Source organism: Dysidea avara, chromosome 6 (genome assembly GCF_963678975.1).
Source record: "Dysidea avara chromosome 6, odDysAvar1.4, whole genome shotgun sequence".
NCBI classification, from domain to species: domain Eukaryota; kingdom Metazoa; phylum Porifera; class Demospongiae; order Dictyoceratida; family Dysideidae; genus Dysidea; species Dysidea avara.
The window spans coordinates 24,269,370-24,330,317 of NC_089277.1; the positions used below are offsets into that span (position 1 = coordinate 24,269,370).

The window sequence follows — 60,948 nt, forward strand, 5'->3', positions numbered from 1 at the left end:
GAAAAACCTAATGAGAGGATGGCTAGTGCAACGAATAGCAGAAAGAAAATGAAAGCAGAAATTGTTTCTGTCAGTATGGATTCTACTGATATACAACCTAGTGCAGAAACCGCTGAGGAACCTGACCAACAGGATGTGATTGTTAACCTTCAAACTCAGGTTATTAGTCTTCAAAATCAACTGGCAGAAACAGAAAACAGGCTTAAAAAGAGTTTATTTAGGCTTGAGAACATCAGGGATGATGCAAAGTTGATGAAGTTTTATACAGGATTTGTAGACTACGAAACTTTAATGGCTTTTTATGAGATGTTGGAATCAGATGCATTAGTGATGAGACAGTGGAGTGGGAGGCGCTGTGGATCTAATTATGATGATGTAAAAACTGGACCAAAGTACAAGCTTCCATTGAAAGAGCAATTCTTTTTAACCCTTGTTAGGCTCCGAGCTGGACTACCTGAGCTAGATGTTGCTAATAGATTTGATGTTTCACAAGCAACAGTTTCAAGAATCACTAATACGTGGATTAACTTGATGTTCCACACCCTTAAGTCCATTGAGAAATTTCCACCATGGCATGTAGTAAAAAAGTATATGCCTGATTCATTCAAAAAAGAGTACCCAAATACAAGAATTATTATTGACACAACAGAATTTGCAGTTGAAAGGCCATCTTCCCTGTTATCTCAAGCTTGTACATTTTCTGCCTACAAAAACAAGAATACGATAAAAGTTTTAATAGGTGTAACTCCCAGTGGAGCAATTTCATTTGTTTTGGAAGCTTACGAAGGATCGATATCTGACCGAAAATTAGTAGAAGTCAGTGGACTATTGGATAAACTAGAGCCAGGAGATGAGGTCATGGCTGACAAAGGTTTTACTATTCATGACTTGTTGATTCCTCGTGGTGTACGTTTGAACATTCCGCCATTTCTTCAAGGAAAAGTGCAAATGACACCCAATGATGTATTTCTTACCAAGAAAATTGCTCATCTAAGGGTGCATGTGGAAAGAAGCATTGGACGAGTCAAAGAGTTTAAAATTTTGCAGGACACTCTTCCTGCAACTATGTGGGATTCTGTTAGTCATGTTGTGTACGTTTGCTGCATGCTTAGTAACTTTGGACCTCCATTAGTATGTTAGCAGTATAATTGTAATTACATTATTGTTTGGTAGAATTATCAATGGACATACATAAATACAAAATAGTAATTGTACGCTAAATTTTTACATGTGATTCATAAAGAGTTTGTGGAATCATAATGATTTATGCCATTATAAATAATGAGAAGAGGTGGTGGGTTATACTTATTCCATTGATCAAGCAAATCTTCCAAGTCCATAGGAATGAAAATCCCACCTCTCATTTTAGGTACAGGTGGAGGGTAGCATAAAAACCTCCGTGCAGAGGTGCATTTATCACCTGATCTTGTGATTACCACTATTTCCCTTCCTATTCCAATGGCAAGCAAGCGTATTTCCAAATCACCACCCCATTCAGTAGCCTGCAAAACTCTTAATTTTTTTGTCTCCCATTGCTGTTGTGAGAGTCCTTCCTCAGTTCTTACATCTGGATACTTCTGCATGGTAATTAGGGTTAACATCCTTAATTGCTGTCCAACACATTTGTCTCCACGTGAAGACGGTTCAATATAACCAGCCTGGTGAGCAATGGAATAATACAAACAATTTCCATCACCACACACTGTGTGTGGTGTACAGTGCAGTTGCTGTAGTATATTGATTGGTGGTTGTGGCCTGCTCACTGTTGAAACACACAAAAATTCAACTTCATCATATGATTCTACAGGGGCTCTCTTCACTGAAAGGTTGTCTGTACTCAGATCTGTACCTATTGCAGAATGTTCATAAGCCTGTGATATGATGAAATATGGCACAATGGATGGCAAAAATTTATCAAAATAAAATACTCTGGCCTTAGATATTGCTTCTTCAATGAATACTTGGTCGTAGAAAATCCTTTCTACGTGAATGTCTCCTCCTGGAGCCCACAAAACAAAATCACCCCAGGACAATCAAGTCACGAACAACTGGGTCTGTACCTGATAAAAGTATTGATGGCTTCTCTTAAGTTGCAATTCTCCGTTACTGTTTGTATGCAGACAAAATGTTTTCTCCATAGCAGCTGCAGTTATGGGCTTTTTTGCACATACAAAAGGACATTTTACCTCTAAACATCCCATGTCTTCACCATCTATTATAACAAGGGAATCAGGAGTGGCAGCTAGCCAAGGTATGGCAACATTAATAAACAAGCCGCATTTGTGGACTGTTACGTCTATGCCCTGTTTCTTTTGATAATGAATATAACTATCAATTGCTCTACTTTCATTCTTTTGTCCATAGTTGATGGCTGGAGAATTGATGGATTTTTGAGCCAACTTATTAGTGATAAATGCCTTAGCGTCAGTGTCTTTCTTCCTATGACAAACAGTTTTCATTATTGACGCTGAGATTCGTAGCATCCTCTCATCATGCCAAACATTTGATATAGACTGATTGCGTGTGCTGGCTTCAATATCAATAGCTCTTGAAGGACCAATACAAATATGATCTTCGTACAGATTTCTCACAAGATACGACGGTGGAGGTACTTCAGAATTATCAACTTCATAAGGGACTGCTGTATTAGTAGAGGAACTATAACAATGATCGTGATTGATAATATCTACCAAATTACACAATTCTTGCTGAAATTTTGATTTCATTGCTTTAGCTTTTGAAATCCGTTCTTCTCTAGCCCTTTGAAGTCTATCTTCTGATGGTGCTGGTTCATCATCAAGCAATTGCAAAAAACAAGATGTCCCATATCTACTGAGCATTGTTTGTGCTTCAATGGCTTTTTTTGTCTCTGCTACATTAGTGGCTGAAGCAACGGCATGGACAGCAGCCTCTTTCTTCTTTTGGTCTATAGCTAACAGCCTACTTCTTAAATTAGGCCTCCTGTCAGGTGGAACAGCTCTTCTGGAAGTTGGTCGACAGTCCCATTGGTTAACAGTGCAAACTTTGATTCTTTTCTCTACACCATACACCTTCTTTGTTAGTGTAACTAAGTTGGTAGGTCTTGCATCTACTTTCTTGTCTCTTGGCTGGTTCCAGAGTTGACGTTTTTCTGTACAACTTTTTTCATCTTCTTCATTCAGCTTTAAATGGAAATAGTTCTGTAGACAGTAGAGAGTAGCTGTGACATGATTACAGCAACCAGATAGCCCAGCTGGGCATGCACAGAAAGCCTTAGCGACATCACTTGTTAGTTCTGATAGGACTATATACACTTTATAAAGTTTGTCTTTCTTCATAGACGGTAAGACATCGGCCCCAATGCAAATGTAGTTCAATTGGTTGGACATAGGATGGTATCTGATGTTTTGAACATGCCCATCCTGAAAGAAACGGTATGCCTTGTCCAATGGTCGAGTGAAACCAATAGATTCCTCTGAGCCAAGATTACTTATCAACTTCTGTTTGCCAACATCCTTAACTGAACAGCTATCTCTCCTCTCCATAGCACTTTCAACATAATCTGCATTTCTTAGAAAACATTTTCGATCGACTAGAAACTTAAAAATGGTGCCAAATGTAATTTTAGGACATTTGTGTATATCCTTGGTCCATTGATTGTCTTTAGCTTTTGGTACTGACTGTAATAGGTTTTCATCAAGAAAATTTCTATGCTTTGCAGATACGGATTGTAACTTATTCTTAACGTTTATGCCAACATCTGGATCAATCAGATATAGGTCCCATCCATATTTAATGAAATCACAAACTCTGAAATTTTAACTATTGATTTAAAATACATGTATTGATGAACATACCTTTCAATCAGTTCTGGCTTTTTCCCATTAGTTGGTGCCCCACGGCAAACAAGCCATCTTTTCAACTGCATAACATTCAATTCAGATGGATGTTTACCATCCAGCGAAGAGCCAGGAACATCACACTCTGCCAGCAATAGAATACCAGTATCCAAAATATCATCAGGTTCTCCTTCAACATTATTACAGCCCTCGATATGGTTCTCAGTTCCCAATAATTGGCTATCATACTCAAGTTCCATCACACCCTTAGGTTTTGCTAGGACATTACCTTCTACATCTACATAAATGGCTGTATTATATAAACAAATGATGCAGTATCTCACCAAGCAATTTGTGATCCTTTCCTGTGTGACACATAAGACTTTGGGCATAACCTTCAGCATCTATAAAATGGATATGCCAACAAATCAGCAAGTAGCTGTGATATATAATCTCTAACCATTGGATAGCATTGTTTCATCCTCCATCACACTGTGATCTTGGTTTACAAAGCCAGGAATGTTATTTTCAGCATCTGTAAATTATCGTATAAGTAAGCAAAATACATATATATCTTAGCTACCGAGAATTCTGTCACCTACTGCAACACTGCTATCATCAAGACTCCAGACATTATCTTCAGCATCTACATACAAATAAACAAATTATTATTTAGCTAGCTGATATGATGAAAGCCTCTAACCATAAATCTTCCGTCACCACCTGCTACATCATGATCAAAGCCACAAACATCACCTTCAGCTTCTACATAAAATGTTTGAAGTCAGTTCACATGTACAATCTTGATCATTTTCTTACCAAGCCTTCTCATGGCACTACTCTCAGTGGTCTCTACTCTCAGTGGTCTCACTGGCATCACTGGCATGATCTACTGAACTGTGACTACTAACAATTTGACTCCAGGTGGACAGCAAGGTAGAATCTGTCAACATTCAACATAAAATTTTGCTAAATCACCGACCATCTCTATTAAGAGCTACAAACTGTTATCATGAATACATGTATATGTATAAGAGCCTGAACAAAACACGTTACCTCGCCGCCGCACTGCCGACGGGTCAACAAGAAACACGACTTGGGCCGGCATGCTATCGCACTACTACGCATTTTCGCACTACCCAACAACCTTTAAGCAGATTGTGTAAGGAAATAAGTTGGTCTGCCTAGCGTTTACAACCCTTCGGAGGAGCCTCACGAGAACCATCTTTAAAAAACCATCCTTAGAACTCTTATTTAGTACGAAAATGGCCCTTTCTACATCGGACAATAAATAAAATACCTTACCTGAACTTTCTCTTGAATTCTTCACACTGTTCATGGCGAAATACAAACCCTCTCAATGGTTGCCTGTACAAACTCCCCACACTAACGCCGCCATTTTTATATCGTGACGTCAATGCGGATAAGGTCCATTTGTAAACCGGGTCAGACCTGGATGACCCGGAGAAAATGTGACCCGGTTGACCCGGATGACCCGGATGACCCGACCCGGTTTCAACGCTGATGCAGAATAGTGCGCGAAGGAAGGAATCATTTACCCATATGATTATGATTATGATTACTGAAAACACAGTTACAAACTGATATGTTCAGGTAAGGAAAAAACATTACAAATCACATAGATAAGAGTCAGTTATAATTTATCTAAAAATACTTGTAGAGATTGGGATTCTATTGCGTCAGTTGGTAAATTGTTCCAATCACGGATAGATTTGGGGTAATAGCTGAATTTATAATGATCTGTTCTAGCAAACGGAATCTCAAAATGGAAGGGGTAGTGGTGGCGGGTGAGATATGTGGTGTTTGTGAAATAATTTGGGACTGTTAAGACTGATGAGGAGTAAACAATGTTGTAGAAGACTTTTAATCTAGTCACATATCGTCGGTGTTGAAGTGATGGCCATTGTAGATCTGCTAACATAGATGTAACACTACTGTTATATCGGTAGTCTGACTTGACCCAACGAGCAGCACATCGTTGTACCATTTCTATACTTTGTATCTCCTTCTGCAAGTAGGGGTCCCATACTGCCGATCCATACTCCAACAGTGGTCTCACTATCCTGGTGTAGGCTAAACATTTAGTTTCTGCAGAACATCTATAAAGGTTACGTTTAACAAATATTCCCATGTTTGTAGGATTTGCGCCTGGTTTAACATATGAAGAAAGCTATAGCATGTCTAAATGGCGAGGTCTATAGCATCAGGGTAGAATGTTCAAGCCTGTAAACTATATTCGGTGATCTTGCTCGTATTATTTCAACTGCTTTGAGCCACAATGGCTGATTAAATGTTACACATGGTGTTGGGATATTCAGTTGTTCAGCTTGACTTTGGATGTACACCAATGTGGAATGTAATGCAGTTATCATCAGATGGGTTCAAATCAATAATGGGCAGAAGGAGCAATGTAGCATTTTCCAGAATTGTTCTGTCCCGTCCCGTTCCGGAAAGTAGGTATGCCCCAGATTTGCAAAAAGAACTGTGGCAGTTAGAAAAGGTTGTCTGTCTGCATAAAACCTGACCAATTTGTTTTAAGTATGGCTGAATGTCCATCCACAGTGCCAGAGAAGATTAGAGTATAGCTGTAATGGCATAGTGTATGGAGTTTGTAATTCATTGATTGTTGAAACAGCTGTAGATAATTCCCATACCATGCAAGCTACCACTACCATCTAATGATGCCACATTGTGGTCAAAATTATCTGCAACCCACTGGCTAAAAGTACCGGGAAGGTACTCTGCAAACAAGTTATCCAGGCGTTCACTCTGAGTAACAGATTGTTTGTATCTGTTTACCTCATCATAACTGTTGGAGTAACAAAGCTGTGATAGTTCATTTCCAAGCCACCTTTACCCAAACACATGGTCCATCTCAACACCAATGCCAAATAGTGTAGAGGTTGTAACAGATTTTGGTCTTGCAGACAGTGTAATTGAATGACCAATGCTGTTATGCTCAAGTAAGAATCGCCAGGAATGTTTGCAGATGGCATGATATCCATTCCAATAACATTAGCAATATCTTCATTAGTGGGGTATGATTTAATTTGTGTAATGTATTCTTTCCCTAAATTCAGCCCTTACGATTTTAGCTCAAGCGCTGTGTTTCCTCTTCTATGTTTCTTTTCCGAATACCATTTGTCATTGATAGTATATAACCTGCCTTGTTTCTAAAGCACAAAATAGAGCCACACCCCTCAACCTCTGCAAAGAATATGCAGCCTTCATAATGTTTGTGAAATTTTTGTTTTAGCCATTTAGAAGTGTAAATGTCAGATCCTCCAGAAAATTCTCTCATCTTGTCATGTAATTCTGATATATATATAGTGTATAGAGCTCGGCATCAGCCTCTGATTCAAGCCACTGGTCCAACATGTGGAACCAATGCAACATCCCTCTATCCTCAGACCTACCTGGAACACTTTCTATTGATAAAGTGTTTCCTTTATTTAGCAAAAATCTGAATAACATGCAATTTGCATGGTAATTTTCCTCTGCTACAACTAAGTCAAAACAGCCATACAGACGTCTTTGAGCCTCAGATGCCCATGTATCACCCCTTTTGTCACAACACTCTAGTAGATTATCATGCATAGCAAGTATTGTAACATTGTGTATTTGTGACCGGGCCTGCGAAAACAGGGCATGTGGGCACAAACTACACCCCATCATTCTACAGGCCATACAGGTATCTCACTGCTGGAAGAGTATATTTGCATTCTGTAACTTGCATCATGATGCCAATTAAATCCTTACTAAGAGCTGAAAATTGCAATGCCATAGCGTAATGGTACAGAAAGTTATGAGTGATGACAGTTTGAAAAAGTAGGCAAAAATCATGTGCCCACATGCCCTATTTTTGCAGGCCCAGTCACATTTTGTTTCTCTCTGGGTGGCGAGCATCAACTTTAGCTTTTTCCCCACATAGCATGCAGTTTTCTTTCCAATTAAATGATATCAAAACTAGATTTTGCTTGTGGAAGCTGATCCTCTTCAACACTGCTGCAACAAGTGACCGTTCTTTGGTTGGTATAATCTCAACCACAGCTTTTATGTACTAAGACTTTTCCAATAGGAGTCTGACTAATACATTCAGTAAGGTAGGAATGCAGCATTCAACTTTACTGAAACTGATAAGGCTCATCATACCCTTTTCTGTCACTGTGATAGCTTTATCATTTTAAAATCCTTGTATGCATATGACACAACTGTCTACTTCAATTGTGCTAACTGCTCCTGAAGATCCTTCTTCGAGTATGATAAAACTTAATCTAGAGTCAAAATGTACACAACTTCAAACCAGCTACTAAATTTTAATGCAGTTTACTTGTTGATGATAACACAAAAATTAAAGATAAATTAATACAAAATTACAGGTAGAATAAACTAACAACATGCACTAAGAGCAGATTTAATTAATGATCATTACTACATAGATAGTTAATAGTCAACAGCTTACCTTACAATAAAAGCTTTGTGTCATGAATTTCAGTGAGCAAGCGCTAAGCTGGTGTAGCTCTCAGAAGTTAGAAGCACTTTAATAAGCTCAACTAAACTCAAACACTTAATACTGTACTCATACAAACAACAAATTGCACTCTGTATTTATACTACAAAAACTGAATTATTTTATTGCATGATGGAAAACTACATAAACAAAAGACCTAATACAGCAATAGAGTCACTTTAACATTGTAAGGCTGCCTTATATCTATAGTAATTAATCATACATCATTTCCTAATATTACAAAACAAAACTCCACATTGCTAGGTGTGTACTAGTCTGGTATAGCTGACCTGCATGCAGAGCACTCCAGCTTTGCCAGACATACGTAGGCCATTATGTCATATCTTTTAGCCACACACATGGTAGCTACGTATCTTCTAAAATAATAATGGTGAAAGATACATGTTGACATTTTGCATTAATGTTAAACAAATTGTACTTTGATGCTGGAATTTTTGATGAAACAAGTCAAGTATGGGTGCAAGTTCATGTTGAAAAACTGAAGTCAGGCTAATTAATATAAATAGTCATAAATTAAATTCCCCGAATGCCATTGAGGTGGATTTTGGATATGTTGTTGTCTGAAAAATTTCGCTTCTTTTGATACCAAAATTGCTTCTATACCAATTTCTTCAAGGTTTGACCCTTTTTTGATGTTTAACAGCCAGACTAAACATCACCGAAAACTTAATATTTGTTTCTATGAAACAGTATTTTCAAACACATATCAAGACACCAACATAGATATTCCACTCCTGCAGAATCAAGAAGTCTTCACCTCCATTTTAAGCTAAACATTCGATTCAACAATGTAGCTTTTTATAGCAACTCTTTAACTTTACTGGAAGTGTTACCATCCAGTCCAACGTCACACAATCAACGAGGGGTCCAACACGTATGGAATCTAGCATTAAGCAGGATTCAAATCCTTAAATCATAAAATCCTTTAAATCTCTAAGGCTGAACGAATCTTTAAATCCTAAAATTTCATGAAATTCCGTAAATTTTTGTATTCTATTCCTCAATTCTCCGTTTATTCTTTGTGCAAGATCGAGATACTCTAATAGAGCAGTCAACTGCAGCAGTTGAAACTATTCTAATAGAATTTTCATAATGTTAAACAGATATTGAAGAAAAAGCTAAAATACTATTCAGAATTCTTCAAATTTAGTAGATCTTGCATTGCTATTCTGTAATTAAATACTTTGCACAATTCTAGTGGTTTATTTCGATGTATTTCAAACTATTTGAAATACATTAAATCCTGGTGTAAATCCCAAATCCCTGCTAAAATTTTGTAAATATTGAATCTAAGGTCTTCATGTCGGACCCCTTGACAATCAATCATCTATTGTGATTCACACTAATGGTTATTTCATCGCAAAAGAAAATAAAAATGTGTATGATGACAGAAAATTAATTTCATTAAACTGTGTACATATTAGGCACCGGCCGATTATGCCAGCATAATTTAAAGCATAATAGGTGACCACAAGCATCGAGCATAATGCCAGCATAATAGGGACGATGTTTGAAAAATTAATTAAATGCGCAATACGCGCGCCTGAAAGAAAGCAAATATTCACAGCCAATAGTATTATTAGTGTACTTTATAATTAAAAACACGTAATATACCTTATTAAACCGTTTCTTTGTTGGTTATTCACACTTTTCAGAAATAAGATCGAGATACTCTAATAGAGCAGTCACTTACTCTAATAGAGCAGTCAGGTCTAATAGAGCAGTCAGGAAAGGCTGATATACTCTAATAAAACAGTCAGGTCTAGAGCATAATCTTGATTGTGAAAGCATAATCTTGAGCATAATAGGCTTAATTTTTGAACAATGCTCAAAAGCATAATAGGTAAAATTTTGGGCATAATAGGCCGGTGCCTAGTACATAATTATGCATTTCAACGGAATCACTAGATTTATTGATAATTCTTTTGGAGACATTGTTTATTTGTCCTCTTCCACAATACATTTCTCTAATTCTACTTTATTCAAAAATAATTTGTACTAGTAATAGCATGGGTAGCAGTGAAATTTGGGATAAATACCACGAGTGTTGTATTGGAAATTTACTATTTCCAATACAACAAAAGTGGTATTTATCCCAAATTTCACTGCTACCCATGCTATTCCCAGTTAATACCATACTCGCTGCATATTATTATTATTGTTTACTGAGCAGTCAGCCCTGCTGGTGTGCTCAGGAATCACATAAACAAATACATTAGGTACAATAATATGATTGGAGTCTAGCTGTAAATAGATCAGTATCTGCAATTTCAATTGTATCAGTTGTTAGTATGTTCCACTCGTTTATTGTTCTTGAGAAATAGCTGTTTTGGTATGCTGTGGTGGATGAGGTAGGTAAAGTATAGTGAAGATGGTGGTATTGTCTTGTTGGTCGTGTTTTTGGTAAGTAATATTGAGGAATTTGGAGTGATAACTGTTGGTAGTGTATCTTATGCAATATGTGTAACCTAGATAATTTCCAACGAATTTGTAATGTAGGCCATTTCAGCTGATCCAACATTAGAGAAACTGAACTGAATCTGCCATAGTCATTCAACACCCAGCGCGCTGCTCTTCGTTGTACTTTCTCTAACTCTGAAATATCTCCAACGTGGTAGGGATCCCAGACAGCAGATGCATACTCTAGTTGTGGTCTCACCATTGTTAGGTAAGCTGATTCTTTAACTTGTTTTGAACATTTGTTTAGATTGCGTTTTAAGAAATTGAGTGTTCTAGATGCTTTATTGACAACATTTGATATGTGAGGTGACCAAGACAGTGATTTATGAATTAAGACTCCTAGGTACATATGTTGATCAGATATGTCTAGTATGTGACTGTGAATTGTGTAGTCGTAAGCGAGTGGTGATAAGGATCTTGTGCAATGTATAACATATATATACGCATGCTGTGCATTAGCATTGCTATGTACGCAATTTGTCACTATGTACTAAACACGCGTCGACACTAATTGGCGCTACATTGTTAACATAAATTCTAGCCAATGAAATTACAATTACAACTTTTTCACTGCTGTCAGTGAAATTGGTATGGTATTACTGCAAGAATTTGATTCTATAATTAGTGGAAAAGGTTATTTGGTGCTTTCAGGTAGTTCCAAAGTAACTATATCCAATAATAAAGTAGTTAATCAAATAATACACGTTAGCAGTAGAACCAATTATCCTTATCCTTACTGTCTATTCCAGTATTATTCACCAATTAACAACACAAGCAAAAGTTTTCAAATTAACATAATATTTAACAAGCCAATGACTAAATCTACATCTCCTGGATTCATTCATAATGCTATCCATCTTGCAGTTAACATCACATTGTAAATGGGCTCCTGGTGCAGCATTTCAGAGCATCCCTCCCTTAACTATAAACAATGAAATTATTAATTTGATGTATGACGATGGTATATTTCCATCTCAGATACAGGTGGGGATTCACACCACAATCTGTTACTGTCCACCATCATCACATTACAATTGTAGTGTTGATCAATTAGGTCCTGTATATCCTGGTGAAAATTTGACAGTGGATTTGTGTCTGCCTTACAATGATGAGGAAATTGGCATCTTGTATGTGGAAACATATAACAAAAATCTACCAAAATCAGCTTGTAAAATTTATGAGCAAGACAGTATGAGCCATATATTCTATTGGAACCAGAGTAGAGGTATCCAATTTCCTATAGCTTCAGAACAAGCAGCAGTTTGTGAGTTATTTCTCACAGCAACACCAAACTTGTTCACTTCTTATGATGTCTTTTATGTCCACCTTCTTCCATGTCCATTAGGATTTACATTACAACATGGAATTTGTGACTGTGATCCTGATCTTAGAAAATACATTGATGAGTGTCTGATAAGTAGTCAAACAGTGAGAAGACTTTCTAACACTTATATATTGGGTATTAACTCAACCAAACAGTACAAGGTGTCCACTGATTGTCCCACCTACTATTGCCTACAAGATACAACAAGGATTAATTTACACCATCCAGATGATCAATGTCAACCACACAAAACTGGTTTGTTATGCTCACAATGTGCATAAGGGTACAGTGTAGTGTTTGGGTCCAGAAATTGCAGGAAGTGTTCTAACCTCCATTTATTTTATATCATCTATTTTGACGTGCTCACAGGATTTTTTCTTATCGTGATACTGTTTCTTCTCAACTTACATGTAACAGTGACCTCAGGGACTATCAATGGTCTTATTCTATATGTTAACATGGTTTGGATTGTCAGTCCTTTTTCCTTTCGCAGTTAGAAACATTTTTGCATTCGTATATTAAAATTACTAATATTGGACCATCTTTTGAAATGTGCTTTTACAACGGAATGAATATGTATGCTAAAATATGGATACAACTAACATATCCAATTTATTTAATACTGATTGCTGCTACATTTATTGTAGGTAGTCGTTATTCTACCAAACTTTATCGGTTAACGTATAACAGAGCACTACCAGTACTAGCAACCTTGTTTATGCTTACTTGCAATACTATACTACAAGCCATATCTAGTGCACCTTTGTACACTACCATCATCACTATACCAAGTGACAGTTCCAGGAATCTTTGGTTGCTTGATCCAACTATTCCACTATTTGGATGGAAATTTTCACTTTTGGTTAGTGTATGCTTGTTGTTGTTTCTGCTGTTGCTAATGTTCAATGTCATATTGTTGTTTACTAAACCACTGATGAGATTTAAAGTTGTCCATCACTTTAAACCATTATTAGATGCATTTCAAGGACCATTTAAGTATCAATACTATTACTGGTTTGGAACACAACTGTTGGTCAGAAATGTGATTGTGCTACTTGCTATTTTAGGAAAAAATACGTATAAGCCTTACAGTAAGTTACATCATAGCTATGACTGTTGCTATAATCCAAGGGTATATTCAGCCTTACAAGAACAAGATAATTAATATTCAGGAATTGTTGCTGCTGTACAATGTTGCCACAATGTATGTATTGCTCATATTCAATGGAAATGAAACACTCAACATAATCACAGTAAATGTGGTGGTTGGTCTGTCATTTCTTCACTTTCTGGTCATTTTAGCTTATCATCTGTATGCTTTTGTGATCACCATTTATTGTACCAGATTAATTACAAGTATAACAACTGTATGGAATTATATATTTGAAAATGCTACAGCAGGAGGCAAAGAGAATTTCACAATGAAAGACTTACCATGGAAATTCCAGAGGCTCAGTATAACTTTGCTAATTTTCAAGAACCACTGATAGGTGAAGATCAACAAACTTTTCCTCAAGACAGCATACATTATTATGCATGCACCTAAGATATACTTCACACAAACAGGTACATAAAGTTTGCACGTATAACACTATAGTTACACAGTATACATACTTGTACCAAATTACATCCATGCATAGTTATTAAACATACGGTGATAGGAACTAAAATGGTACCTCAAACCCCTTAGGACCAGGGATGGTTCATAAGTCTGAAAAAGTCTGTATCTTTGAAATTGTGCATAATTGAACTTAAAATATTTTAAAATATCAATATTATCAACTAATAGGACAGTCATTACTCTAATAGAGCAGTCATCTCCATAGTTACTAATAGGTTAACCGAGAATCTGGATAAGTGGGTCAAGGTTCTACTGCACTGAGATATTATTTAGTTACAATTAAAATTATGGTAGTTATGTAATACTTGTAACATGGGCATGGGAATGATTTGCCAACACAGTCCAGAGTGCAAGTGCATATATAATCAGGGTCACAGTGCCCAAACATGTTGCACTTGCAAGTGTGCATACCTTCGTATTCCTCCAAGTCATATAGCTACCAAACTTTAAAACATGATGCATCATACAGTATAATATCTCATATTGGAGATAATATTGTACATTCACTAGACCTACATTATCTATGAACCTCTCAGCCATCTACATAGCATTCACTTAATTGTTGTTATAGTATTGCAGATACAATTTGAATGCCATGTATGATTATCACAACTCTGCCATGTATGGGGTTACTTGTAATAACAAAATCTTACTTTATTGTGTGATCAATGTTAATATAAATTCAAATCTCAAAATGTTGCATCCACACACAGGTATACATAATATACAATCATAAATACTTGCATACATGCTAAGAGTAGTATAATCTTACTATTTGCAGGTATACTGATTCACATCATGCATACCTCTAATTACACTCAATAGACACATTTGTTTTGCTTGCCAGTACTTGACAATTAATTTTGTGTAATGCATGGGGGGAGTGCCCCCTGTTGAAATGTAAGTTTTGAATAATCTTGTGGAAAAGTTGCAGTATAAATCAGCAATATTAGTTTTAGCATCAAATCTAGGGCCTTTAAAGTTGCAACGATCCTATATGGGTCGCACCTCCAGATTCTCCTGAAATTTACTTATATTATATATGTGACTGATCACCATGCATGAAATAATTATAAATTTAATGTTTAGGGTTATTGTGTTTAGTGCAGGCCGCTGCAGGGTCCAGTTTTAAAAATATATCTTGTAATTCAAGGAATTTAACATCATTAACAAGTGGATTTACACCAAGAGGCTTGTAACTTAATCATTAAATATTTTACATGTCAAATGGATGATTTCCAAGATTTGTTCACATATGTGACCAGGCCTGCAATAATAGGGCCTGTGGGCGCACTAAAAAATTTCCTAGTGTTTTATTTACTCCACATAACTTTTTGTGCTATCATGCTATGGCTTTGAAAGTTCAGCAGGTATTAAGCAATTAATAGTTGTAGATTGCAAATAATTCCAGTACTGAGAAATGCCCTGTTGGGTTACAGGGTGAAGTTTGTTCCCACATGCCCTATTATCGCAGGCTTGGTTATATGTGTGAGTCTACTTTGGAAAACCATCCTTTCCACACATTGGTCAATTTCTGTTTATAGCTCAATTGAGACATTGAATGTTTCTTGTGTCAAAATTTTAGCTTGATATCTTACAGCATTTCAGAGATATGGCCAATTTACTGTCTAATACAGTACAAAATAACTTTTTGCAGTACATTGAGTTTTGTGAGTAATTACATAAGTGTGATAATGGTGACAAATCACTTCGTTGACAAATATTTCTATTTAAACCATCTATAATATATAAAAAATATTTTTGATACTTAGTTAATTTTAAAATCAATTGTTCTCACTTTTAATAACATTATCATTGTCTAGACCTGAACAAATCACCCAATTATTAAAATATTTGTGACCGGATTTGCGAAAAGGTACCTTTTTCACACATAAAATTTGACCCATTTTTTCAAATTTCAAACTTTGTAACTTTTGTATCATTGCAAGCACGTGTCTGTAATTTTCTATGAGTATGCCTACATTATGTGGTTACATTTTGATACAAAAAGAAAGTCAATCAGTGCAAGGAGTCAACAGTTATGACATTTTGTTTGCTGGTATGTCAAATGTGTGAAAAAGGTACCTTTTCGCAAATCCGGTCTCATTTAGTGCTCCACAAATGTGACCGGATCTTGGAAAACCTACCTTTTGGGCACAAGCTAACTTTTTGGGAAAACTCAAATGAAAATTTCAACAATAATTTTTAAATTAATTTTTTTGCACATTTGGATAAAGCAACTATTACACCTTCTTGCTGTGACGTTTCACACCCATAGCTTCTTTTTCCTAGGAGATATGGATGATTATATCAGACCATGTAGTAATTTCACATGCATGGGACAACAAGTAACTTACAAATTGGGTGATTTGTTCAGGTGCTGGAATGGCTAAAACTTAGTCTTAGACAATGATACAAAGCATTTAATTGCAGAAAAGTACCAAGAATACTTCATTAAACTATCAGAAATGTCTTTTAAAGTATTTTAGATGGTAAAAATGAAATTATTAGTAAACAAAGTGATTTGTCACCATTTGTCACCCTTAATCACCCACAGAACTCAATACATTACCATAAAAGTTAGTTTGTAATGTACAGGACAGAAAATCAGCCATATCTCAGAAATGCTTAAAGATATTAAGCTGAAATTTTAACACAAGATAGATGAGTACCCAGTATCTCATTTAAGTTATAAAACAGAAAATTGACCCATGTGCCAAAAAGGTAGGTTTTCCAAGATCAGGTCACAAATGTAAAATTGCTACATGGCTTGATGTATATCATCCATATCTGCTGGCTAACAGAAGCCATGGTATGAAACTTTACAGCAAGACGCTTAGTAGTCGCTTTTATCAAACTTGAAATGTACAAAAAACATTAATATAAAAGATTGCAATTGAGCTTTTTCTACAAATTTTACCATATGTGAAAAAAGGATGGTTTTCCAATTATGGTCGCATATACAACTATCATGAAGTGCCTTGAGTATAAATTTCCATTGATCAGAATCCTGGAACAATGATTAGAAGTGTAATGAGAAACTGCTAATTTCTTTTTTGCTACGTACCATTGACCTTAGTGATTATGGTTGTGTATATATAAGCTGGAGCTGCCACCAGTTATCACTTCTTCAGTTATTTATGTAGCTGGAGTTACCACCAGTTATATATCACTTCTTCAGTTATTTATGTAGCTGGAGCTACCACCAGCTATATATCACTTCTTCAGTTATTTATGTAGCTGGAGCTGCCACCAGCTATATATCACTTCTTCAGTTATTTATGTAGTTACTGTATAAAATTAAGCTATTTATACTTTGAAATTAAACTGGACTACACGCGTTTTTTTGTTACTCATTGTGAATTTTACTTTCATTCAAGTCATTGTGTTGTTGTTGTTGTTGACATGTCCTGCGCACCTGGTGTACTCTTCTTGGAATAGCTTCATGTATAGGACTGCTATATAATATAATTTATACACCTTAATTGCTATTGATGAATGAAAACAAACTAGAAAAATTATTTCCATTGTATACTTAGAAAGTAATCAAAGTAAAATTATATTGTTGTTGCATATGTTTTCTCAGAAATTCATAAAATCCATAGCAGCTACAAATATTCGTTATATTTGTTAAATACTAATTAACTCTTTTTTTAGATATGCAATTTTGTATATAGAAGCCTAGAAGGCTATACAAACAGTATACTTACCAGTATGTACTGCATTTGTGACTGGCGGGCCTGTGAAAATAGCACATGTGAGCAGAAACCGCTACACCTTGTCACATAAATTGTCATATAATTGTTGTAGTAAAGAAATATCATTTTTCTGACTGTTGTATTAGTATATGTAATAGGACGGATGGCTGTGGTATTCGGGATTAATAGTGCGAGCATTGTAAACAGGAAGGAGTAAAATAGTGCGAGGCGAAGCCGAGCACTATTTCCTTCCTGTTTACAGTGCGAGAATTATTAATCCCGAATACCACAGCCATCCGTCCTATTGCAAATTAATCCGACAACCATAGCAACTGTTACTAGGCAACAGAAATTCAAAAAATAACCACTGCAAAAGACCAATCACACTTAGCAACCGTTGCCTGGCAACCGTTGCTATGGTCTCAAAATGACTTTTACCTTAGCAACTGTTACCTAGCAACCATGTTGTGTCATGCCTCGGGGGCATCTATCACTATGGTAACAATAGTTGTCAAATCGGACATTTACTTCTAATATAAACACACCACACTATTTTAGCCAATCAAATTAGTATTATAGATTTTTGTCATGGGACCTTGACAAACAAGTGTAATACTAATTCTATTGGCTAATCACTTGACGTATTTCAATATAATACGTCAAGCTGCTATTGAGAGTATTATACAGTAACACATTCAGTTGTTGGATTAGAGTAGATGATAGTCTGCTTATTTATCCAATAGAAATGCTTATTCTCTAAATTGCATAATTCCTGAATGATTTTCTTACATTACCAGTATCATTATTATACAATTTGGGAATATTTCCCTTTGCACCAAAAACAGAAAAATATTCCAAACCTTATAATAATTATAATACATTAACCACCCTATCACATGTATAATGTATTTATGTTGTGTATGATATGAAGCAACTATAATTCAATACATTAATACCTTGATATTGTCCTGACTATGAGTCTAGAGCCACCAAAGGCTCTCGATGCTCATGATAGTTAAAACTGACTTCTGGAACATTATTAAGTTGAAAACTCTGAACTGCTGATTGATTCCTCCTTTGTTTCACAATTGCATTCACACCTTGTTGTATCTTGTTCCTGATCACTCCACCACACATGTAAGTGATGATATGGTACATCACAATAAGAGTGAAGTGAGCTGCCGCCATAGCAATAACAGTATTTATAGCAGTCATATTTAACTCATGCTGTTGTGCAAAAATATACAAAATCTGTAAGTTTAAAAGTACAGCAATTTCATGGTAGTTTTGAAATTTTCTTTTGAAGGGATGTGCTATGCCAGTTAGAGCACATGTAAAAGAAACTATCACAATTCCAACCAGAACTTTAGTGTTCTCGTCTAAAGTTGATATTCCAAGGAACACCACGCGTACCATAAGATGTAAGCCATTCCAATAGTAGTAGCTGTCTTTATACGGTCCTTGATAAGCATCCAGTAATGGCTTAAATTTGTTTATGTAATGAAATCTTCGTAGAGGTCTGCTGAACAAAAGGATAATGGTGAAAGGCACTTGTACAAGGAACATGATGAGACATGCTAAGAACAATACGACAAATTTTACTCCCAGTAATGGCACATTAGCATCTACTGACCACACTAGTGTAGAGTGCTTACTAGGTAGTCGAATGATGGTGGAATAGGAGAACAAGACACTGGATACAGTGTGGAGTATTTTTGTATAGGACAACAGGAATAGTGTAGCAAGTACTGGTAGAGCTCTACGTGCAGTGAGTCTCTGTATTGTAGTAGAGTAATGGCTTGTTATAATGAGTAATGTAGCAATGAGCATGAGATAGAAGGGAAGCAATAATTGTAACCATATCTTAGCATAGTCATCCATACCATTGTAAAAACATGTTTGAATTCCCAAATCAAGATTAGCTAATGATGTAAGTGTATAAGCTGGTGTAGATGTTTGAAATAACAAAGAAGCATTAATAGCAGTAATATTAACATACAAAATGAAGGAATTAATAGTCCCATCAGTTACTGTTAGGTTGAGAAGAAAGAGTAATAAGACAAGCACAAGACCTGCTACTGCAGCAATAGGGATGATGAGAAACATGTAGACATTGGAGCATCGTTGACACTGAAAAGAAGAAAAAATAGTGCTTAAACCTTGTTGACATTGTCCACACAGTATACCTGACCTGTTAAACTGACACTGTGAATTAGGAGAGGATAGATTAATGTATGATGGAAAAGTTTGGCAATAGGATGCACAATGTAGTGAAAAGTAATAAGTTTGAGTTATTGATTTGTTGTTAGTCACTGCAGCAGCTGATATCCAACTATTAGCAGGACGTAGTATAGTGTGATCATTAATGTTACAAACTATCACTCCAAATGGCACAAGATTCGGATCACACCTACATTTACCATATATTTTAGCAAACCCAAGTGGGCACCTTAGTTGGTTAATGTATAAAATATTCACATAATCATTTGAATCTGAAGCAATTTTAAGGAAAATTGCACACAAGCTGTTTGTAGGAAATGCTATCGTAAAATTCACTTTAGTGCAGTTTTTTTTAAGTTGAACATACTTTGTGCTATCTGTAATGTCAACTGTACACGCTGATATGTAGGACTGGTTGACAGTAGACTCTAATGTGATTTTCACTTCTGAATTACTAAATTTTTTGGTGTTGTCTGAAATAAACATATGCAATATTTGCCCAGGGAATAGGCTTCCCAATTCGTTCACACCACAATCAGAATGTTGTGAGTCTTTGCAGAAACAAAGTGTTTTTTGATTGCTTGTTTGTGGTACCATGTTATAAGTGCCTGATTTGTTGATAAACTTAATGTAGTTCATGTTTACATCAGCTGGAAGCATATTTGAAAATAGCGTATTTGCAAACCATTGGCAATCAATAAGAGGTACATTTCTATAGCATTTCTCCATGTAATAGTTTTCATTGAAAGTAATTGAATAGTTTCGGTCTTGCAAATATTCTTTATCATAGGGAATATTACTAAAATACTGGAAAATGCACAATGGAAATGGCACAAAACTAGTAGTGAAAATTGCACATATATGGTTATTGTAGAACAGTAGTGTGGTATTTTCTATTATATATACAATTTGCAAATACAATGAGAAGTCTATTATACAAAGTGCAATGTTTCTAGAGAATTCTATTTTTCCTACATTTAAGATTATTATACTGTAGTAGTGTAGGTAAATTATACTACGACTCACAGCATTCTTATAAAATTTTACGTTTCCCATAAGTACCACCTTGGTGTTTGATACCTGAATAAGGTTACTATGCATCTGTTTTCTAATATTATTGCCTGAAAAATCAACATTTTGTAATATGAGTGTTCCAGCTTCTAGATTAATATTGGGATTAACTTGTAGTACACTTGTGTTTACGTTCCTATGAAAAACACTATTAGAGATAATTGTTTCTGTGCTAGTTGTTACTATTATTGCATCACTCCTTGTATTGTTTTGGAATAAGCAACTTATTATTTGTGTCGATAAATGATTTCCTTCACTAGTTGTGATCATTGATATTAGGCGAAAGCTAATAATATTACTCAAAAATTTGCAATTAGCAAATTGTATCAAAGCATCATTTGAACTTTTAAAAAAGAAAATTGTTCCAACAAAGTAGTTGTCAGTGAAGTCACAGTCAGTAACAAATACTGTTGTACAACCAATAATATGAAATATGTCAATGTACAAAAAGAAATCAACATCTGTACACAATACATGTTGAATAGTGATGTTTGATATTTTCAATATGACCTTGAGTTTTTGTAATACAAGTACCTTTAATGGATTGGCCAAGTGCAAATCACAGGAATTTGCAATATTAAAGAAGTAGTGATCGAGTGTAAAATTAGCTGCCAGTTTTTTGTCTGTGCTGTTGTAGTACAAATACATGCCATGACATGTAATGTAACTGAAGTAGGACTTTCCTATGTTGTTTACTGCCATCACAGCGTAAAAAGTAAACCATGAAGTATTTTTGTAAATGTGTAGTAAATATAAGGCTACCGTGTTGCATTCTTTGATTAGAAGTACTGCACGTTCATAATTGTTAGCATCATGGTTAGGAAACTGACCCTGGCAGTGTTTAATGATCATATTTTCTAATGTTAAGTTAGTGATATTAACAAATATGATACCTATAAAAGTAACATCACACTCACACTGGATTACTGCTGCTGGTGTTGTACCATTAGTCACACTATTTCCAATCAGTGATATGTTGTGAACATTTTGTATTATGAGATCAGTTTTAAGGTGATGTAGTCCTGCTAGGAAAAGTAGTTGAGTGTTAGAAGTGAAGTATTTGGTGGTATTGAGCAGGTAGTGTTGTAGGTTATGACAATGATCACATGTAGTGTTAGGATAGTAGCGATCATCTTGTGTCACGGTGTAGACATTATCACTTGTAATACTTTGGAGTGATACCACCAACAGCACTGTGTAACCAATGGGTGACATTCTAGATACTTTGAAGTACATGCAACATTATAATTATTAGAAATAAATGCTGAGATACAGTTCATAACATAAAACACCAAGTATATTATTATGTAATGAGAAGCATCCATTACCACCAAAAATTACAGTTAGTGGTTAACAATTCTCTATCATAAAATGTCCTTTATGTGGTGCAATTGCCTATAATATAATAATTATTTAATTTAAATGTTGGTATGTGTACAAATTCGAATGTTCTTTCATTAGTTGAGGGCCGCCAAATTTAACATTGTTGAAAGTAGGGCAAGGTCAATAAGCCTCACTAGGTGATTATGCTACAAATCATAACAAGAATATTTTATCCTGGTAGGGCGTATACAGTATACAATGAGGTCACATGTTATAAGGATACTGTATGTATATATCTAGAGCAAATCACTATAGTTGAGCCTCCCTAAAGTATCAATTCAATAAACTTAGGCCCATTCATCTGCTGTATGTTGCAATAAAGAAGCGTTCCTCTTTCTTGAGGTATGTAATGCGTTCAAATTAAAGTCACACCTGCTGGATCACTTTTACATCTATCATGTATGAACATGGCAATTAATATACAACTTGGGTTTTTATTAAAAGTTTAAAACATTTCGCCTCATTTCTACAGCAACATCTGTGTGTGCTATAGCTAAAACCACTAAATTCCTAACTCTGTTTTCCTTACTTTGAGGGAAAATGAATCCATGAAGACTTGGTTTACACATTTGCAAATATACACTCACATAATAACATGTACTTTCTGACTGTATACACTATGCTAATATTGTATGAACTCACTTGTAAATTAATATACAGGCATAGTGAGACACGGAGATGAACCATTTATATAAAGTGATTTGCAGCAATAATAGCAATCTGGCATCATGAAGATGACACTTATATAGAGCCAAATGCATAAACAGAAGTATGTATATTGTACTACAGTAACTCACAAAAGAACATAATTTAAATTTTCTATATACACACATACAAGTACACAATGAAGTTGCAACTACAACATATGCTTCACCTAAAAGTTACTATAACATTAGTATTGCTGTTTGTGACTGTAGCTTGATGTGGTGTTGATTATATGGTTGACTTGTTAGTTAATATATCCTACAAGCTATAAGCCTGTAACTGTATGTATAGTGAGTCAGTGTGTTGATTTTAAGCATTTAAATTTGCATCACAAGCAAATCCATCAATGTAGATACCAGATTACTTGAAGGTGGTTACGTTATAGTGCTATTCATTGCATTGGCACACAGAGAGGCCATCACAACTATTGAAAAGATTATTGCATACATGTGCATGCACATCTTCTAATAGCTATTTACCATATTTTGTATTAAAGTCATACAGCATGATAATAAGCAAGTGGATATTGCATTTGTGTAGCTGTGTTTAGCCATAAGGTTACAGAGTATATTAGTATATATACGCTGTATATATTTCAAAACCATAGGTTCCTACACTGTACTTTTCAGATTATATTAATCTGTACAATAAAAATCTATGATAACAGCTTAGTTGAATGAAGGATGTAGCCTTAAAAGAAAGAGAGTTGTGAAATCAATTAAAGGTGCATGGTATAGATATTAAGAAATAATTCTTCAGTCATCATTAAAAGTGATTGATATAAATATATTGTTGTAGCAGCCATTTCTTGGCTGCTTTCATTGATTACTGGTTTTTCTATGAGGCTATACACTTTATTGCAAGATTAGTAGCATTTAATTTATTTATAATACATGTGTACTATAGAAATATAAGTAGAATGTCTGAACCGTTTACACTGTGATGGTTAGCTTGCAGGTTCTTAGAAAGACCTATATTAAAAGTTGTTTCAAGTTATATTGAGTGCTAAAAGTGAAATCAGCTGTTTATGTAACATTAAAGTACTTGTCTAGCTAGCTATTACCACTTCTGCATGCTAGCATTAAAATATTTCACCTGTCTTAGAATTGTACTGCACTAATTTAAAACAATTCTTTGTTCACTCTTTAGATGGTTTGGTGTGATTGCTTAATAGTACAAGTTAAACAATAATGCTATGATGTGTAATACACTGGATTGGAATGAAACTGAGGTGCATGTTCTTTCACTTAGGCACTAGTGTCTTATTCTTTTACCTGTTACACTATGTTGTGCAGTAGGGCTGAAACAAATACTAATACTCAATGAGTACTCATTAAGGATTTTGGTAATCAGATAGTAAAATTGGTCATCGAGTTCTCGATTTGAGTACTCAATAAGATCACGTGACCAAACTCACATGATGTGTTTGTTATCAGGGAGTGACACAATGAATTCGAAGGCTGTAGAGTTTGATTGGCATAACATTTTGTCAGAGACACTAACATCAGTACTTTAATACAGTGTGTGTATCATTGTTGTTACTTGAAAGCTGTAAACTGTTTAATGTTGATACAAAACATGTCAAATGGCCTGTCAAATGGGTACGACTGCATGCAACTAGTATTTGTGAGTACTTGATCATTAACTCTAGAAGGTACTCAAATACTAAAAAATCACAATCATTTCAGCCCTATTTTGCAGTGCTAAAAATTTAAACTAATATGCTCGCAACATTAATTTTATGTCTATATTATTGTAAACAGTAAAATTTGCACTCTGTGAATAAATATTAGTAACTTTACTGTAGTGCTCATGCAGGAGTAGTGTAAGTTGTGGTATGGCATGAATATTCTACCTAATAATGCTTGATGGATGCCTCGAGCTCTGACACAGTGCACTCAAAATTATGCAAGTATTATGCATACTAGAATTCTTTTGTTCTCCATTGTTGTACTTGTGCTTCACTTTCAAGCCATGTGTTGTTGTTAGCATGTTGCAATTGATTGTGGTGTTTACTCTTGTAAAGAACCTTGCAATCCACTTCCCTTTGGTCTGCTATATTGTTCAGGGATTTTTCTGCATTCAATAGAGTTTTAGTGACATGTTTCTGACTCTCTGTTACACAGGCTTGTAGTAGCCTTCTTTGCTGGTCCCTACTACAATTATATAGATATTCATTAATAAGAACTAGACTTATAAACCCCTTCCAACTTTTATCACAGAAGTGTTCTAGCCTTGCACTTCTGAAGATAAAATGTGACCAGGTCTGCAGGCATGTGGGGACAAACTACATCCTGTCACACAACAGGTCATATCTCAGTAATGGAATAAAACATTTACATTCTACAACTTGTATCATAAAGCTAATTTATTGCTTAATACCTGCTTAAAATGTCAAAGCCATCATAGTAGCACAATGACACAAAACATTATGGGTAATTGAAGTTTGAAAAAGTAGGCCAGTGTTTTATCCACATGTTCTAATTATGCAGGCCAGTCACAAATGGTAGAACAGTAATGAAGCATAATATTTATAACTATAAATTCTAGTTGTAATAACTTTTCTCTTCTTTGAATTTCCAGTGCAGTTTGTGACTTGCCAGTCCTATCTCCTGTGATCTTCACCCCAGACACATATGTAATGCACCATCAGAATCAACTGCAGTAGCAATATTCAAAAAGCGACTTGATGATTATTGGAAAAATCAAGATATGGCCCAGGCACACACAAAGGCCTGCAGCCTAGCCTGGCAATATTCATTGCCTAGGAATCTCAGCCCATTAAATAATTATGCAACTAAGTACTAAGAATAATACGAAATGCGGTTAAAATTATGTCATAAATATTAATAATGAATGAAATAAATAATTAATGTTTGGGAAAACTACAAGGCCTGTGAACTTGCACTAACTGGGGTTCGACTCGCCGGTGAACAAAGCCAAAGGCACAAACGTATAATAATTATGCCCGTCCGTGCTGATGACTTGAACGAACGTGTAATTCTGTATAACTATAGATTATATATTCCTTTAATCTATGAAATAAGCAAGAGTGTGGTATTGGGTATTATATAGAATTACATGTATGGTCGAGTCATCAGCACGAACGGGCGCGATGATTATACAGCTGTGCCTTCGTTCACAGGCAAATCTATCCCCGGTTAGTTCATGTCTCTAGACCTCGTAGTTTTCTCAAAGATTATTTATTGTTTATTTATTTATTCATTCATTAATTCAATATTATTATTTATGACATAATTTCAACTGCATTTCTTATTACTCTTAGTACTTGGTTGTATAATTAACACTTTACAGTGACCAGCACTGCATGAAGGTCTACAGCAACTATATGTGCTGCAGCCTTATTAAATGGCTTTATACATAGAATTTCATTTGGGGTCTGAGGGTACAATCCCCAGAAGCTATAGGATTTTACAATTTACATATTATAAAATGGCTGAAAAATGATACTAAAAATCAAATCAAGGCTTAACAATATCTTTCAAGCATTGGGGCCTTCAAAACCTGGGGGGCCTCTTGGCACCCCTGTGTGTATTATCATTTTTTTTTTTGTTATGTTTAAGAAACCTCGTTATTAATTCAAGCACACCGTGACAATATACTATTACATCATAATAATTCTCTGAATATCTTTCAACACTGTCCTCCATCCCACACAATCGCCCTGCAATAAAAGATCAGCTGGAACTAAGTCCCACAAAGGCACAACTGCGGCCCGCCAACTACGGCGGAAACGATCCAGAGATCGAAAATTACATATGTTCATGAAACGGAGATGGCTAGCTGGGTCAAAAGAATGTAATCTGTTAGATAGTCGGGTTGGTGATTTCTTAAATGTTGGACAAAAACTTTGTAAATTGTCTCGTCCCTCACCATCTAAAAGGCGACAGGTAAAGCCCAAGATGGAGGCATACTTGCTGTTTGCATGTTTCCAATTGTTTATATGTTTCACTTTCAGTTGCAAGTCGTTATCATATTGTTGACATATGCTTCAATCGTCTGCTTTGTGTATTCATAAAAAAGCTCGTATATATTATTATACAAGGTGCTTTTTCAAAGCAGACAATTGAAGAATAATTATATGCATTATATCAACAACATGATAATGACTTGCAATTGAAAGTGAAGTGCCGTACAGTGTACATTATAAACAATTGAAAACATGCATGTAAAGAACATTAAAGACATAAACAACAAAATGAGACCATTAACCACCAAATTATAGAGGTTTTTAGTGGCGTGCATAAAATAAATTCAATTTTTTGATGAAAATTAATAGCTATGTAATTCCTTAATATGTTTACTTATTTGTAGCACACTAGCATGTACAGTGAAAAGTCTGTAAAATCAACGTACAAAACCAACTAGATTATCATGAGATAAATGATGCCTAGTAGTACAGTATTGTAGTATTAGAATTGTATTAAGTTTTTAATCCATAATGTCTTTCATTATCATTCACTAATTCAATACTAGCAGCATATCATTCACCATTGTGGTAAAATTAGAAATGTAACTTCCCTATGGATGTGTACGTATCTACACTAAGGAACATCGGTACCAATATTTAACAATGTTAACTTAGTATACAAGTTAACTACATAGCTACTCTTCACTTGATTTGAAAATATGAATTCAAAATTTTAAAATTGTAGGGTTTGTTTCTACCTTAAACCCCAGAATTCTCTTAGTAAGCATGAAGGCACTGACTGTTATGTGACAGTTTGACAGTTGGTTTGACTTTAGTTTCAGGCAAGTTTGTTGGTAATAAGTATGTATATTTCTTTTCTGATTTTGGCCTGACATAATAAATCAAAGAAGTAAAATACACTACCAACAGTTATCACTCCAAATTCCTCATTAATACTTACCAAACACACAACCAACAAGACAATACCACCATCTTCACTATATTTTACCTACCTCATCCACCACGGCATACCAAAACAGCTATTTCTCAAGAACAATAAACGAATGGAACATACTACCAACTGATACAATTGAAATTGCAGATACTGATCTATTTACAGCTAGACTCCAATCATATTATTGTACCTAATGTATTTGTTTATGTGATTCCTGAGCACACCAGCAGGGCTGACTGCTCAGTAAACAATAATAATAATAATAAAAGTATGGACTCCTCCACAAACGTGGGGTGCATTTGTCCCCTCCTGAATTTGCCTTTGTATTGTACATCCACTTTGAAATGGCTTACCTTGCCAAGAATTCTCACATCTGATTGTAGACCCTCTGTTATATACACGTAGCTAATACGCTGTGGTGGATTCCAGCGTGCGTGTTGTGTTCTTGCAAGAGCAGAAGAGGACTTAGTTGTAAATTTCATATGTAGACATAAGCGGCTCTGCCTATATAATAGTTAGACACAAAGACCAAGGGAACTAAGCGATTTAGTAACCTTGATGGCCTGAGGCTGTAGCGTCCCGAGCGCAGCGAGGGCGCTACTAAGGGCCAGAGGGGTTACTAAATCATAGTTCCCGTTGGTCGCGGTGTCTAACTTATTTAGACTATGGTTTAAAGTACATACCTTTATAGCCAGAGCATTAGGGTGGCATGAAAGAGCAATGCAGAACAGCAGAACGGTTTCTTCCTAATGTCCTTACAGCGCCCACAAAAATAATTATTCGACCGGTAACCAGAGTAACGGCTAGAGCTATAGTAGATATGCTGCTTAGTCTACTATTTCTCCAGAATTATTCACAGAACACGGAGAAGAATTGTATTACAGTATTATCAAGTACTCCAGTGTACCTTTCATGTTATAATTATTTTTCACGTACAAAATTTCCTGAGGGCGGGTTACTAAATGAACATGTGTAGGTGACTAAATGAGCATGTCAGGTGACTAAGTGATTTAGTAACCCTCTAAATGAGCTATAGTATCATAGTTAGGGTCCGCAATCCGAAAAATCAACTTCTACAAATCAATCCCCCTACTATTGTGGGATGTTCATTGTAGTATCCCATTGCTAGATCCACCATGAAACTGGAGGCACGATTGTTGTCTTCACAGAAATATTGTTTTCAGTACTTCGCAAGATGCAAAATTTATTTTTTAAATTTCATGCTCCACAAAAAGAACCGGATGAAACTTGCTACTTAGCCAGATCATATCCAGAGTTGTTGTAGTTGAAAAGTACGCACAGAAATAGTGATTAATTTGTTGAGTTCCCAGCACAGGGTTGCCTTCTTTGAAAAAACAGACAAAGAAATACAAAGTTTCGAATTCAAACTGCCCTACCACCCAGGGCAAGAGAAGCCAACTCTTCCTCTTAGTGTTTCGATACGGTTGGGTGCATAGTCTGTCTATGCTGTTAGTTTGAAAAAAATCTGAGACTACTCACCATCTGGGTGACGAGTGTCAAATTTTTCTGCAGCATCAAAGAATTGTATCGCGCTTTCTAGCCATTTCCAGCGCTTATGCAGCCACAACAATCATCAATTATTGACTAAAACTATGGCAAAAGATGTCACTGAACGTTTGGTAGCAGCAGTTGTCCATTGTTATTTCATCCACAGCTTCCAAGCCTCGCTCTAAGCTATGCATCAAAGGAGGCAGCAAAATCGTCCAAATTTGACTTCACCTCTCATGCTCCACAGCAGCTTCCAATCTTCACTAAATCACCCTACATCACCATTATGCTGCAAAACATCCCCCAAAAAAACGAAAAAAGCACAGAAACCTTCAGTTTTGATTCGAGCTGGATGGAGCTCCTGGTGAGCTGCTGGTATACTGCATCATATGAAATCACAGAAACACCAGCTGCTACTACTACCAAATGTTTTGAACCATCATTTACCATCATTCTATCATTTACCATCATTCTAAACAAAATTAAGTGACTAGTGTGGCATCAGAAGTACTGGAAAGCACTTTGGTACAATTGAGAGAATCCCTTGAAATGACGCACTAAAATTTTGACGTTCTGCAACCAGATGGTGAAAAGTCTCAGATCCTTTCCAGATTAACAGCATATGCATCCGACCTTATCACATCACTATGAGGAAGAGTTGGCTTTTCTTGTCTTGTCTGGTAGGGAAGTTTGAATTCGAAAATTCGTGTTTCATTTTTCTGCTTTTTGAGAGAAAGCAATCCTGTGCAGGGAACCCAGTGAATCATTTGCTTATTATTGTGCGTACTTTTTGACTACATTAACTCTAGATAATATCTAGCTAAGCAGCAAGTTTTATCCTGTTCTTTGTGTGGAGCACGAAATTTATAAACTATTTTTTGCAGCTCACGAAATACTAAAATCAATATTTCTGTGATGACAACAACCGTGCCTCGAGTTTCATGGTGGATCTAGCAATGAAGTACTACAATGAACATCCCACAATGGTAGGGGGATAGATTTGTAAAAGTTGATTTTTCGGATTGCGGACCCTATCATATTCTAAAAAGCCCTGTTAGGGTTTCCAACTCAAAATAGGAAGGTGCTTTCTTTTGTTGTTTCTGGTGATTTTCATACAGATTGACCTTTAAGATAAAAGCAAACAAGTGCTAATTTATTATTGGATTGCTTGTAGCATTGGGTATCAGCACAAGTTTAACACACAAAAACATACAAAAAGTGGCCACGTGACCAAAAATATCATAATAGTTAAATTGGGCCGCTTTTTAGAAAATCACTGTATTTTAGGGTTGCCGAAGTCAGAATTAGTGTATCTTATTGCCTTACAATGAAAACTTCTACATCTTGTAGTGCTATGGCACATCATTTATAGTTGTAGTGGGATTGTTGGCCACGTGACCACTTTTTGGGTATTACGGTTAAAACTGCACTGATATTGAAAGTAATAGACAGTTTAATAATTTATTAGCACTTGTTTGGTTTATCTTAAGGTCAGCCTGCGTGAAAATCATCAAAAACAATTTTAAAAGGCTGAGGCATCATCATATTTTACGGTGGAAATCCTATGTGAAAGGATTTTTGGTCACGTGACCACTTGGATATTTACATTTGTTAAAATTGTACTGATAGCGACTGCTGCAAACATTCCAATAACAAATTAGCACTTTTTTTGTTTTATATTAAAGGTAAATCTGTGTGAAAATCTCCAGAAATAACAAAATGAAGCATCTTCCTATTTTGATTGGAAATCCTAGCCCTGTACGATTACCAGGTAAATGATTCAGAGGAGGTGACCCTCACTACAAAGGGGTAATAGGAAAAGGCGGATACGGTCGGACGCGGACACGGACACGGACATTTTCTAAAAGCACTTTTTTTCCAGGCTAATTTCAAAAAGCATTTTTACATTTATATAACATACTTAACAGCAGTCTTCGCTTCCAGACCCAGGCGTCGATCTTGTCATAACGCTTATCCATTTATAAACGCACGTGCGAAGGACTAGACCAACATTCCACAGCATGCCAATAGTCTCGTCCTCGCAGACCCATTTTCAGGGGTGGCGCTTATAATCTCTAATCGATAAGCGCCACCCCGGAGAATAGGTCTGCGAGGACGAGACTAGCATGCCAAAGACCATATAGTGTTGTACACATGCCCTAAAGTCTAATACAGAGTTATATAGTTGTAGAGATTAGCTTGTATGCCCCATGCAACTTAGCTTAGCAGGCCAAATCCACAATATTTTGCCTTTTTAGTATAAGGCGCAGGCGCGTATACTGAGTGTTGAGAGTTTCAAGGACCTGGCCTACGAGATTAGGTTGGCACATGCTAGATTAATCTCTGTGACTCTCTACCAGCAAACCAACTTAGTGATGCAACAGCCCGCGGGTCAATCCACTAAAGCTATCGCTCGTTATAAATATACTAGTCGTAGTGCAGAGGAGTTATCATTTGAGAAGGGTCAAGAAGTGATGGTGTTAGAAAAGGAAGGGGGTGGATGGTGGAGGGGAAAATGTGGAAGTTATGAAGGATGGTTTCCCGCCAATTACGTTGAAGAGATAGAAGCTGCACCTCCTCCAGCAGCAGCTGCTAATGTAGTACCACCATCAAAGAAGCCAGTGATTTGTTCTGTTGTAGCATTATATTCTTTTGAGAGTGGCAACTCTGAAGAATTGCCATTCCAGAAAGGAGACTTGATGGACGTTATAGGGCAACCACCAGATGACCCAGAATGGTGGGAGGCTTGTAAACAAGATGGCAGCCATGGACTAGTCCCAAGGAATTATGTTGAAGTGGTGCACTCGTCTATTACTAGTAATGGTAAGACCTCACCAAGTGGTGACCCTAGTTCTGGATCAACTCAAGACTTTCCCTTCAAGACAGAACAGTGGTTTCATGGTAAAATCTCTCGCCAGGTAGCTGAACGATTGCTGGTCAGTCGAGGAAGAGATGGGGAGTACCTGGTTCGAGACAGTGAAGCACTGCCTGGTAATTTCTCCATATCAATGAAGGCACCAGATAGAATCAAGCACTTTAGAATACAGATATTGGATGGGCAATATTGTATCGGTCAACGCAAATTCAACACAATGCAAGCGCTGATCGATCACTACCACCAAGCCCCCATCTACACCCCTCAGCCTGGCATCAAAATGTATCTAACCAATGGATTGTCACGGACATAATTTAGCGGCCATTCTTGGCACATGATGTCTTAATACACTACTTTATATGTATGTACATAATTAATAATAATTATAATTATTTACTTACATTTAGACTATACTGATAATACTTGTCATGGATGCTAGCAAAGATATGGCAAGTAGTAATACTAAAAGTATATGTACGTACAGTTTATGGGTGACATAATAAATATTTTAATTGAATTTTACAATCCATTAGCAAAGTATTGTGTATGTTTTTACTCATCATATGTCATAACATGTTGCTGCAGACCTTCAGTGCTGGTCACTGTAAAGCATTAATACAATACAAAACAATACAATACAATAAAAATGTAGCTATACTTATCTACAGCATCAACCAAGTTACCTGCAGTTACGTTCAGACAAATATCAGCTTGATTTATAATATTGTCATAATCACCATGTTTGCCTGAATGTCTCAGGTACGTATTGTACATGCACAGAACTAGCTATATGTACCCCTGTAAATATTATATATCTTGTAATTGATCTGTAGTTAAAACTGAACTTGGGAGTGTATACATATGGATAATCTCTCATAAACATCCTCTAGCAGTTATCTTTAGAGAACTGAATCCTACACAGTCATTGTGTTGGAATAGAATTTTGCTTGGAATAGAATACACATATTGAATTACCAATGTATGTACAGTGTGTCTACGTGTAGGTTTGTTTATACACTGTAAGTGCAGTTTCAACTTGCCAAATCTCCTCAAAAGGGAAGTTGTTACAATGTAATACTGTTCAAAGAGAACACAACCCAATAGCATACAATCCCAACACATTGAACACAATAAATATTATTATATAAATGTGTTGAAAGTAAGCAATACAACTGTCACATAATGAAGGTTATAAAAAGCGAGTATGTAAAGCTCAGCATTCACAAGTCATCACAACATGGCGTCGATAGAGCATGAAAATAATTTTGTTGATATTAATGCAGCAAATCTGTATAAATATAATTTAATCTCTCACACAAAGCTATTGCTAAAATCCAACAACCACATTATATCCACTACTGTACACATGCAGGGTATGTATGTTATTGTACTTCCAATGCCTTATGTTTTGCTGATAAGCTGGTATTAGTTTTAAATTACATTCGTGTAACAGTAGCTATTCACATTCCCATCCTTCAAGGTATACATAGTTGCAATGGTTGGAGCCTATATCCAGTGACGAATCAATGCTTATGAAAAGGTAGCTACTATGTTGAGAATTGTGGCTATCCTAAACTAAATAGCTAGTCTAACAGTATGCATACGTAATGGTAAATAATTTCATCCCAAGTAATGTGTACTGTTGAATTTTACCGTGTGAGAACAGTTAATTTTGAGAGCAGCAGTTAGAAAAACTATATGGGTCAAAAATCAAAATAGTTTGATTATTGTAAAGGAACTAAAACAGAACACTCACCAAGTTAAGGTTTCCTGTGATTTTCCAATAAAGGAAGGTAAAGTGAGTGCCTTTACTGCCTTGAGCAATAAAACTGATTATGCTACACTGAATTTGCTTCAATTAAAACGGAAGGTTTTGAAACCCTGCTGATCTGCCACTGTTACTAATGGGAGCTAGCAAATTACTGGTGCTATAAAAATTAATTATTAATTGTTAAGACCCGATTTTGGAAAATCAGTCTCAATGTCACATTTGAAATACATAGAAATCCACACTTGTATGTGTCACCACTGAGCACTTATGCACCTAGTAAAATATTTCACAGAATTTCTTGTAATTCAGGACACTGACTACTGATCTAATCACTGTAAAGTCGAGCAGATGTATATAATGCCTTACTTTAATCATAAATATTCCAGTTTTAAAATGTGACATTAAAACCAACTTTCCAATTCCAGTCACATTTATAGATTATAAATATTTGATTTAATATAAAAAAGCAAGGTATTCACTGTATCAGAATGAGTATCATTCATTTATTAACATCATCATCACTGAGATCAACTAGTCTATCACATTTGGGAGGATAATGCCTCCACTCACAGAATAGTGAGTGTCCATAGTTGTACCAGTAGCCAATACTGAACACCAACTGGTCCATACCTCCTTCAGGTACTGATATAATATTGTACATGATCAGTCCAAACATGATCACCACAATTTATGCACAAGTAAGAACCTATAATCTTATTTTTGAAAAAGAAAATGGAAAACATCAGGCCGTAGCTACCTTCTGGATAACCTTGTTGATTACAAGGAATGCAAAGTACATGTACTATATTTCAAGTGTGCATTGTGGCCAGAAAGGAACTAGTATATCAATTGATGTTATGCCCCCCTCCTTCCCAGTCATGTGGCGTAATAGGGATTTGACAAAATACTAGTGTCAAGCTGCCTATATTGGGGCCAGTGTTTATTCTAGAGTTCTAGAGTTCAAAAAACTTTCTTTCCCCCCTAAAATCTCAGACTCACCCCCTAAAATTGTAAGTGACTACTACACTATACTTTAGCTTGTTTTAAAAAATCTATAAAAGTGCTTTCAGATTTCAATCTCACAGTGTTTACTATGTAAAATTTTCCCAGGTTAGAAATTACTGACACAGCCTTAAAATGCTCTCAGGTTTAAATCTCTAAAGGTACATAATAAAGTTATCAAAAAATTCTCTGTGTGTCTGAATGCTACCCCACTAGGGACCTGTGAGAAGGCTAAAGCCTGTGAATACAGGGAGTCATAAACATGTAACTAAAACATTGAAGAATGCAGAAAAAAATCCCAGACCCAGTGGTGACTTGATCCCCAGCACCATGCATCTAGACATGTGTCAAAGGAGCCGTAACGACTGAGATCTGAGATTTTCTCTCCATTCAACCTGTGACTTAAACATCGATTTCTCGCCAGTAATGAAAACTCCTATTTAAAGAGATGGCTATTCAAATTATTGTTTCTATAAATAGCATTCTTAGCTATCAAAATAGTCCTTAATTTCAATATCTGCATTTTCTAAGCCAGTTTTCTTTCAAAATACAGCCAGCAAAATACCCCCAGATTTAATTTCAGAAAGCCTGATTTTAAATTATCTTGTTTTTGCTATAATTATGGTATCATATAAATACTAATAAATAATTCACATGCATCAATTGTCCTAGATAATTATTACATCATTACAACACTAATGCATCAAGCCCTACATCCATAGGATCTGATCACAAAAATCAACACTCGTGATACAGCTAAGTACTTTGGTCAACTGCTTTACATAGTTGTGAACTTGTAGCTAGTTATTAATCATAGACTTTCACCCGGTCACCCCCCAAATTTCTAATTCACCCCCAAAGAAGAAATCCTAGAATAAACACTGATTGGGGCAGAGATGCTGTCAGATCCACATTGTTTCTACTTCCTAAATTGACGTAAATAATTAAAGGTCTATATAAGGTATTTGATTGACCTACAAATATAAATATTCTTACCTTATAGCAAACTACCATAGATGTCAATAGTCTCATGGAGTGGACAAGACATAATAACCAATGTCAAATCTTCAGCTAAAATGAGACCAGGCATGATAGATGTATAATACTGAGAGAACTAAGCATTCATACCTACGACTACATATATTCTTTTAAAGCATAACTCAAAAGTGTTGGTGTCCCTACAGTTATTTGGTTATGCTGGCAGAATTTCTGGTTTAAAACATAGGAAGGAAATCACATCAAGCACAATATCTACAAAATAATGGCACACAGATGTTCAGGTTTTGAAGACAGAGTCCTGCAAAAGACGTCTACAAAGAAATAAATCACAAAAATTATCTACGTACTCAAGCCATAGAATACATACCAATTGCTGTAATGAAATATTGTTATGGTGGTTAATTGGTTACTGCATGCCTTGTGAAAACAGGGGTGCTCCAATTAGTAAATTCAGCAACACTTTAAGCATAACTTGTGCTTGGAATCTTCAGTTTTTTCCAAGTAATTTTTGTAGGACCAATGATCCAAGTGTTATCAGTACTTCACTAACAATGCCACACTGATCAATGTAAACCCAAGAGGACTGTAAACATAACATGAATGCTCTGAGGGGTATTCAGCTAAATAATACTGAGTTGTTCTATTAGATGAAAATTTACAGCTTTTGTAAAGATTTGAGTGTAGAAGCATGCATATGCACATGTTCCCCCTTTAGACTCACCCCCGAGAATCAATATAATATAATTATGTAGTTTTGTCCCTTTGTCTCACCCCCGAGAATCAATTTATATGTAGCTTTTGTGTTACTTGCAATTTTTTGGTGTTTTAAAACTGATTCACTTCCAATTAAACTGTTATATATAACCTGTAGATGTGTTCAATTGAGGTTCTGGCTCTTTTGCACAAGCTTAGACAGAGGATTGAGTCTGTGAGTCACCATGTCCTAGGTCACATTGGGTCATTATGCTCATTAAGCAGAGTTTTACTGTTAAAGTTTTGAATACTAAAAGGAATTGCTTTTACAAGCATTTTATATCTTCTTGTGGGTCTTTACTTGGATAGAAATTTTTTGCAATAGATAAATCACCTGTGAATAATGTTATTCTTGTTTAAGTGTGTGGCTTCATGTGCTGAGATACTTAGCCTAATGAATTCATGTACAAAAATATCTAGTTTGTTTGAATCTATTTTCAACAAATTATCCTTTATACTTTCACATTGCAAAGTGTATATTTAGCCTGTCACTGGTCATTGTGCAAATATTTACTTAGCTGGTCATTTGTTGTATAAATATTAGAAATTTGACCCTATAGTTAAGAAACACAGTTATAGGATTAGAAACAGCACTCCTAGGGTTAGGAACAGTGCCCCATTAGGAATAGCACCCTTAGGATTAGGAGCAGCATTCCTAGGATTAGTGAAAGTGCTTCTATGATTAGGAACAGCGCTCTTAGGACGAAGAAGACATGCAATTAGGATTTGGGCACAGTTGTTAGCCATTAGGTTAGGGTATGGGTATAATGATATTATTATACTATTTTAATATGTTTGTAACATTTAAATAGTACAAAGCATATTATTGATAAAACCTGTAGCTAAGCATATAAGGTAGCATTGTCATAATTTAATAACATTTGATTGTGACTGTTCTATTAGAGTAGTGACTTTTTTTTAGAATATCTCAATCTCTAGTAGCACAAAAATTCAACCTTTAATTTGTCTCATTTTCTTCACAATGTGTTTATAACTGTAAAGTGCATTCATAAAACTGTTGTCTTCTGTTGGCATGGTGGCTTTAGTCTCTGTACTTCTGAATACAGTAACTACATCACTTTCAACTCTACTAATACTAGATAAGGCACCAACAACAAACTCTTGTTACCTCAACATCTTAACAACATATCACAAAATTCTTATTTTCATTGTTTACCATCCCTGTGAAATGCCATGCCAATTCTAGAGTTCAAAAAACATGTCAGTTTGTTTGCTGAAATCTAGACTGAAATCATATCTGTGGGATCATTTCCTGAGAAACTTTGATGAGAATCAGGGGCGGATCTAGGATTTTTTGAAAGGTATAAGACATGGATATAGGTGACTAGCTAGACATTAGATGATACCAAGCCTTCTAACAGGTCCCTAGTGGGATAGCACTTATATATACGTATAAGGGGTACTTTAATGCAGAGACCAAGTGATAAAATTCATCTTTTATCTGTATTTGAAATAAAGGCTACATTATAGCATGCAAAGCATGCCAACCTAGAGGATCTGGAGGCATGTCCCCCAGGAAATTTTTAAATCTTAAGACTCTCTATAGGTGAATCTGAGCATGTTTTCAGCTGTTTTCAGTGGAAAATGGTGTTTTATATCATTTGGTTTTCCATTGTATAAAGACTGATTGCAATATATGCACTGAGTATCACACATAATTACAATCTTCATTTGTAACTACCAAAGTATTTAACTATAGCTATATATATAATTATTACCTAATGGATCAGCTTCTCTTAGCCATGCTCTAATCAGCTAAATCTGTGATATAGAAACAGTAAGTAGCAGTAGTGCTGAGCATTATTTTAAAGATCACAATTGGTATGCATGCTCCTTAGCTTAGTGACACTTTAGCCTTAAGCACCAAATAGTGTAAAAGCAGAAGGCAGTCAGTGTGATATGCTATTACTCCACTATAGTAACCCTTAGCAAGGTGCAAGCAGCTTTATTTGCATTTATGATGATGAGTTTTCTCGCTGTTGTGATAGCTTGTCAACTTATTTCTAGATCTGCCAGGTTATGAAGCCTCATCTAGCTAGCTACAAATGCCAGCACCATAATCCACAGCATGAGGTCATATCAGAAGGTAACCAATACAGATTTAACATTTGTAGACAAAAGTGGGTGAATATGCTATAGCTAGCTGCCTCATCAGACTGTCAATTACCAAGACTACACTACATTGAGTTTTGCTAAATGGTTGAGTTGGTAGCTATATACTGACTGTAACCAATAAACTAACAAACACTTTGAATCAAATCACACCTTAATTAAGACGAATCACCTCTTATAGCCATACTGGAAAACACTGGATAAACAAAACTCACAATTAAAACTTCTGTAACTATGGAAATACAACCCCGCAATTGAAACCTTTTCTTGAAGAACTCTTGAGGAAAAGGAAGCTATACACTCCAGGAACAGAGCTGAACAATAGGTATAGTTACATAGATATCATTTGTGTTGATAGTGATGTATAGTTCCTGAAATAAGACTACTTTTAATACACATAGAAGATTTAGGGTTTTATTGGCCAAGTACTAACTTAAAAAGGAAGGGGGGGGGGGGGGCTACAGTCTCCTTAGCCCCTTCCCTAAATCCGCCCCTGAGAATAACAACTACACTCTACATTACTTATGTCCATGCTCTAGATGTCACCAAACTAAACCTCCAACTACCAATTTTAAATACTTATAAATTTAACTATGTAATTATTAGTAGTTAGTAATAATTGTACGTTGCTATGGCTTTTGGCTTTGGCATATACCATAACACCTAAAATAAATAAAATTCATACAGTGTGACTAAATGCACGATTTCTGTTACGTTACTCGTGCCATTATGTATATGTGACTGAATTTGACAAAACCCGGCTTCGACGCACAAAACTTCGTTAGGAGATATGGCGATTTTAAGTAATCATTGTGTAATAACTTCCCAGTGCCTACAGCTGTGCAAGCAAAATTTGCACCAAGTATGCATCTATTTACTAGCTATCACTGAGTGGGTGTATACATTTCTGATACCCAAAATTAGCTCTGTTTTGGGCAGCTTTTCTCGAGTGGGTAATAATATCACAGGTGATAGTAATAGGGTGGGAGGGTGGGGGTGGATAGTAATAGGGTGGGAGGGTGGGGGTGGATGGTGGTCTTAATATACGGGTATAAAATGGAGTAAGAAGACGATTGGAATCCAGAGGCCAAGTTTGGGCTCCCCATGGCCCTCAAATCACTCCAAATTGACCGAGAACACTATTGGTGAGCTCTCTGTGAAGTCCCAGCTCACTACACACCATTATCACAAAGCCATGGCCATCCAATGGCGCCAATCTCCCACTCGTGGCTTTGACAGGGTCGGAAGAAAGCTGCCACAGAAACCAGACTTGCCAGTCCTAAAGGAAGTACAGTGTGGAATGTGATAGTGTATTAGGCCAGCAATCCATTTCTGGTAAAAACGTAAGTTTGATTTTGTGTGTGTGGAAGCCTTGTTATGTGAAATCCGGTCACATTTAATATTAAGAGAGGCATCACGTGAGATCACGTGATCTAACAATACTAAAGTTAGCTTGTTTGGCTGCCTCTTGCTACTCCTTGTGTTCCATGGGTTGGTAATAAAGTGTGGGCCTGTTTTCAAGCGTCAATTGGTAAGTTACACTTTGTATGGGCTATAATGTATTCATGTGTGACTGAATTTGACAAAACCCGGCTTCGACGCACAAAACTTCGTTAGGAGATATGGCGATTTTAAGTAATCATTGTGTAATAACTTCCCAGTGCCTACAGCTGTGCAAGCAAAATTTGCACCAAGTATGCATCTATTTACTAGCTATCACTGAGTGGGTGTATACATTTCTGATACCCAAAATTAGCTCTGTTTTGGGCAGCTTTTCTCGAGTGGGTAATAATATCACAGGTGATAGTAATAGGGTGGGAGGGTGGGGGTGGATGGTGGTCTTAATATACGGGTATAAAATGGAGTAAGAAGACGATTGGAATCCAGAGGCCAAGTTTGGGCTCCCCATGGCCCTCAAATCACTCCAAATTGACCGAGAACACTATTGGTGAGCTCTCTGTGAAGTCCCAGCTCACTACACACCATTATCACAAAGCCATGGCCATCCAATGGCGCCAATCTCCCACTCGTGGCTTTGACAGGGTCGGAAGAAAGCTGCCACAGAAACCAGACTTGCCAGTCCTAAAGGAAGTACAGTGTGGAATGTGATAGTGTATTAGGCCAGCAATCCATTTCTGGTAAAAACGTAAGTTTGATTTTGTGTGTGTGGAAGCCTTGTTATGTGAAATCCGGTCACATATGTTAAAGCATAGCCTTGCTCGTGCTATATGAAAAATAAAGTACAAGGCGCGCGGCCGAGATGCTAATAAAGCACGAGGCGAATCCGAGTGCTTTATGAGCATCGAGGCCAAGCGCCGAGTACTTTATTTTTCATATAGCACGAGCAAGGCTATGCTTTAAATGATTTATGGAACTTTCTAGTCGTGTAGCTTCACCATACACTAGGACTCGTAATTAACAAGCATTGCACGAACTATTAGCAGCCTGAACGCACACAAACTAGTTTAACAAAGTAACTCACGCGTATTTCACCATAGTTTGGCATAGTAGACGTTCATCGCGTCTTTTGGCAAGTTTTGCTCGCAACCCACAATCGATTTTATTGTGAGTCACATGGTGAAGTATTTCCGTGATATCTCCAGGATTTGTTCGTTTACATTAACAAACGTAACAGCAACGTTACCTTCTCCCACCCATCATCGAAGCATTTAGGGATGTCTATAAAAGCAATCCAGTGGTAGAAATCGTATTGGCTGGGGCGATTGATCGCTCAGCGCGGCGAGGCTATCAGCCTTCACCGGCTTTTGTGATTAGTCGTACTGGCGCGAGCCCCGTAGGCTATTAGCCTACATTAAGGCACGTGGGCAACTGTGCTTTATTTCCCACAAAGAGTACATTATTGTACTGCAAAGAGTGCTTTATTGAACGAATAAAGCACTCTTTGTTTTGCGGTGCAATAAAGCACTGTTTGTGGTCAATGAAGCAGTTGGCCGGCTGAGAGTGTACTTTATGAAATTTAAAGTACACTTTCCTTTGATCTCTCCCACGCAAAGTTTTATAATGAATGAATAAAGCACTCTTAGCGGTGCAATAAAACACTCTTTGTGGTCGATGAAGTAGTTGGCCGGCTGAGAGTGTACTTTATGACAATTAAAGTACAATTTTCCCTTTGATCTCGCCCACGCAAAGTTCTATAAAGTCCAAGGATCAAGAGAAAGGCCAATGTGGGGCAAAATCCTCCCTTGGTATGAAGCAAACTCAAACCTTTGTATGTTGACATGTTTGGGAAATAGTTGCTTTGGTGTTAAATTTTTGAGGTTAACTAGCTGACTATTTGTTTACATTATAATGGTACCCACAAATACAACAATTTTTTACCAATAAGCTGAGTCATCACAACTAATTATAGTTATCAAGAGTAAAGACATAGTTAATTTCGGCATCATGACAAATAAGGAGTGCATCATTATCAGTTGAGTATTTATAGTAGTATCAGTTGAGTATTTATGGTAGTAATTAGTTCAGTATTTATAGTATATACTCGGTTGGTATCTTTAGTAACTGAATCGTAATGCCGTATAAATATCATTAATTCTATGCCTATAAAAGCTGCACTTCAGCTAACTATAACCTGAAGTCTGCTATTATCCTTATTAAGCGGAACTTGGTTGATTGGTTCATTAATAAAAGCGATACCGAGCAGTAGCTACACTGGCCAGGTACGTAACTCAAGGTTGTCATTTGCACTGTGATTTATTGATTAGCTACTTTATAAGCTAGGTTAGCTATATTTGACGTGTACAGGTGTAGCTGTAGCTACTGTATAGTTTTTTGACATTCAACAACAGAAAACACACCATGAAAAAAATACTAAATAGCTACATTGTAACTAAGAGTTCAAACACAATCTCGGGGTTTAGACAGCCCCGAGGCATCCCTTCTCCAGTAGTCAGTCGACTGAAGCTAGCTGGAAGCCTGGAACATGACCCTTACAGGATTGACCAGAGGAGGAACGCCTTATGCCCATGATGGCAACTTGGCAAGAACTAAAGAGACAGTGTAACCAGCTCATTACTCTATTACTCTGCAATAAGGTGTCTTCCACTTGAATGACAAGAGCCTGAAAAGGAATGCCAAGCGCGTTTATAACTAACACTCGCACTGAGTTGAAGCACCCATGCGGTCTGAAGTGGAGAAGACGAATGGGCTGAAATTTCTATGATCAATCTCACGAATCCTGAGCGCCGTCAGTATGAGGTCGGAGAGACCTCGACGGTGCTTTGCATATTAGCTACTGAGGTTTTCATCACAGTTCGAATCTGCGTGACGCTGTGCGTGAATGCGTAGCGGTTATCGTGATGGCACACTCAGCCTTTTGCCTTCACGCCAACCGCTACGCACTCACGCACGGCGTCACACAGATTTACTGAGGTTTTCACCAGCGTTCGAATCTGCGTGACGCCGTGCGTGAGAGCGTAACAGTTAGCGTGATTGCACACTCAGCCTTTTGCCATCACGCTAACCGGGTAAGCTCTCACGCACGGCGTCACGCAGATTCGAACGCTGGTGAAAACCTCAGTAAATTATTCAAACACACACACACGCACACGCACACACACACACACAAAAATTGCATATAGTTCATCAGTCAGAAAGAGGGAGCTTTCCCTCACTCACAGCAAGAGAAAAGTCAGTGAGATCTTAATGAGGCCTACCAGCATTAGAACGACTTCCACGAAGAAAAATGATAGCCGAACGTAGTAGGGAAAAAGATGATCTGCAGCGAATAAAGATGATCATAACATTATATTGTTAATTCTTCTTTGTAGCAAGGAGTGAGGCTAATCTTTTGTAGGTGGTTTCTGCAGGCTTGCTCATTCCTCCCAAAGCTGAGAACACAAGAGGTGTAAATGATGCCCATTCAATTTCACGCACACGTTGTTCGTAAGTCCTACGCTTTTCTCGATCATGAGACTGAAAGCAACTGGCAAGAGAATTGCAGCGATTTGTGTTAGCGAACGCTGATGAAACTGAGGTTTTTATCAGCTTTCGAATCTGCGTGACGCCGTGTGTTATAGAGTACTGGTTAGCGTGATAGCAAAAAACTGAACGTGCAATCACGCTAACTGCAGCTACGCACTCACGCACGGCGTCTCACAGATTCGACCGCTGGTGAAAACTTCAGTCCGGTAGCAGTTACCTATCGTGATTGCACACTCAGCCTTTTGCCGTCACGCTAACATGATAAGAATATGGGACATAACGCTAACTGGACAAACTGGTACGCTCTTACGCACGGCGTCATGCAGATTTGAACGCTGATGAAAACCTCAGTACATGGCGGCGGTGGATGCATGATTAGCTACAAGGGGCCGCATAATGATTAAAAATTCTGACACCGAAAAAGTTGATTGAAACCGACAGCCCCAAAAATCCTGAAGCCTTTTAATGTCCAAGCGATACTAAAATTTTGTTATATTTAATAGCGGAATGTAATGAGAGGCGGATTCTCCACTTGGAGTGCTCAAAGATTTTTGCTTAGGCTCCTAGGCTATTATTATTACTGGGCAGGCAGTGTTTACTGATTATTCCCAGGAGGGGAAAATTACAGGGGGGACATATGTTCAATTAGTTATTTACAAATGATTAGTTAGCTACAAATGTTATCTAGAAATAATTTCTTATCAGTGATTTCAACTAATGAGGTTGATAATGAGTTCCAATCAATGATAGTTCTTAGAAAGTTTTTTTTACAATACAAATTACTCTACAACTAAACTACAAACACAATTAATTTACAACAGGGGTTTGGGGAAAGGAAAATCAGAGTCCTCACACTGCAAAGACCAGTACCGTAAAATCATACGGGCATTGTTCATCCATAAAGAAACTGAAAGTTGTTGTAACAAATGTTTACGAGCCTGTTTGGTTGATGCACCACTTCTGGCTGTGGTGCGTTCAGCGATGGTACGAAGGGTTTGAAGTGCAAATGGTGACCAAAAACCAAAAGTTTCTACAACAAGTAGGACAGAGTCACACCCTGCCTCCTCTACAACATCTTGATGTCTCTGGTCCTTGGCTAACTCACCAGCTGCAGCAGCTACCCCAGCACAAGAAGAAGAAAAAGAAATGTGAGAAGGCTGGGTAGTGCTACGAACAGACACATCAAAATAAGCTGGACGACCATGCTGAAAATCAGGGTGGTACACATCACCTGGGCGAGAATTATCTTCATAAGAAACACGTTGTTCCTTCAAAACTCCTGAGTGACTCTGGGACAAAGCATGACAAACAATGTCAACTAGAGCATCATGGCAATGAATTCTCATAGGACCATGAGAACATTCTAGAAGATGGTCACCAAATTGGTCAATGGAAGTAAGACACACACATAATGGGGAAAGTGGAAATAGAGGGATTCCGAGCCACAAACGAAGGCCAACAACAAACTCAGGACCAGGAATAGCCAGAGTAAGGGAGACTTGAGGAATAGCTTTGAGCCATCCACTGCTAGTACCAGATGAGTGAGAGAGAGCAGTAAGTCGAGCATGGTTTCGGATGTTGAAAGAAGCAAATAGTTGGTCATACTGATTTTGATCTAACAGAGCCTGTAAGTCTTGCTGGGTAGCAGAGGGAATAAAGATATCAGATGTAAACCTTTCAAAGGTAGCAACAGCATGTTCTTCATTTGGAAACACTAGATCATGAAAGTCCTGGGATAGAAGATGAGAAGCCAGGAGACGAACACTATTACATGAACCCAAAAAGGCCGCAGCAGTGGAAGAAAAGGATGAGTGCAAGCCCAGACCCCCCCAAGCGAAATGGTAAAGTGGCTTGGCACCAAGAATCATTAGGAAGACTACATTGTATTATGCGACTTAGGCAAGATTTAAGATTAGAATCAAACTGTTCTAAAAAGGAGTGCAATATACAGAATGGCACTGTGCGCAAAAGATGAATGATCTTGCAGCTTCCAAGGCAGCTGCATAGTAAATGAAGCTCGACTTGAGGGTCTTCTAAAATTGCAATGCTGTCTTGAGCAGCTGTAACCTTGGCTAAACGAGAGAACAAGAACTGATCGAAAAAGTTGTCAGTTCCCCAAATAGGAGATCCCAAAAGCTCCAAACCTTCACCAGCTCGGTTGATAATGGTGGGAAATTCAGGGAAAGAGTCTCCAGAAAGCCAGAATAGTTCACACTTGGACAGATTTAAATGAAGACCAAATCGGGGACCATGAATTGAGAATGAATCTAAAAGCTTCAGTAAGGAAGATTTCGAACCAATAAATGTCCCATCATCTAAATACCACAGATGTAATTTGACTAAATCATGAAGCTTGACAAAATCAATAAACTGCAACAGAACTAAAGAAAAAAGCAAAGGGCCCAAAGGATCACCTTGTTGTACACCAGATGAGGCCATGATACGTCTAGAACCAAAACGAAGCTCAGCAGGTTGTGAGTAGCACCACTTAACCCAAGCAGAAATCTCTGGGAAATCTTCAGCAATTCGTTCGAAAAAAGCAGTACGACTACATTCATTGAAAGCGTTCTTCATGTCTATTTTTAACAGAGCTAAGGAAGAGTCAGAAGCATGTTGGTAAATGTAATGACGAGTAACGTGGATAGCAGTCTCCAACCCCCACTTGACCGTAGGGGATAAAAACACTAGGGAGATATGCTGTGGTGTTTGCGCTTGGGTGGATGAATGTGATATAGGGCTAAACTATAGCCAGAAATCACACATTGTTTACATAGCTTGCCCACTCAACTACTTAAAAATAGAAATCTTGACGTAAAACAATTGTATGATCCCTAAAGTACAGCTAAAAGTGATGTTATCGTAGTCAGGAATCGTAAAATAAAATATAATGGCGCTACGGAAATTACAATTAAGCTCGCGTGATTTCTTTTTTATTTTAGTAGTAGAAGTCGAATTTTTACATTGGGAACCCTAGGTATGATTACAATACAAAAAAACACAATGATTACTGTAGCTAGTAGCTATGAAATGCATGCATTTAGTTATTCTGCATTTTACTGGCTGTATGCAATATAACGCCAGCTATATTATTTCTCATGCACGGAGAATTTTAAAACTAATGGAAATAATTTTTATTTAGCATAGCCTTGTGCAGTACTCCCTGATGAGGATCTCAAAAATACTCAGTTTTTTAAAAACCGTCATAGGATGGCGGACTTTAAAATAGGCAAAACTTTCTCCATATCTTTCCATTGAAAAAAGTCCCAAAAATAGCACAATTGAACAAATGCTTATAACTAAGCTTTGCAATACCATTTTGAACTTCTGTTTTCTGTTATAAATACCTTAATACATGGACCACAGTGTAACATTACTTGTAAGATCCTCTGAATAAAGTACACCTCCATAGAAAACCACAAAATAGTTGCATGCATTAATTGCATTTAGCATCTTACGGATGGCAAAACAGCATACACATGGTAAAGTGCAACCACTCTGTACCAGTCACCTCCACTCAAAAAGACAATGTGCATGCAAAGCAAGGAGTTGTACTGTTGATTTATAGCTGCTTAAATATATGATTATTTTGTTCTTAATGTACAGCTCCTTGACAGCTACTAAAATGGTGCATCAAAGAGATGAGCTATTTGTGGTGCAAATTTGTTGACTTTTAGCATAGTAATATTGAAAACTACATGGACAAAATGCTCATCTTGCTGTAAATAACATGTGCTACATCGTTTCTTGCAAAGAGAACATAACATTGTGGTGGTTATATTGCAAAATAATCTTATAATAGGCATAAAACTTCACACAAACATATTGATTTTGTAGCAGAAAACTAACTGCACTGTCATATTCCTTGACCCAGAAACCCTAATTGTTTGATCAATCACTCATATGGTAGCAAATTGATTGTGCCAACTCTCCAATGGAAGATTCATGGAGAAAATTTTATGCAACATTTACGGAATTCCGGAATCACCAACTTTAGTCGAGTGCATGCATAAAGTTGTTTTCTAATATAAATTAATGTACCACTCTGTGTGGGCAGTTCAAAGGCACCGCCAGTGCCATAATTTGTATATTGCACTGCTGCAGACCGCAGCGAGTGCATTATAACTTATAACGCACTGGTTGTGGTTTTGTAGACCACAACGAGTGCATTATAAGTTATAATGCACCGACCGCAGTGCAATATACAGATATTGCACTGGCTGCGATTTTGTGCAGCATAGCAGAAGTGCCGGTAGCGAAGACCACTACGACACCTCACCTAATAGGTGGAAGGACACTTCACAGATCACTCGAATTCTTTTATAGCCTGACATGTAAAGGTCGATTGTGGGCCATAACGTCACCAATACGTATAATGTTTACAAGCAGCCAATGGCGATCGAAAAAGCCAACACGGGTGGTCACAACTCTAGTCTACATATATATAAACGTACTTATACACCTTACTAGTCTGGTGCCATCTTAGCCCAGATTAAACTGTAGTCCACTTCGACAATGACTCAATAAAACAAATTATATTCTAAATAATACTAACCTTTACGTTCGATTGTGGTAACCAGTTTTGTCATGCCACCAGATTCGTGTTTAGCCAGTGTGAATAGTAAGAATTAGACTAGTATCGTTTAGTAGTTGGGTTTTGTTTACTTAAAACGTCTATTTAACTACTTTTTTCGCTCGAGGGAATCACTATGGCGATTAGTCTGGTGCTTAGTCTATATGGCGATTGAGTGATCACGCTGGCATGTTGAGCACTACATAATGAGAGTCGAATAGCGAATACAGGTTAGTGATATAACCCATAGCGTACTAGCTTTCAATATCTCAGGTGGCTGCAGTACTGCAGGGGGGACGTCATCGCAACGTCCGGCTTGGTTACCCACAATCGATATTAGAAACCTGGCCTTTATAAGTGTTACAGCTGTCTTGTGAGTGGTACATAACAGTTATACAACGTGCACTCGTGCTCTGCCTGTATAAACGCACTTGCCTTCGGGCCTAATGGCCCTCAGGCTCGTGCGTTTATATCAGGCAGAGCACTCGTGGCCGTTGTATAACTATATAATGTAGTTAGCTGAGCTGAGCAATGTGCATACTAGCTCCGCAATCCAGTTTGTTTGCTTCTATGCTAATATCATTGAATGGTTGGAATATTGGGTGAATATTAGCATTGGACTGCTGTGTGATGAGATATAGGGCTGTATGCTGAAATAATTCAATAGATTTTAATGGAAATTATTGGTCTAGATGGGATTTACTGAAGGCATTGCTCTAGAATTAAGCTATTTGCAGAATAAATAATTTTCTCACTCATGTAAGCTTGATACATAGTTGAAAGCACTATGTCCATTTTTTTACCTGTAGACATGTTAAGAATAGTTTTAGTGGTTTATACAAGCAATTTGAGTTGGTCTATTTTATTAAAAAATGTAAAAATCACTAGCTAATTTTCCCTTTGATGACACTCTTCATGTTCCTAATTTTTTTATGACATTGTAATAGTTGTAACTTCAGTGTAGAAATACAGTATTGATCTGAATTTTTGGTAGATGTTGCATGTTAGCAGTACATTATTATGGGGGTGTGTCATTGGTGCTAATTGAGAGGTGTTAATTTTTTTGTTCGACATTGCTATAATATGTACTGTTACTAACATTTACCTGGTTGTACCTAGTTGTGATTGAGTTGTACTGTAGATGTACTGTAACATTGCCACTACAAAAATAAAGCTACTTCATGTGCCAGGCTAATTTTATTGGACACACTTTCTAAAATTAAAGGGAATTGGTTTTATGGAACAACCAATTCTCAAAATTCTTTATAGTAGTCCTAAGTTACTGGGTTCAGCTTTATCTTCTTTAATATTGGCTAGATCATTGCAGACAGACAGACAGACAGCTGACAGCTGGAAGCTAGCAGTGGTAGCACAGAAGATAGGACTCTGATGAATTGTGAAAATTAGCTAGTGAGATCAAGCTCAGAATTCGCAACATTTTCACGTTTTAAGTAAAAGTCTAAAGTTTGCCCAAAAACACGAATGTTCCTGGCCAACTGCTTTATTCTTTGCAACTAAGGTAGCTAAAAATCAAGTTAAATTCTATGTCTAAAGATGCGTTAAATTTGTAGAAAGTAGGTAACTGTTTTGAACATCATGCTAGCACCTCATCTTTATAACATGCTGTTTGAAGCATTATGTTAAAAGTGATCACTCAGCTAAGGAACTAATTTTTGCACATCAGTAATATATAAGTGAAGGAAAACACCTATACAGAGCATTCCTGCAATTGAATAGAACTGCACAGACCTTAATTGTTTTACTACACAGATCTTGTTTTAGTAAAGCATTAGTAAGGGATCATCCACAGCGTTGAGAATATTAAAAAGTTGTTTTCATGAAAGCGGAAGTGTTGTTGAGTACTAGACATTATTAGTGTAATTGTATCTAGGTATTATTTAGGGTATTTTATGTGTATTTAGGTTTTTGTTTTGCGCATGCGTGAAGTTGTCATATAAAGATGGCATATGTATAGTGCCACGAGGTGAGATGTTAAACCGGTGTTCAATCTTTGTGGACCCTATTTTTATCCAAGACGTTCAACACTTCTACCTCACCACCACCAAACAAGTTCATGTTTTGCAGATGCTCATCTAAGTGCATATGGTGCAGTAGCATACCTCATTGACAAGCAGAATGATTAAGCTACATTGGTGATGTTGAGATCCATGGTTGCACCAGTAAGGTCTATTACACTTCCTAAATTGGAACTAATGGCAGTAGTCATTGCCACCCAACTAGCCAAGTTTGTTATCCAATCTCTACACCTGACCACTGTATATATGTGGAGTGATAGCCAGATTGCGCTTCACTGGATTTATGACATCAAACATGTAACCACAACAAAGCCATCCATTGCTAACCGAGTAGCAGAAATTACACAGTCACTCCCTACTTCTGCTTGGACCTGCATGCCAACTGATGTGAACCCAGCCGATTTATTGACAAGGGAATCTCCACAAATCAATTGAAGTCCTCCCAACTCTGGCTTCATGGTCCTTCCTGGTTAACTTATACAGAACAGTGGCCCATGTGGTCACCAGCTGATGTAGTTCACTTACAGAATTTTGATATAGAAGATGCTCAAGAAACCAACAACGGACCCCCACCAACCTGTGGTATCCATATTGCTATTGATATCTGCTGTTACAACATACTCACTAAATTACTCACTGTTACTGTTTATGTACATCGTTTGCCCACAACTTGAAGCATCCCAGTGATAAGGTAATTAATTGGTCCCATCACTGCTAAGGAACTGTCAGATGCCACAATGTTCTGGATTAAATTCTCCCAACAACTGGAATACTTTGAAGAGATCACAAGCCTATTGTCAAAGTCACCCAAGCACACTCTTCTTGTACGTCAGCTCAGATTGTTCCTGGATAGCAGAGGATTTCTATGCTGTGGGGGAGGATTAATAATGTGCCTATTAGTGAGCTGGCAAATTTCCCTTATTTATTGTCTCCCAAACACCAGATAACTAAGCTTCTTGTGTACACCACTCATGAAAAACTTCATTATGCAGGAGTGAGCAGTACGATAACAGCAATCTGTCAATTGTACTGGATTCCAGCGATTAGGGTTTATGTGAGGAAACTGCTTAGGATATGTGTGACATGTTTAAGATTGATAGGTATACAATACAGGCCTCCTGATCCTTCACCACTCCCAAAGGTTAGAATTGAACAACCTCAACCTCATTTTCAGTTTGTGGTGTTGACTTTACTAGAGCTATGTATGTTTGGGAAGGAGAGAATGAGAGGCAGGTGTACATTTACTTCTTTACATGTGTCACTACAAGAGTGGTACACCTCAAAGTGGTACTGGACATTACAGTGAACAGTTTCATTCTGGAATTTTGGAAGTTCACTGGCAGAAGGACAATACCCAGAACAATGATATCTGACAATGCCTCGACCTACTCACAAACTGCAAGAGCTCCTTACATTCACCTCCCTCAGGCAAGCTCTAGAACACCATGACGTGGCTTGGCAATTTATTCCTAAGAGGGCATCGTGGATTTTGGGAATGGTTAGTTGGGCTAACTAAACAAGCGCTTAAGAAGACCTTGGACAGAAGCTTTGTCACCTTACTGATTCTTGAGACCATTATTGTGGAAGTTGAGGCAACCCTTAATGATCGACCCTTAACTTATGTATCGTCCGATGTTACTGATGTTGAACCTTTAACCCCAGCGCACTTGTTGTATGGCAGATGGTTGACATCTTTACCTCATTCATATGATGAAGATCCCAAGGATCCAGACTACAATGTGTCAGATGCACAGATGAGGAAGTGCTTACCAACCATACTACTGAGTAGATTGTTGCAGCATTTTCAAACCGGATGGAAGAGGGAATTCTTAACTAGAATTCCACAAGGCATCTAGTACAAACATGCAGTATGTCAAGGTTAGAGATGTAGTTTTAATTCATAATGATGTACCTAGGCTACACTGGAGATTTGGTGTTGTAGACAGCCTCATCCATGTTAATGATGGTTTGATCTTGCTGTAAATGTCAAGACTAACAATCAAGTGACGTCCCAATCGATCAGCAGATTGTATCCCCTGGAAGTGTCACTCCCACCAGATAACCAATCGGAACACAGCAATGCACCTGAGAGAACTGTCAGTATTGAATATGATGCAAGAGATCGTCCACAGTGGGCAGCAGCAAAGAGGGCAAGGACTCATCTGCTGGAATGGACAAATAGATTAAGCCACCCCTGATTCCCTGAAGGATGTTGAGAATTAGACATTAATAGTGTAATTATATCTAGGTATTATTTAGGCTAATTTGTGTGTATTTAGGTTTTTGTTTTGCGCATGCGTGCAGTTGTCATAATGAATTAGGATAGGGTTTGTGTACGAGTTGTTAGGCTGTGTTCAATCGTCGCAGACCCTTTTGAACCCTGCTAATAGTCAAAAAGTGTTTCCTTGTATGGCTTCCTTACATGTGCATGCTTTTAAGTATGGGCAGCTGATCATATAATAGGACACTAACAAATAGCTTCATTTTACGTGAAAGTGCACTAAAACATTAGGTCCAATATTATTATTATTTTTATATACATTGTGCTCCAGTTGAAGTAAAGTGTCTCATAATTAGACACCCTAACAAACTACAGTGAAACCTCACTTAGCGGTCACCTCTTTAATAAGACCACCTCGTTATTGTGGACACCCCTAGTAGGCCCCAAATACTGCTAAACATTACTTGATGGCCTCATTAATAAGGCCAAATTTGTTGGTCCCAGAGGTGGCCCTATTAATGAGGTTTCACTGTAACATGCAGAGAAACCTTAGAAGTTTTCATAAACAAATTTATCTGTACAACCAAGAGTACATATATATTATGTACTCTTGGTACAACTAATTTTTTTACTGACCAATATTGATGAGTCTTTGTTTCAAAATTGAAGTCTCTATACTCATCATTACATTTACCTTATAACTATCACAAGCAGGATTGAAGCTGGGGTGTGTAAAATACATCAACATGGAAGTAATTATAGTCTGTCCCTCATTTCTTGGTAACAAATTACTCTTGTTCATATGGGTCGGCTGCCCAAGCATACAGTAGAGTTATGAAGCTCTTAAACACCGAAACTATTTAACAAAAAAGTGCTTTGTTATGAGCAAGAACAAATGAGTGACATTATTTGAGTTACAAGGCTTTGCATACATTTAGTATGGGTGAATCAGGACACAAATATGTTTAATTTGAAACATGAAAGCATGCCTTTTCTGCTACAATACCGTTGGGAGTGAACACATGCATGTTTACCTTTTTGACAGGACTGTTTCTTAGTAGGTAAGTGTCAAAGCGAACGGACCACAGAATGATGTACATTAACTTACTTGTTTTAAGCTAGTGTACAATTTAGGGGGAATTTATGGAGAAATCTTCGTGGTTATTGAAATTCCTATGAATGATTCGGTGAAACAAGCACATTTTTTGAATTGTTCAGGAAACATAGCTATAGGATATTGATTTTAATTTTTAAAGCCTCATATAATTAATTCACTTATTCTTGCTCAGCCATATCAAACATGTAAAGGACCCTTGCAGCTCTACCTATTGTTTGGGAAGTTACCCGAGTTGGCCCATGTTAAAAAAGTAGGCCTAGTGAACATGAATTGACTGTACATACACTATACCATTGCTAGTCACATTGGTGCATAGTCAGACCGACAGACCAGATGCCTCACATGATGCTAACACTCAAATGTTAATAAGTACAGTAAGTAATCTCTGTTAGGCCTGATTACGCAAACCATTTAAGAAGCCTACATTCTGCTTTAGATTATTGATAGCATTAGGTGTGGCAAGAGACGAAATTAAATATAGCATGAGCGATAGCCAAGTAGTATATGTTTGTAAACTCCCAAGACCATGTCTGAGTGTTTCTCCCACACCTTGTGGCACTTAAGTTTAACATGCTGATAGAAGCAGTGAGAAGCATTCTATTGATTACTAAAGGTTAACTATCTATTTAGCAATAAACTTGGCTTTATACTTGACTGTTCAAAATTTTAAAATGCTGGCTGGTTTCTGGAACTCCCTAGAGCCAAGCGTGAATGTACAGTATGGATGCTGTTGCAGAGAAGTATTATGGATGAGTTATCGATTTTTTCTGTTTCATATCAACCCTCAAAGCTTGATACTCTCATTCATACATTTTGCCTAACTTTGCATGCCCGGGCCATTTAGTTCTTGGCATGTGGGCAGAAAACAAACACACACAAAAAGATATGGTGCCTGCATGCATATATACATAAATTCTCAAATTTTACAATACTCATAATTTTCTACTAGATCAAGACACACGGTAGTGTGTCGTGCGGCCAAGAAAGCCGGCGACCACACCGTGAGTATATTTACAGGAAGAAAGAAAACAACTTTTTCACGCATGCATAGCTCCATGCCCCCTTCTCCAAAGCACACTATTTTTGCATTATAGCTGTCCCCCATGTAGGGTACGCCACACAGCAAATTTGATTAAATTCGCAACAGCCATTTGCGAGATATGGGCGTCCAAAATTTCGTTTTAATTTCTTCGTTTTTTCTTCTTATTTCTTCGTTTTTTCTTCTTATGCTACAGGGGCTTCGTTTTATTTTCGCACACTTTGCAAAAATTGCTATAAAATGCAAACGTGTAACTCGATTGCCTCGATCTTTGGCACAAATGAAGAACGTATAACGATGGATTCACGTACCAAGTTTGTTGTAAATCTGAGTAATATTCAAGGAGTTATGGACGTTTATTCACGTAAAAATAGATCAAACTTCTGTCACGGCTACAGGGTAAACCAAGTATAGAAATAACTTGAAAATAGGCTGTGATCATCGTAGCAGTGCCTTTTGATAGTTTGAATAGCAATAGAGTTACAGCGACAAAGTTATAAAGCAAAAACTAAGCAAGTGTAAAATCGTGGGATCGAGATACTCTAACAGAGCAGTCACCACGGGGTAAAAAAGGTGTGCAAAAAATGTCGAAAAATGAAACTTACCAGAGTTCGAACCAGGGACCTCCATACCTAACACCTGCATCCTTAACCAATGAACCACTGCTACCTTGACTGATCACCTCACTTAATTTATGCTTTATAAATGAAATTTCTAGTTGAAATCTGCTTATAATCAAACGTTTGTAATTTCATAGATCTACCAATAGAAGTACTAGATTGTTCTAGAACATTCTGTGTATGTTCTATTAGAAGTCCTCAAAAAAATGTGCACTCTATTAGAGTATTACAATAATATTATCAAATATTGAATTAAATCATGCAATGAAATACATTTATAAGTCTGTCTTCAATAATCATCATTGTATCTACATAGAAAAGAAGAAATGTGAGTAAAAACAAACCTCAAAGTCAGCTATAGGCTGGTTTTGGGGCCTTATAAAGTACAAAAAGGAGTAAAATCCACACAAAAACAGCCAAGCTGGTGCGGCCTTAAAAAGCCTGGGTGAAACAAGTTGTGAAATCAAAGGTGGCGGCCAAGAAATGGCTGCAATGATGTTAATGCTAAAAAATTTTAATAATGGCTGTGTACATTGTTAAAATTTATTAGCATTAACATCATTGCAGCCATTTCTTGGCTGCCACCTTTGATTTCACAACTTGTTTCACCCAGGCTTTTTAAGGCCGCACCATTTTTTCACAGCTTGGCTGTTTTTGTGTGGATAAACATTAGTAGCTACATCATTTTGACAACAAGTGGAAACTAAATTTGACTTATAACATAGTTGAAGGGTAAGGTCATGACACCCACTGGAGGCATGGTTAATTAAATATCAATATTGTTTGAAAATTTTCTGTGGTGCCATAAAATATTAATCTCAAGGTGTTATCCTTTCTTGCACAGGTTACCTTTCATACCATGCAACTTTTCACAGAAGATTTTTTACATACAGAAGAGTAACCTTGATTTACAACAGTTTCAGTCACATCCACACCAATATTATAAAAGAAAATACAAGCAGCATACGAAAGTTATTACGTAACTTACAGTAAGGAACACAAGAATATCAGACAAATTTCACAGAAGACATTTGTCTAGCACAAAATATGTTACCAGGCCTGCAAAAACAGGGCATGTGGGCACATAAAAATTGTCTACTTTTTCAAACTTTGATCTGTTCTAACTTTGCATTCCATGAAACATTTTTATATTAACCAAGTTACTGTATAAATTTTGTGTATAATTATCTAAATTAGTACATAAATACTCTATTTTAGAGGTTTGTACAGTGTTTAATATTAATAAATAAATAAATGACTCTGTATCCATGAAATTTTGAGCACTTATTAAACATTAATTAGCTGGCTTTACAATACAAGTTACAGAATGGAAATATTCTATTGCAGTATTGAGATGTGATATGTTATGTGACGGGGTGTAGTTTGTGCCCACATGCCCTATTTTCACATGCCCAGTCACTTATATAGTTGCATAGAAGTAAGTCCAGAAAGTTTGAAAAGTCTTTTTTCTCTTCCATATTTTGTTTTGCATTGATCACATTTCCATTTTATTAAGTGATACTACACCCCATATGATATGTCATGACATGACGAGTCTTTGATGTTTATCCAAGCACTGTAGTGTAAAGAGATATAACCCGTCATGTGATGGGATGTAATTTGTGCCCACATGCCCTATTTTTGCAGGCGTAGTTTCTTTTTTGTCATTATATCCAGCTGGACAATAGTAATAGCTTTTTCTGTAGGATTCCTATAATCCCTAGTCTAGTGGTGTGCTTGTGTGCAGTGAATGTATGTGTCTCTAAGTGTGTGTGTGTATACACAGATATCATGGCTAGACGTCCAGTAAATGAAGATGATTTAATAGAAATGCTTACAGAAGTAAAATTTTGGAGCAAACTGGCAGAATTTGTCTGGAAGCTTATTCCAGAATGTGAAGATGATATTACAACAGAAATCAAGAGAGCCTTAGTGAAACATCTTTTCATACAGCTTCTAAAATCTGGAACACTGAATCACATTCTAATTGCTATTGAAGTTGGGTGCATTCCTGCACTCCTTTCTCTACTACAATCTTTAGGGGTTATACAAGCAATTGCATCATGTGTTATAGAAATATCAAAAAAGGGAGCAGTAGCAATAATACAAGATGGTGCAGTGCTATGTTCAAAGGAAATAGCAAAGCAAGGAACTAAACAAGTATTAAAGCAAGGTTCAAAGGAAGTAATCAAGCAGGGAGCAAAAAAAGCATCTGTTACAGTTGCTAAAAGTGCAGCTAAGTCAACCCTTAAAGGAGCAGCAAAATCTACTATTGCAATTGGATTAGCTGTTGAAGTCGGATTGTACTCAGTTGGAATGGCCAATGCCATTTATAAACATGCCAATGGCAAAATTGATACTAAACAGTTAAAGAAATATGCTGTTGAACAAACCTCAACTTCAGTTGGAAGTGCATCAGGTAGTATTGGTGGGTCCTTAGCAGGAGGCGCAGCTGGAGCTGCTATTGGGTCAGTTGTTCCTATTATTGGAACTGCTATTGGTGCTGCTGTTGGAGGACTTGTAGGAGGTATTGGTGGAGGTTTACTGGGCACCCTTTCTGGTAAGGGTATTGGAAAGCTACTTGCAAAAGAAATAAAATAACACTTTATAGTTGCGAGTCATGTATATATAGATGTGCTGTGCGCAAGTAGGCTGAGTTTTTATTATTATTATTATTTGTACCGTTTTTGAGGTGGGCTAGCTTAGAATGGTCACAAGGTTTTTAAGATAACAGTAAACTCTGATGTAATTTTAGGTTATTATGTATGTTTTGCATTTTGTAAGGGATAATCAGCAGTGAAGATACTGTGTATAATGTACATACATGATTGCAATGGTTCATGTTATACACTCAGGGCCAGAGGACACAGTCTGGTTGGTCAGGCCTGAGCCAGACACATAATAATCTGGAGTGGGACAAATTAGCTGACTAGCTCAAACTATATTAGTTCTATGCAATCACATGCTATGTGCGGACAATCATCGTATAAACACCTACATTTATAAATATTGTTGAAAATGCATGGCATGAGAGTATAGTTTCTGAGCCTACCTAAACCACAAAACTACATGTACAGTCATTCCCTTACAGCACAGTATAGCATTTGCAACATTTTGTACAGTAGCTGTGAGCCTACATATTACTTGCACTGACTGTTACATTTAGGGAATTATCACATGTACAGCAAGTTCCTTTTTGATTATAAACCAGTAACAATTAGATTTTCATAAAATCATCATAGAAGATATCATACATACGTAGAATTTTCCAGCTAGGTGGATTTGGGGTGATGCGTTCTCTGGAAAGTTTTGGAATATAGCTATCACAAGATGGGTGAGTTCAGTTGTAAGCAATTTTAGAAAACTACACCTTTAAATGCTATTGGATTATAAGGAAATACATAATTATAGTGGATTGTCAAAGACATATATGCACAGGGTTAGATCTTAAGGTCACTGTAGAAATTTAAAATGCACACAAAAATAACTTCAACTTTGTAGTATATCCGTTCTGTTGCTAATTCAATCTGACTTTTTCAACTATATGGCCCCATCACCATATTATTATTTACAATCAGAGTCGAAAGTCACTTACATATACAACTAGTATTTGGCCACAACTAACCCCTTATAATGTGACAGCGTAAATGCTGCGGTATCATTTGAGCTTATAAAGTTGAGTTTCAAGCGGTTTGGGAGTGCAAACCCTTAAATTTTATTAGCTTCAATTGATGCTAGATTCAGATAAATGCAGCATGAAACTTTGGTACTGATAAAGCAAAAACAAACAGTTCTCAGATACTACAGCCTTGTTAACTGTATACATGCTAAGAAATTAACAGTTTTACTTAAGCATGTTAACCCAAGCATCAATGTAGCAATAACTGAAAATACCCGGGTGTAACTAACCACTGGACTGGACTACTGGACTGGAACACTGGAATGGACTATGGACTGGCATAGTTTTGGTTTTTACACATTCTATAGTTGGATTTATTGAGTCTTGCTAGCCAAGGGCCTTCAGAAAACTTGCAGTCTGCTACTGAAATGATGAGTGTGAGGAGTGGATAAAGCAAAATATTAATGACTTCTAGTGATTTCACCTCTATTTATTATGTTCTTCTACAATACATATACCTATATTCCTTATCAGTATGCTGCATGGAATGTGCTAGTTATGGTTAACCAATGACAACGTCTTGTAGATAGTAGCAAGCTTGTACAATGCTAATAAATTTGGTCACATATTACAGTATGCCCACCAGCACATGTAAGAACTAATTATGATAGCAGAAAAACCCTACAGTTGTGCATTGAGTTTGTATATTGCATGTAGGAACAAAATTAATTTAACTACAATAGATTGTCTTAGGAAGGATACGTAGGTTGAGTCCCAGGGGTCTGAGCTATTTAGTTCAAGGATACAGTGTATCATACATAGGTAGCACAAATATAATAAAATGATTTTTGGCTACTACAATCTCCAAAACACAACACTAAGAAGTGTATAAATGCTGTAGAGCATAACAAGTAGTGAAATCACTAGAAGTCAGTTTTTGCTTACTCCACTCCTTGCACTCTTCATTTCAGTAGCAGACTGCAAGTTTTCTGAAGGCCCTTGGCTAGCAAGACTCACTAAATCCAACCATAGAATGTGTAAAAACCAAAAATATGCAAGCCCAGTAGTCCAGTCCAGTGATTAATTACACACAAAATACCCACTATAATATTAAATTTGACAGAAGCTGTTCTCAGAAAGTGATTAGTATATGGCAGGATGTTTGGAGCAATGGTAAAATAGCAGTGCACAGGTAAAGAAAACATACTGGCAACTTCTTGAAATGATGCTATTAGAATAGTTGACTGTTCTATAAGAGTATTTCGATTTTTAGCAGCTTTTAGGTTAAGTCTCACACCAAAAGTATAATTTGAACCCCTCTTAGTAATTCTAAGTAAAGATTAACTATTCTCCCTTCTCTTTCCATTGCCCATGCATACGCATAAGATGCAATTTTGCATCTGTACTGTAACTTCTAGAAGCTTCCTAGCTTGTACATGGTAAAATTTTGGAGGGGGTGCTTCAGCACCCCCTGCAACCCCCCTAAATCCGCTCTTGGTTGTTTACCATTTCATGTATATACTCATTGCTTAAACTTCCATTGCAGAAATTTATATACAACACAGTTGTATAACATTTTTATGTTACCATGCTTGAATTAGTGTTATTCCCTAGAAGTAATTTGCATTATTGTGCAATAGCTAGCTAGAGTTTTATGCTTCCCATTTTTTAACCACAGCTTTTAAATTATAACACTGTTCACATTAATCAAAAGTACTAAAAATATATAGCCATCAAAAGTGTGTGAGTTGTACTGTACATTGATTGAATATGTGTCAAACATATCTTCTGTATGCTATAGCATAAGGTGCTTATTAGGCTCAAGAGCTGACTGTTTTATTAGAGAATATTAAAAAAGTGCCTGTTATTAGAGTAATAAGTGTTTTAGATATGAAATGCAATAACGATTACTGTGTGTTCATTTTTCCTATTTTTCTGGCTTGCACATTTTACTTTACTAGAATGTTCCTATTATGCATAATGTATGTTTGATGCTTTTGCT

At 36.8% G+C, this 60,948-nt stretch overlaps 4 protein-coding genes across 13 annotated transcripts in view; 3 read left to right on the forward strand and 1 right to left on the reverse strand.

The window, feature by feature from the left end:
- Window positions 1–1,260, forward strand: part of LOC136257664 (uncharacterized) — a 3,231-nt gene extending 1,971 nt beyond the window's left edge. For 4 of the 6 annotated variants that reach the window (XM_066050927.1, XM_066050929.1, XM_066050930.1 and 1 more), the window contains one exon: window positions 1–1,260. This exon is cut by the window's left edge and continues 401 nt beyond it. In XM_066050927.1, the coding sequence (XP_065906999.1) occupies window positions 19–1,140 (1,122 nt within the window). In that variant the 5' untranslated portion in view covers window positions 1–18 and the 3' untranslated portion in view covers window positions 1,141–1,260. The other 2 variants (XR_010702100.1, XM_066050931.1) reach the window with 1 other exon arrangement.
- Window positions 1,146–5,253, reverse strand: LOC136257663 (uncharacterized). Of its 4 annotated transcripts, none has more exons than XM_066050926.1 (8): window positions 5,124–5,253; window positions 4,638–4,761; window positions 4,522–4,583; window positions 4,421–4,464; window positions 4,279–4,353; window positions 4,163–4,222; window positions 3,837–4,116; window positions 1,146–3,789 (listed from the first exon to the last, which is right to left on the reverse strand). In XM_066050926.1, the coding sequence occupies exons 5-8, from the start codon at window positions 4,304–4,306 to the stop codon at window positions 2,034–2,036; spliced, it is 2,124 nt and encodes a 707-aa protein (XP_065906998.1). In that variant the 5' UTR covers window positions 4,307–4,353; window positions 4,421–4,464; window positions 4,522–4,583; window positions 4,638–4,761; window positions 5,124–5,253; the 3' UTR covers window positions 1,146–2,033. The 4 variants fall into 4 exon arrangements, with proteins under 4 accessions (XP_065906998.1, XP_065906997.1, XP_065906996.1 ...); XM_066050925.1 differs by having other exon boundaries at window positions 4,402–4,464; XM_066050924.1 differs by having other exon boundaries at window positions 3,837–4,222.
- Window positions 5,254–31,520: 26,267 nt separating this feature from the next.
- LOC136258035 (SH2/SH3 adapter protein NCK1-like) lies at window positions 31,521–32,688 on the forward strand. The gene has a single exon (XM_066051338.1). It carries the CDS (start codon window positions 31,623–31,625, stop codon window positions 32,433–32,435), a length of 813 nt encoding a protein of 270 aa, XP_065907410.1. The 5' UTR covers window positions 31,521–31,622; the 3' UTR covers window positions 32,436–32,688.
- A 9,586-nt stretch (window positions 32,689–42,274) lies between these two features.
- Window positions 42,275–58,150, forward strand: LOC136258676 (uncharacterized). 2 transcript variants are annotated; one of them, XM_066052017.1, is made up of 2 exons: window positions 42,275–42,460; window positions 57,114–58,150. In XM_066052017.1, the coding sequence occupies exon 2, from the start codon at window positions 57,119–57,121 to the stop codon at window positions 57,926–57,928; it is 810 nt and encodes a 269-aa protein (XP_065908089.1). In that variant the 5' UTR covers window positions 42,275–42,460; window positions 57,114–57,118; the 3' UTR covers window positions 57,929–58,150. The 2 variants fall into 2 exon arrangements, with proteins under 2 accessions (XP_065908089.1, XP_065908090.1); XM_066052018.1 differs by lacking the exon at window positions 42,275–42,460 and adding an exon at window positions 55,944–56,316.
- Window positions 58,151–60,948: the final 2,798 nt, after the last annotated feature.

Coding starts and splice junctions, on each gene's coding strand:
- LOC136257663 (XM_066050924.1), bottom strand. CDS start 4,299: ATGAAACAATGCTATCCAATG. Junction 4,223..4,278: donor TGAAACAATGCTATCCAATG/GTTAGAGATTAT, acceptor TCCATTTTATAG/ATGCTGAAGGTTATGCCCAA. Junction 3,790..3,836: donor AAGCCAGAACTGATTGAAAG/GTATGTTCATCA, acceptor TTAAAATTTCAG/AGTTTGTGATTTCATTAAAT.
- LOC136258035 (XM_066051338.1), top strand. CDS start 31,623: ATGCAACAGCCCGCGGGTCAATCCACTAAAGCTATCGCTCGTTATAAA.
- LOC136258676 (XM_066052017.1), top strand. CDS start 57,119: ATGGCTAGACGTCCAGTAAATGAAGATGATTTAATAGAAATGCTTACA.